At 42.0% G+C, this 72,089-nt stretch overlaps 1 protein-coding gene across 1 annotated transcript; it reads left to right on the forward strand.

Moving 5' to 3' along the window:
- Positions 1 to 5,454: 5,454 nt before the first annotated feature.
- On the forward strand, positions 5,455 to 55,967 carry VPS25 (E2F/DP family winged-helix DNA-binding domain-containing protein). Its single transcript, XM_087681672.1, has 6 exons — positions 5,455 to 5,685; positions 5,979 to 6,118; positions 24,471 to 24,524; positions 24,798 to 24,886; positions 55,220 to 55,289; positions 55,412 to 55,967. Exons 1-6 carry the CDS (start codon positions 5,630 to 5,632, stop codon positions 55,531 to 55,533), a joined length of 531 nt encoding a protein of 176 aa, XP_087537798.1. The 5' UTR covers positions 5,455 to 5,629; the 3' UTR covers positions 55,534 to 55,967.
- The last annotated feature ends 16,122 nt before the right edge of the window (positions 55,968 to 72,089 follow it).

A 72,089-nucleotide genomic window follows, 5' to 3' on the forward strand; every position in this document is an offset into this window, starting at 1 on the left:
CCTCTAGCGAGCAACCACCTGAGATTCCCCAAATATCACTTCACCAAATTGGCAAAAAATGCTTACTCAAATAATCTCTATTGGAGCTTGCAAGAGATGGATCCCCACATACCCTTGGAGGATTTTATGACACAGCTTGCTAGAGCACTTTACACCTTAGTTGCTGTGTATTTTTCATGTGGCTCTAGGGTTGATGGAGACTCAATGTGCATGCATACAATTTTTGGAGCCTCTGATAAAGTTGTGGCTCTTCGATACTTTGGTCACACCATCACTTTTGTATAGGGCCCCCATATGGGGATCAAGCCTCTACCACACAAGGGGAGCCACACATGATCAGTCACTACCTAGGGGGCAAAGATATATGAGGGGTGGGAGCAGATGGAGAGATCATTAGTATTGATGATTTCATGGATGATTCAAAGTAAGCCCTTAGTACCACATAAAATTATCGAAGCAAAGTTGGAAGTACCACCCATAGTGATAGAGGCCCTCTTTTAGACTGTGACTTTCTTACATAGGCTCCAAACCTAGCCAAGATAGAGACATCTCGCACTAGAGTCGTCTAGATAGCTAACATTGCTAGGGGATACTAAATGATGGTATGCTTGCACAAAGGCATGGTTACAATTACATGGATTACACAGGGATCACCTCCCACCATTACAATACATCTTGGATTTCCTTCACTTGGAGCTCAATCTAGAGGAGCTAAACCACATCATCAGGATATACATTATTTAGTTACACAACCAGGACATGGGTGATACCTACTAAGGATTTGTGGATGAAGATAGCTCATTTTCCATACCTAACACCTAATGGCATTGTTGCCCATCGAGATACATCAATGCATACCTCTCTCATGGTGTATGATGCACCATTGGATAGCTTCATACATCATCGCACTAGCTCTAGAGCATGTAGGTAGATACATCACAGATTCCGTCCCAACTAGAGGGCAAGATTTGCTAGTTTTGTCAACTCAAGCTAGAGACCTCTAAGGAGCACTACTTATGCAAATGCCTAGTGTACTACAAGATCTAAAGCTGCTTCCATTGCTTGTTCAGAGAGGATTTGGGCCACTATCTAAGGTTATGAATTTCCTAGATTAGATACATCTCAAGCTCTTCTTAGTAGAGCTATGCTGCCACAAAGATAACCTATTACAGACACAGTAGCAAAGACATGAAGCCTCACACCAATGTGCACTCACGAAGTTCTATAGAGCATCAACTAGTCCCTCTACTATAGAACCCTCATCAGTCCATGATCAACAACCCCACCATGGGGAACCACCCTAGACACTGCCATGAAGAGATGTAGAGTATGTCAACCATTGTTAACCCTAAAAAGAACAAGGTGGAAAATCTAAAAAATCTAAAGCAGAAGACAAAGCCAAGGCAAAAGTGAAACAGAATACGAAGGCGCGCCGAGAAAAATCTGGAAACACAAGAAGTGCAAAAAAGTCCTAAATCAAGGAGAGAGGTGCACAAGAAAAAGCACAAGTCAATACTTTTGTAAGAGAGCGCAAGGTGCACCATGATTTATTTTGTAAATGAGCTCTAGGATCTCACCCATGCAAATTGTAAATGGTTAGAGGCATGGGTTGAGGCCATGCCAATAGGGAAGAGGAGGAGAAGGGTTGGAGGAATGGGCCAAGACCAAAAAGGGGATGACCGCCCAAAGGGAATTAGGGTTAGGGTTTTGTATAAAAGGTAAAAAGTGAATGAAGAAGCTCATTCTTGTGTGTGGCCAAAAGTAGTTATTGTCTTCTTCTTCTTCTTCTTCTTGCTTGCTTGAGCTTGTACTTGAGAGAGGGAGTGTGAGAGTGTGAGGGAGTGAGTGTATCTCGTGTGTCCGATGGACGGGTTTTAAGGGTATCTAAGTTTGAGAATCGGATTGTCTGAGTTCGATTCTCGGAATTAGACTTTGGTAACAGTGTCCGATTCCTATGGGGTGGACAACTTTCCAAGGATGACGAAAATCAACTCAATTCTAATGATTTTGGTTATGAGGGGTCACATAAACTTCTAGAATGTAAGAATAGACCCTAATGAAGGATTATATATACTTGGAATAGCAACTAAACTCCAAAATACAAATCGGCACACAAATCAAACCCTTTTTCCTTATTATGACCGCAAAAATCCTAATATTTGTTTTTTTTTTTCTATGTTTTTTCCTACCTTAATGCATCCAAATCACAAAGTAAATACTACACTACTCCAACCTACTTTTACAAATCTAAAAAACCAAAAACTTACTTGCTAAGGAGATCGAATACCTCTTCAAGCTGCATCGCTTCCTACCTATCTACCTTAAGCACCGGTTCGGGGAAAAGCCTACTTCAATGCTCAATTCGGAGCGTGCAAGCACTCAAGACCTGAATCTATTGGTCCAGGCAAACAGAACCAAAATGTAGTGGGAGCTCATGCTCAACCGTCAAGACCTACAGATTGCTTATTGTTTCAAGTCAAATGCAATGGCTATCTCTCACCTAGTCGACATGCTCTCAACTTATGGGTGTAGTGAGCTTACCTCCATGCCCGATCGAGTCACCTCCTCTCCCGAGTACTCCGATAGCTCCACGATCCAAGTGCAAGCTTCAAGTGAGCTCGATCCTCAAGCTCCATGCTCCAAGCTCCATTGCCGCGAGTAAGAGAAGAGAAGAGAGGAAGATAGGAGAAGATGGATAGCTTCTCCACCACAGTCCCTCACCCTCACACACTCACTCCCTCACACTCTCACACTCCCTCTCTCAAGCACAAGCTCAAGCAAGCAAGAAGAAGAATAATAATAATAATAAGAGGAGAGCTACTTTTGGCTACACACAAGAATAAGCTTCTTCATTTATTTTTTGCCTTTTATACAAAACCCTAACCCTAATTCCCTTTGGACGGTTATCCCCTTTTTAGTCATTCCTTCAATTCTTCTCCTCCTCTTCCCTATTGGCATGGCCTCGACCCGTGCCTCTAACCATTTACAATTTGCACGAGTGAGAGCCCGCAACGCTCTTTTATGAAATAAATCATGGTGCGCCTTGCGCTCTTTTACAAAAGTATTGACTTGCGCTTTTTTTTGTGCGTCTCTCTCCTTGATTTAGGACTTTTTTGCACTTATTGTGTTTTTATATTTTTCTTGGCGCGCCTTCATCTTTTGTTTCACTTTTGCCTTGGCCTTGTCTTCTGCTTTAGATTTTCCACCTTGTTCTTGCGAGGATTAACGCCCACACGTCCTAATTGGTCCATGCCCTCGCGAGAGGCATCATTTGCAGATACAAGGGATACTACACTATCATCGGGGGACCCTACCTCACTACTTTAGCCTTTCCATGCTAGATAGATCCATGAGAGATATCTTAGGATGTTTGCACCTCCTAAGCAATTCCACTTTGTATTTGGCTTAGACATCATTTTGTACTCATTGACTATGTATCCTTCACTATTTATTTTCCATTTAGTCATAGCATTAGATCACAACTATTTTGGGACATGGGAAATTCCTAGTGTTTTCAAATGTAACATTTTGGTCTCATAGGCCAATTTGACCTTTTGTAGACATTAATATAACTTTCTTTCTTTTTTTCTTTCTAACACACACACACACACACACACACACAATGGAGGCAAGAAGGTGGAGAAGAAGATAGAGAAGAAATGGCTCACAAGGATGCACATACAAAATGAGAGATTGTATTAGTTTTGAACTTTAAATAATAGGCTTCACGGGCTAGCAATTTCGATCATTTTATTGTTTCTTATTTGATCATCTTGCATAGTCACTATGCCCTTGGGCTTTCACATGTTTTCCATGGTAGATTGGTGCCTTGTAATGGTCTTACATGACTTAGTTGACTTGCTGAAGGGCTTCAATATTTTTTTGTAGGACTTTTTTGTGCATATATGAATTAAAATTCTCATTTATAATAAAAATATATAGGTGCATGGGAGTGAGCCAGACTGTTAGATTTCATAAGAATATTCCATATGCTATGGGATTCAAAAAGTTGACTAAGATGTCTTGCCTAATAGATTCCATGACTAAGATTATATAAAAAATTTAATCTATCACTTTTTGACCAGCCAACTATTCTTTCTTCTTCATGTTTTTCTTCCTTCTCTTTCTTCTCATGATTGCTTAGTTATTTCATGGTTGATATTCATTGGCTCCTTTTGACCTAGCTTTGATTGCCTTTGATTATCTCTTTCTTTGCCTTGTTGTTGTCGTCATTTTTGGTTAACATCTTCATTCCTTTTACTCCATGATTTGATAAAATGGTCCGAAGCCCTCTTAGAACATGCAATGGTATTGTCCTTTGATCTCATAGTATATAATGTAATGGCATATAGTGCTTCACTAATTCTACCTCCAATCTACATAGTTGGCAATTTGGTCCTTAGGTACCACACCCTCATATGTCCCTATCATTGTATCTAATTGGTGTGATGAATTGTATATTTGAATGATAGGGCACTTGTGATTGTGCGAGAGGTGTGTATTCATGTATACCAGGTACATGAATCCATACTAAGAAAGATGTCTTTAATATTGTTCCATCTTCATATCCACCTATTGCATTGAGCTCACCCAAGTCCTCTCCACATCTAATATCATATTGTCCATCTTGATCACTTAGCTCAACTTTGGATGGTTGAGTCTAGGTTGTGTAGTTGAGTTTGCAAACAAGTGGTGGAAGTGTGCTGATCCTCATTCGATGCAAGCTCAGTCAAACTGCTCACGTGGGCATGCCATCAATGGGTATATCCCTCCATCTAACTATCTAGAGGATGTGAGTGCCAAGTGGGGATGCTTTTATTATGGGTGCTACCATATCTGTAAAGATTTGTCATCAGTCATGTCGTTAGTCATGCCTTGCAAGCAACTCTCTCCTTGTGTGGTAAAGCCCCCCAAATTTGGTAAAGGTTAAGCCCCCAAAACTTTCGCTCAATAGAGAAGTGTTGGTGTGACCGTGATCTAGTTTGGTACGCAGTTTTTGGAATTATAAATGCACACATCGTCTCTCAATTGTACCTAGGATAGGTGAGCCAATAAAGTAACATCTTATTTATGGTGCATTGCACTTCTCCTCTCTTCTTCAATTGATCAACTTTTTTGGATCATTTGTGTCATTGATGTCTTGCACCTTTGGAGAAAAAAGAAATTTTGTCACATGGTGCTTCCTCACACAAAAGTGACGACAAAATCTAAAACGACTAAAAAAGATTGACCTTTGTAGGATGAGAATGGGACACTTTGTGTCTCATATGCTAGTAGTCCAACCTCTTGTGTCAGGGCACTTAACCACTAAGATCCTAAAGAGTGTCACTCGACTACTACATGTTTTTAAAAAAATTGGCTTCTCTAGCTACCCTAGTGTTGCAATGAGCTAACAATTAGAAGAAATAATATAATGAAGAGGCTACGACTTTTCCTCTAGACGTTTAGCCATAGGCTTCATGAGCATTTATCGATGCTAATGAGCTACATACATTTTCACGCTTGAATAGAATAACTCGCACAAAACAGAATTCCTATATCGTCTGATGTCACAGCAATCGTGCACACGCTAGCCTGAAATGTCATTGGCAAATCAGTTTCCTGATGCAGTAGCTTACTAAAGACGACAATGGCAATGGAGGATTTCCAGTGGCCGTACTTCTTCAATTATCCACCTTACTTCACGTAAGCTCTTTCTCTCTCTCTCTCTCTCTCACACACACACACACACACACACACACACACACACACACACAGATGTTTCTTCTTTCCATAACGAGAAGCTTTGCAGCTTACCAATAAGACACAGAAAGCAAGCGATGGATGCGAAAGCAGGAAAACTCCCCTTTACCGGCTTTGGCAAACCTAAGCAACTAGTTGGCCATGATAAACACACGATGCTACACACGTGCACGCCAAACTAAGGCACCGGTAATTCTCTGAATTGGCTGAATCCTTCTGCCGTCCTGTATGGGTAGGCTTCAGCCAGTCAAGGATACTCGCGAAAAGCAGATCCAGCTGTGGAAGGAGCTAATCTTGAAGTACTGCAAGCATCACAGAATCTACGTTATCAATCTCGAAGAGGACATTCCTTTGTTTGCCAATGGTAGTATAGACCGTAAGTATCATGGGATTGAATGTCATCAAAGGCAGATAGGTTGTCACGATCCATTCATCGCATTTTATGGTAAAATTTACCAAGAAAAATAATGGTCGTCATAACATCCTTATGCTTGTGTAAATAAAGTGTAGATTTTAAACTCTTCAACATGAAGTACCTCTCTAAGCAAAAGCAACAAGGCTTCTGACTCTAGGTCAATTCAGGTTGTGGAGAGGGAAGAGGGAGGCGTGGGCATGGATGTGTGTATTATGATACCTCATTTGTTGAAACAGAGACTGGCCCTGCTGAGGGCGTATGTGTGCAGACAAAATGAAAAGGATACCTTGGCTTGTCCAAATTGGGTCTTAGATGGGCAATATTGATGAGACCTGATGCGGACCCTGGATTATTTCTTAAATCCTAAGGAAGCATTGGGTGCAAAAATTCAGCATGTTCCCTACTTTTGGATGGTCAGTTGGTGCATGCAATGACAAGGCACCCTATGGTGGAGTACAATGATGTTCTTGGTCAACTGTCAGTTGAACTGCTGAATTCCATTAAAATCTTGGTAGCTATTACCGATGGCTGTATGTACCTTTGGAGAGGTATGGTGGAGCTGATTTAAGTATTTAGAAATCACAATTGAGTTTGCATGTTATGGAATGGTGGTAAGCCTCAGCCCAAGTAGTTGAAGCTACTGGTGGATAATATGACCACAAGGCTGTTGAACTAGTCATGGAGAATGTGCATGGTGAATCTTTTGCTGGGAAATCATGTCTTCATGGAGGCAACCACAAGCATTTCGTCAAAGAGGACTAACCACATATTTATACAGTGGAGCGTGTGATGTTTTGAAATCTCGTTTGGTGGCAAACACACCTCTATGGGCAGTTTTTACTGCATAGTGTTAAGTTTGCAGTTTCTCATTTGTGTCTGTATGGTTCCTTTCTCACTTGTTGTGGGTGTGTATGGCCCAAATGAAGTTAGAGCTTGCTGGAAGCTATACTATGTTTTAATTGGCTACACCACGTTTTGCTCTTGGAGATTTTAATGTTTTTAAGATGCATGCACAAGCTAATACCCCATTCTTAAGGGTGACACATGGAGCAGAGGTTGGATCAAGTGGAGTGGTTGGCAATCTCAGATGCGATGGATGTGGAGCTCAATGTAGCAGGCATTCATCTCAACACAAGACCACCTAGTAGCGAGAGGGCTAGCACTACTTGTGTCCCCACTAGTATTCATGGAGGATCAGAATAGATAGAGTAGGAGAGCTTGCCTACCCCTTCTCATGTTTCAGCCACTTCCAATCTTTCTCCATAAGGCTCTTCAGGCCACCCCAAGCATTCATGTGCACCTTTTTTACCTATCCCTACCCATTGAATGGGTCTTCAAATCTCACATCAGCAAGGAACAAGCAGTATTAGCAAAGAAATTGGCCATTCCATAGTTCAATGGCAAGCAAGAAGCTTGTTTGCATTTGGCTGAAGGAGGTGGATAGTACCCTTGCCTTTGTGTGACAAATGGAGGGGTTTAAGGTTCTTCATGTGTAGAAGAGTCTCTAGGATGGGGTGGCTCTATGGTGGGAGTCATATCTCAAATGTCATGGAGTGAGCACTTGGGTCAAGATGCTTTCAGTCATTCTTCAACACTTTACTCCAATGGGTCGCAAATTGCACCAATGGAAGGAAGGGGAATCCTTCAAGCAGGAGCAATAGGAGGACATGGACATTTTCTTCACCTGCTTCACTAATTTCCTACTCATATCTATTTCCCCTCTCTAATGCTGATTTTGTTTCCAAGTTTGTGGACAATGTGCATATCACCATTTTGATTGATGTGTAGGCACAACATCCGGTTTCCTTGAAGCAGGCCATGATGAGCACCTATGACAAGCGAGAGAAGTGCAAGAAGTGTTAGAATGGTGTGGAGCAATGGAAGCAAAAGGATAGAGTTGGTGTAAACACAAAGAATTGAACAGAAAAACAACAAATGAACTAAAAGAGAATGAACTCAGGAAATAGAATCCATATGCCAAGGTACAAGAGTATGTACAAAGGCTGGGCTGTAGGCAACTAGCAGAGTGCTCCTAAGTTTCCTGTCTCTAGCAAAATGCAGTGTGCCCGTATCAGGAATTATGAAATGGAGGAGGGGCTGCCTTAAATAGGCAGAACTAATACAAAATAAAGGTTAGGTTGGCCAGCATTGATTATGGCCAAAAATACATGTCAATCAATGTCATACGTGTGCCTTCTCAAAAAAGAAATGCACTCAACTCGTGAACTCGTACACCTAGGATATGTACATTGCTGAGTCCCACTCTCATATCATGGTGCACGATGAAATGCACAATGATGAAAGACACACATGACACCATCGTGCATACAATAATGACAATCAAATAGGACCATGGATGCCCAAGTAGTGGGTGATCAAGCTACCACCAAGGTGCCTTGGAAACATAGTAACAGGGAATGACCATCTTGGGCCCCTAGGATGCCAAAGTGCCGTCTTAGATGGAGAAAAGGCTGAAATGGCCAAGATTCCGTTTGCTCAAGCTGTGGTAGCTTGATGTATGCTATGGTTGCTACACGTCCTGACATAGCATTTGCAATAGGAGTGGTTAGTAGGTACATGGCACATCCTGGTAGAAAGCTTTGGGAAGAGGTGAAAGGTATCATGAGATATCTTAAGGGCACAAAGGATTTATACATCTGCTTTGGAAAGCAGAAGGCATCTGTTGTTGGCTTTACGGATGTAGATGATGCTGGTCATGCTGATCGTAGAAAGGCTACTTTAGGGTATGTATTCACCTTCACAAGGGGAGCAATTTCCTGGATTTTGAGGCTACAAAAGTGTGTTGCATTGTACATACAGATGATAATCTTGCAGATTTTCTTATGAAGAGTCTTCCAGTAGAGCGGTTTGTTCATTGCCGACAGATGATGGGAGGTGGATAGTATATGTATTCTAGCTTTGTATATACTTAGACTTAGTTGATTCTTTTCTTTAACCTTAATGCACGTTGTCTTTAGGTGGGAGGTTGTTGGGAATAAAGAGCCACTGTGCCTTTTATATATGCACGGGTGTGAACTCACCCTTAGTATTTGTACTTATATATATATATATCTATCTCTAAAACCTAAAAGAGGTATTCTCAATTATACCCACATATCGTGCAACTCTCTCACTCTCTACTCTCTGCTGCTCACGTTTTTTCCCTTTGCCATTGCCATTGTTGACCATCTCATCTCCACTACGCATTGGCCACTTCATCTTGACTGAGGAGTTGTTTCCTATGCGAACACTCTAGGTTGTGGGGGCTTAGGAAATGAAAATGTCTGCTATAAGAGTCATGGGTAGCTCCATTCCCATAAGCCAAACATGTGTTGAGGTGTTTGATTGTGATGAGTGGGCCTCTACAGGCACCTCATTAGGGGGGCAATTGGTAGAAGTGAATGAGACTCGCATCTGATTTCTAAGGAGATGATGTGGGCCTTTGCAGACTAGTTAGACAAACCCTTTGGAGTTGAGCACTTCGCCGGTTGTGATGACTGACCGGTGGCAATGTGGATCTAGCCTCGCCACTGCCCTTGCTGAGGGTTGCCACCACTCAGCTCCCCCTGTTGGGGGTTACTTGATTGGGGTGCGAGAGTCAGATTCTTGGCTTTTGGCTATGTGCCCCTTGCCTTAGATCGAGACACTCCTCATCATAATGGCCAGCCTTTTGACAATGTTGACAATACCTATTCTTCTTAGGTACATTTTGCCATCCAGGTTTAAGAGTAGATTGAGAGGTTCCTTAGGAGTCACTAGCCTTGTTTTGATTTTGATTTTGATTTGAGTTTTGTCTGCCCTTGTCTATGATCGGACGACCTCGTATGAAACAAGTGCGGGATCAAGTTGGGGTTCCAACCCTTGCACTAAATCCCATAGGTTCTAAGGGTCTAAGACATGCCTCTTCAAATTTGACCAAGTGGTGTAGTTTGATCCGTTGAAATGAGTCTTCTCATTAAATGTATGCTTTGCCTATGAGGAGCTTGAACCATGAGGTGCCTATGGACAGACATAGGTCCATATGATACCGTAGGTGTAGGTGTAGGTGGAGGCACTGGGACACAATAACCCTGTCCTAATGTCAGCTGGGGCACAACATAATGACCGGATGGGCTGCTAGGTAATGCCATAGAGCAATACGGTACCTAACGATCCACATTCGAGTATGTTAGGGATGCACTTCTAGAGGGATAGCTCGAAAGTGTGTGTGGGAGATCAAGGCTTCATCATAGGTACACCACCTTGAAACGGATATGTAGATGTCCTAAAGGCTGTGTCTAAATGTGTAGGACCCTCCGATGTGGTATGTGGTGCACTTAATGGAAGCGGAAAGGAAGATGTAGCGGAAGATGAGGGAGGGCTGGAAGCGGGTGGAAGCCCAAATGGATTTGTGATGGATGTTGTTGTAGGAAACATGATTGGTTTCTTTTGTCCATTAAATGCATTAGCTGAAGATGCACCTACTCCAAATTGACCATGAGAATTAAAATCATTTGAAGGAAAAGGAAGGGACGGAATACTTATAAGTTCTTCTTTCAGCTTTCTATCTAGTTTTGAGTTCAGAGAGAAATACCTATCTTCCTCATTATTTAGAAACCAAAGGTTGCTTTGAAGAGTCCCTTCTTGACGAGCATCCCCCGATCCAAGAGAAAATACAGAATCAATTGGCATAGAATCTAAATAAATAGAATTCGTACTTGGCATCGGAGAGAAGTTGCACCACGGAAGTGATGTGTAATCTGAGCCAAGTTTCTCTCGTGGATGGCCAACCCGTAGTGGAGATTCCAAAGGTTCTGCAAGATCATTAGTTCTGTGCATCGAATTTAAAGGAGAAAACTCAGGCTTACCTTCAAATTCTTGTTGAGCCCTATGCACAAGGATGAGATTATACTTAGCAGCATAAATCTGATATGGTTTGTGGATTCCATGGTAGTTAGATAGCTCTTTGCCCATGTTAGATCGGACCGAAGCAAGCTGGGAGGCCCACTTCTAATCATTTTTGTCCATGTTTGGTTGTGGAGATTGGGGCGGTGTTGTGAATGTGTTCGAAGTCATGTGACTCTTCTGTTCTTGCTTTCGCGGATGAGCTTTCTGATCAAAGACCAAGGTTTCTTAGAGAGTACCTAGCTCTGATATCATGTGTAGAAATGCTTTAAACTTAGAAAACACGAAACTAATCATATGGCAAAGCATAGATTGATAAACGGAGAACACAGTTAGGGTTAGGGTTAGGGTAACTCAGAGATAGTGAATATAATGAATACTAAAGTGAATGAATATTGCATATACAATGCTCATGTAGCAAATACACTATGCAGTGAATATTGAACCTCGAACTCTCGTATCTTTGGGATCAAGGCAGAGGTTATGAGCTGGAGAGTGTATCGTACTCTGAACGGATCCCAAATTGTAGTAAGGCAGGCTTCATGTGTTGAACACCAGTAAACACAGCTAGGGAAGGCTGGATATGATGCAAACGGCAGTGAAGGAGAGAGACTTAAAACATAGATATTAGAGGTGAGAGAAAACTGGGCGATAGTTGGAGATGGCAAATGCAACAGTTTGGAGGTTGGTGACAGTGTAGATGACCTTGCCGAGGAGAGAGAAGATCAAACGCAAGCAACGTGGATGATGGCGATAGCTCAAGAGACGCTCGATGACTATAAAGACAACCCGGATGATGATGTTAGCAGTTAGGGATGCACATCTAGTAGCAAACGCAAATTTGTCAGTGATGGAGCAGTAGGTAATAGCTTGGATGTGGGTGATGGAGATTGGAATCATGCACAAGATGATAGTAGACGGGTGGCTGACTGTGAAATCCTTTGTGAATGGGGTTTGGGTGGCAGAGATACGGCTCTTGAAACTTGCAAAAACGAGATTGAGTGAGAGTGGTGGGTTGCATGCCTATTTATAGAAAGTTTGGGCCATCCAAATTAGGGTTTTGTATGTGGGACACCGTAACTCTCTAAGATTGTATTTCTTTTAAAAATAAGATGGTTTTTTCATTAATTAAATATGTTTTGGGGTTGTTTAAGTCAAGGCTAAAGCATTTTTAGCTCAACAAGCCATGAGAAATAAGCCCTTGATGTTTATTTTTTTTAAATCCCAAGGTGTCCTACCCCAAAGCAGCCAGGGCATTGGGCAAAGGGTACACATCGACTTCCTAGGGTCGTGCCAAGACTGTAGAGGTGATTGTTATCTTACCAAGGGAGCCCAAGTGATCACCCTAGAGAGGCCGGAGGGGGGGGGGGTATTGGACCAAGGTGCACATCGACTGCCTTGGGGCCTACCAAGTGTTGCAAAGGCGAATGGAATCAACAATGGACTTTGTGTTTTTTTTTGGGTTGTTTTTTTAAAAGGGCTTTTGGTGTAATTTGTTCAAAAGATTTAGCATTAAGTGAGAGTTTCAAACAAGTGTTTGTCCCATTGAGTCATTGTGCCTCGAAGTACGAGAAAATAAAGATGGATAGTCCCACTACTAGGATAAGTGCCTAGGGATTCCTAAGGGGATGTGTGTGTGTGCCAATCATATGGAGAATATGTGGTATGGGCAACAAGCAAGACAAGCAAAGCCAGCATGCAAGCATAGGGAAAAATTACCTTTGGAGACTGCCATATGCAATGCCATGAGTATGGTGGATTCAGAGTCGACTACTCCAAGGGTAACCAAAAAGGTATAAATATGTATAGATGCATGTTTACATTAACAAAATGTTGATGTGTGGAGTAATGTGAAGGAAGATGCAAGTATGGACAATGCCCTCGTAGGAAAATTTTTCAATTGCTTAAGCACCCTTTTACAATCATGTCATCCTGATAGTGCGGATGAAGTTACAAATGACCATAATATACAATACAAAATAAATAAATGTTTCAAAGTGAAAATTTGTAAGCATTATCACTGTCACTATCAAGAGAAGGAAACCACCTCCTCTCAAACTGGAAGGAGAAGCAAGAGGAAAGTACTCTCTCTCATCTAACTGAAGAAGTAGAAGAGGGTGTACCCAAGCTGATCCACGGTAGAAAATACTGTAGAACCGACCAGTTGACCGCCTTGGTCAAAATATCTGCAAAATTGTCATTGGATGGCACAACCTCTAGGTGAATGGTGCTTGGCTTAAACTTGCTCTTTGGTGAAATGGTAATGAACTGCTATGTGTTGCGTAAGAGGGGTGATGATAGGATTGTCCGCATGGGCAATGGCACTTTGGTTGTTGCAGTAGATAATTGTAGGCGAATTGCAAGGAATCTGAAGTGTGGCCAGCAAGTTCCTCCGATAGATGCCCTTCATAGTACCATCGGAGAGAGTGTGATACTCTGCCTTGCTCTTGGAAGTTGCCACTGTCTCTTGCTTACGGGTGACCCAAGAGATAGGTGCCATGCCCAAGGTGTTAGAATCTTGTGCCCAGTCAGAATCAATGTAGCCTTGCAAGTATAAATCACAACCATAAGTTAGTCCATTATTGTAGGTACACCTAAATATCTTAATACACGAAGACAAGCAATCCAATGAGACATTTTAGGTGCATTAAAATACTGGCTAAGCAAGCTAATTGAGTATGCAAGATCTAGCCTAGTATGAATGAACCAAAGTAATTTTCCTATAAGAGAATGATAGGTATGAGCATTAAAAGGTTGATGTGAGATATCTTTGTGCAGATGAACAATGGGATCAAGAGGTGTAGCCACGGGCCGTGTTTGATCAGTGCAATATGTTCCACCAGCTATAGGGTGTACTTTTGCTATGATAGAAAGATACTTCTCTCAGATCTAACAATCTCCATTGCCAATAAATAAGACAACAATCTTGAGTCTGTCATCTTGATTGCAGAGCATAAGTTGTGCAATCACGAGGACGTGAAAATTTGATGCTTTGCTTATGTTTAATTGACATTTGATTAAAGGATTAATCAAATGTGCAATTAAAAGATGCACATGCGTTGCACATGTGAGGTGCAAGCTACTTTTTCACAGTTGAAGGTCAAAGGACCCTGTGAAAAAGATGGGTGTCAAAGGCAAAAGTTGTAACAAGTTACACTTGTTAGATTCTAGGTGAATTTTGGTGTCAGTTTGCCCCTAGGACCATTAATTGGCCATTAAGTGTTAGTGGTGATACTAGGGACTAGGCATTAATTAATGGATTAATGCTTGTCCAAGGGTCAATTAATGCATGGGACCACTTTGGGTTGCAAGTGGCCCAGCCAATTGATTTTTGGATGGGCAAGGTCAATTTTCTGGGCATGGATTAAGGGTTGAATTAATTTTCAGAATTAATTAATTCTGAAAATTAATTAAATGGCTGAAAATTGCTGAAAATGGATTAAGAAAGCTGTCACTTGGCAAAACTTTCCCATGCAAGTGGAGGAAAGGCTAAATAGGGCTGAAGGGAGAGGGAAATCTCGTTTTTTCATTTTGGAGTTGTTGGAAAGAGGTGTTGGATTGTGGCTTTCAGCTTTTGGGGCCATTTCCCAGTCATTGGAGACCATTTTGGTGATGGAGATTGCATATTCTTGACCTTGGGAAGTTGGCAATTGCTGCTGATGCACCTTCTCCTAAAGATCACAATCTCTGATGCTCCTATTGTTGTTGATGCATCCGTTTGGGGCTGGTACAGCGGGGCAGCAGCTGATTTTGATCAGTTCTTCGCGACAAATCTCAGAATTTTCTCTCTTTACAGCATTCTCTCATCTCCTTTAGCCTATGCTCAGCCATTCTCAGCAATTCTCAGCTATTTGGAGGAGATTTCAGCCATTTTTGGTGGGCTGATCTGTAATTCCTGCAGTAAATCCTAATTTACAGCAGAAATTAGGGTTTAGCAACCACCTCGGGATCCGTGCCAAAGATTGAAGGCTCAAGGGACTGAAATCAGCAGAGCTGATAATTGAAGATTATCAAGGGATTTCAGGAGCCAACCCATCTCGAATTGATTTGGGGCAGCATTTGGCCAGCCAAGGGTCAAATTGGAGAAGGAGTCCTGGGTGAATCAAGGGGCAAATGACCCAAAAGACTTGCTGGTCATTTTTGACAGCAAGAGCAATTGGTTAGTAGGAGGAGATTGAAGAATCTCAAGTTGTACTCCTTCCATTTGAATGAAGCTAAAGAAATACCGCAAGGGGCGCCAGTTTTGGGGCCAACAGGGAGTCTACTGTCCAAGAATGTTATGGTAAAGTGTGTATTTCAGTTTATGTGCATTTATTTATTGCTGTAATTAACTCTTAAATCAGGTTATCACCACCCATTCCAAGAAGAAAGACTGGTTTCATGTGCTTTAATTTTTGCGATAGCTGCTGAATCAGATTCAGTGAGCAATATATCATCAACATACAACAGAATATAGCTGACCCATGTGCTAGTGATGTGCACATATAGATTTGGATCATAGGGGATAGAATGGTATCCACGAGTCCATAAGAACTCGTCGATCTTGTTGTACCGAGACCTTGGCGCTTGCTTTAGTCCATAAAAAGCTTTCTGCAAAAGTGAAATACCTTATCAATCCGGTTAGTGAAAGAAAGAGGCTGCTCCACATAGACTTGTGCAACCAATAGACGAAATAATGTCAACCGAGCTGTAGGTGCGAAGGTTTTCTCATAGTCAATGCTGTGCTTTTGCCTAAAATCTTGCACTACAAGGTGAGCCTTGTATTTGACTAAAGTACTATGAGCCTTTAACTTGGTTCTAAAAATCCATTTTGTTTCGATGATCGGCTTGTGAGGATGACGATCCACCAATGTCCAAGTCCCATTTTGATCAATACTATCCAGTTCCTTTTCCATAGACTCACGCCACAGAGGATCGTGGAGAGCCTCCTGCCAATTGTCCGGCTCAGAATGTGGAATGCAATCAAGTGTAAAAAATGATACATATGAAGCCTAAGGGGCAAGCCAAGTAGACCTTCTAGCGCCCTCCAAAGAGAAATCTGGTAGAAAGATCCTCGAATCCAGTATAGTCTGCTGGTACCAGCGAGGTAACGGGTCTTGCGGAGGAGGCCTAGAAGTTGAAGTATCTGCAAGAAGGTCAAGAGCAGGTAGTAGACCTGGCTCAATAGGCATGATCTCAAATGATGTAAGTGGAGATAAGGATGAAGAGTCTAGTGTAGAGGACTACACTATGTCCCTCTCATCAAAGATGTCATCCGTTCGAACGATCACCTTGTTTGTTCGAGGATCAAACAAATGATAGGCTTTCGCTTTGAAAGGATGGCCCACAAAGATCAAGAGATCAGCTCAAGGGGTGAGCTTTCCTATTTTGTCATCAGGAGGGTGCATATAAGCGTGACTATTGAAAACTTTGAAGTGACAAATAATAGGCCAAGAGCCAAAAAATGCCTTGTATGGAGTCTTTTTAGGGACCGCCATTGTTGAACATTGGTTAATGATATACGTTGAAGTGTTAACAACCTCAATCCAAAGGCGCTTAGGGAGCTCTGCTGCGAATAGCATAGAGTGTGCCATATTCATGATTGTTCGGTTCCTACGCTCTACGACTCCATTATGTGTGGGAAAGTTGGTAGAGGTGAGTTGGCGTGCAATGCCCTGCTCTTGTAGAGACGTAGAAAACTCATGGGAGGTAAATTGTCACTAGAATCACTCCTCATAGTACCCACACAACGAGTAGTTTGGTTATTGACGAGCAACACCTAGGCATTGAAGTGAAGGCATCTATCTTGTGCTTTAGGAAGTATACCCACATGTATCTAGAGAAATCATCCACTATAAAAAAGAAGTATAGTGCACCATTCAAGGTAGTAGTGGATGTAGGACCACAAGGACCTATATGAATAAGCCCAAGGGGTTCAACAACACGAGTGACAGATTACCAAGAAAGAGTGTACGATGTTGTTTACCTAGCTGAGATGCTTTACAAACCTCTCGAGAGAGTTTTAGGCATGGAAGGTCCTTAACCATTCGTTGACGGGACAGCTCATAAAGAGAGTAGTAGCCAAGATGTCCTAAGCGAAAGTGCCAAAGACACTCAGAGTCCATGGGCTCTTGTGTGGTGACTAAGGCTTGGAAGCGATGGAACTCCGAATCATTGGTAGTCGGCTCGGTAAGAAAGTGTGTCATGTACTAAAGGCCATTACGTTGTGCCTTGTCGCGAACAATCACTAAACCAGTTTGAGAGTCTGGGACCTCAACTGTGGTCATGGTGAAGAAAATTGCTTGCTCCAACTGGCAAAGCTGCTGAATGGACAGCAAGTTCATCCCAAGTTGGCAGACATGATAGTCATCATCTAGGGAAGCGTGATTTGGACCCAGGTTAGTGGGAAAACTAACGCGACCTTGGGCTTGAATCTTGACCAATGAGTTGTTTCCTACACAAACACTCTTGACTGCAAGGGCTCGGGAAATGAAAATGTCCGTTATGGGAGTCTTGTGATGGGTAGCTCCATTGTTCACAAGCCAAATAGGTGTTGAGGTATAGATTGAAACACTAGGCCTCTTCACCAATGCAAAAGCATAATGCATTCTAGAATGGCCGTTGTCTCGTAGTATTATCACAATTTTTTTTTTGCCCCCAATTGTGAGGGAAGGTACGAGTTTGTTTCTTAATATTGTCACCTTGCGTGTGTTCAAGACAATTCAATTATTGCCCTATCATTGTACTAGCACATAGACATTCAAGAGAGCAATCGATGAATTTTGTTAAATTAGATGTGCAAATTTTGGCTCCCTTAGTAAGGAGAGTTGTGCAATGACCTTAAGTTTACAAAGTGTGGTGAGGGTGATGGCATGATAGATCACCTTACCTACATTTAGGATTTGAGAGAGCAATTGTTGAATGTTGATGAGGTGATAGCCGATGAAGAGATGGTTAATATCACACTTAACTCTCTTCTAGAGTCTTATCTTGGTTTTTGTACTTCACTGAATTTGTTCTTGAGGGGGGCACGACAGCCCCTCACATTCATGGAATTAACAGGTCTATTGCTGTAGGAGGAACAGACTCAAAAGAACATGGCTATGAGAGTAGGTGATGTAGCTATGCTTTCTAGGTATAAAAGTAAAGGCAAAGGCAAGCAACAAGTGAAAAATTGGCCCAAGGTTGATGTGGGACAGCCATGTGGCAAGGCTGCCCAAGATTGAGACAAAGGGAAGAAGAAGGGTAAATGCTACTTCTATAAGAAGCCCAACCGTGACATAGACGAATGTAGAAAAAGGTTAGCAAAGGAGAAAAAGGACTCCGGTTGGCTATCCATGAAACATCAACCACTAGTGTCTTCGGATAATGATGCTATAGGCAACCTATTTGAGAAGGATTATGCATTTCTCACTTGCATTTATGACACATCTATGGCTGATTCATCTTTTAATGCTGTTGAAACACAACTTACATGGTATTTTGATAGTGGGGCATCCATGCACACCACTTTTCAAAAGTATTTGTCACATCCATGCGATTAGACCCTAAGAGAGTTTCTTGTGTGAACAGCTCTAGCTATGATGTTTGTGGCATTGGTGTAGTTGTGATCACTACTATAGATGGATCAGATTTTCAGCATATGGATGTAATATTTGTGCTTGGGATTACTAAAATTATTCTTTCAGTTTCACCTTTTAATAAGAAAGACTTTCAGGTCATCTTTGAAGGTGACAAATGCATTGTCAGAGATAGAGAGCTTGATTATACTCTTTGTTTGTTAGGTGCTTTGTACAAAGATCTCTTTTTGTTCGATACTTATGAGAAGATATCTCATAATGCTCTATCATCTTTGAAGATGACAAATGCACTGCCATTATGTTCTTCATTTGTTAGGTACTTTGTACAAAGGTCTCTTTTTGTTTGATACCTATGAGAAGAGATCTCATCATGCTTTGACACTCAATACACTTACTCTTGCTATGTAGAATGCAGAGCTAGGGCATGCTCGATATGGGCACATGAATTTTGGCAGTCTCACGACTCTTTTGAGGTGTTAGATGGTCTATGCTTTGCCTACTTTGGATAGTCCACCTTCCTATGCTTGTGAGTGTTGCATTCTTGGCAAAATTCATAGATTTGCCTTTAAGAAGGATGGTATAGAGCGCGCTGTCTGGAAATTACAGCTTATACATAGTGATATATGGGGTCCCATGCGGACTCATGCTCTTGGGGGTCATCTTTATTTTGTCGCATTTATTGATGATTACTCTTGGTACACTTGGGTGTATGGTTTGAAGGCCAAATTGGATGTATTTATGTACTTAAAATACTCACTTGATTTATGGCCGGTTGGCATTGTTTATGTTGCCTAGTCCTTGCATACAGCCCAAGGTGTCAATGAGGGCATTGAATCGAATTGATGATGGAAGGTAGGACCAGAAGATGGAGGAGAATCCGTGAATGTTGGAGTGTGTTAAAACCTAAAAAGCAGAATGATAGTAGCCAATAATTAGACTGCTATATATAGTAGAAAAGCCTAAAAAACTGGAAGAACTGATCAAGGGACGCGTCAAAATGCTGGCCAACCTACATAAAAATGATAAAATAATGGAAATGGCCAATTAAAATGCTGATCGCAGCATACTAATTAAGTTTGCCTCCAGCGTAGTGTAAACAAGCTCTCCAGTCATTGGAAAAAAACACAAAGGGATGGAAACTAAGTGTGAACACACCTAAACCAACTAACAAAGAAATGCAATGTAATGCATGCTCTAGCAAGAGCTACCTCCTCCATCAAGACGCATGACAAACTAAAAGTCAGAGCTCTTAATGTCCCATTTGACTCAGACTGAGGTCGTAGGCAGGAGATGGTTTTGTGAGATATGATTGCTAACAAGATACACAATTATAGCACTAGAGACTTGGCCACATCAGCTATCGTGCATTAATGGAGCTCCAGTTAGAGGATATGGTCCAAAATATTCCTTAAGTCCATCTACCATCAAACCATATTTGTGAAGGCTGCCTACTTGGTAAGATGGATAGATTTTCATTTCCCAAGGTTTTGTTGGTGCTCTATCCAAATGGCATCTACTTCATGGCAACGTTTGTTGTGCAAAATCTCTTGGTGAATTTCTCTATTTTGTCACATTCATCGATGATTACTCAAGATTTACTTGGGTTTATGGTTGAAAACCAAGTTCGATGTATTTTCTTGTTTCGAGAATTTTATTGCCATGGTGGAGAACCAAAGTGGCTCTTGCCTTTGGTCCCTAATCATCGATGGGGGGGTGATTATATTTCTAAACCATTTTTAGATGATTTTGCCTCTCATCACTAGTATACAATTCCTGACTCCCCTCAACAAAATGGGGCAGCGCAATAGAAGAATTGATCACTTATGGAGATGGCTTGTGCATGTTGAAGAGTATGTATGTACCCACTTCTTTTGGATTTAATACTATTCTTTGTGCTGCTTATGTTTTGAACAGGTATCCCACCAGAGCTTTATGCACTATTATTCCTTATGAGGCATAGACTAGCTCCAAGCCCTTTGTCTCTAAAAGGCACAAGTTGGATGACAAAGTTGTTCGGTGTGTTTCCTTGGGTATAGTGCTGAAAGCAAAGGCTACCGGCTGTATCAACCTTCTACTAGCAAGATTATTGCTAGCAAAGATATTATCTTTGCTGAAAATTCTTCACATCCTTTGTTGGACTGTCAGAAACAGCCTACTATTGATGCTTCCAATATCTTTGACAGCCTATTACCGCTTTTCAATAATGGTTCCATGGTTGATACTTCTTCTCAGCCTTTGTGTCCACCACATACAGGTCCATTACAGCAGCCAAATCAGCCTGATTTCCAGCAGCAACAGCAGACTGATATATTGTTTCAAAGCAGCCCACTATTAATTGTATCGGGGGCTATGACATGCAATGAAGAGCCCCTATGCTATAAATATGCATTTTCAGATAATTGATGGGTGGATGCCAAGAAGGTAGAACTTGACTCCATCCATTATGTGACTTGCCTCCTAGCAAGTGTGTAATAGTTATCAAATGGGTTTTTAAAATTAAAAGAAAGTCTAATGGTTCTATTGACATGTACAAAGCTTGCCTAGTTGCCAAGGGCTAGGAGGAAGGTATCGACTTAAGGAGACCTTTATCCCTATCTCTCGCATCACTACCATTAGGAGTGCCATTTTCCTTGCTGCCCATTTTTGTTGGGAGGAGCATTGGTTGTGGATATCAAGGTGCCATTCCTCCATAAGTATTACATGGAAGAGGTATATGTTTCACAAACTTGAGGTGGCAGGATTTGATGTCAAAGGCTCTGAACACAGTTTTCCATTTAAAGGATGCTCTGTATGGTTTATAGTAGGTTCTATGGGCTTGGTATGCCAGCATACATTCTCATCTGTTGTATCTTGGCTTCCAAGATAGCTCTATTGAGGCTACTCTTTTTATATGACATGAGGGATCTAATATTCTTATTCTTACACTTTATGTTGATGACATAGTTGTTACTGGGACAATGTTGGCCAAATTGCAGCATTTAAGGCTGATTTATAGCAGACCTTTACCATGATGGATCTTAATCTTCTTCACTATTGTTTGGGTATCCAATTTGCCACCATTAAGGGGGGTATCATCATAACCTAGCCCAAGTATATGGGACAACTTCTTTAGTGCTTTGAGTTCAAAGACTGTAGGCCTGTGTCTCCTCCCTTGGAGCCTAGTTTGAGTTTCTCTTCTGATGATGATAGTGGATGCTTTGATACTACTTATCTCAGTAGGTTGTTGGATGCTTGGTCTATTATGTCACACTAGGCTAGTTCTTCAGTTTGCTGTCTCTCAGTTGAGTAGGTTCATGCATAGCCCTTTAGTCCTTCATTTGCAAGAACTAAAGTGCGTCTTTTGATATCTTAAAGGCACCCATGATCTAGGCCTTTTCTAAGTTTACTTTCATTTCATGGATATTTTGATTGTGATTGGGATGGATGTTTAGATATTTGTCTTTATCATGGTGGCAATTGCTTTTTCTTGTGTACATCTCTTGTTTCTTGGTTCATCAAGAAACAAACCACAATTGCTATTTCTAGGTGTGAGGTTGATTATAGCCATAGTGGAGTGTGTTGGGCTCCACAAGCTCCATACAGTTTTCCATGTGCACTAGAGAGCTCCGACAACTCTCTACATTGACAGCCAGAGTACTTTGGCCATTGCATGGAATCAAGTGTTCCATGCCCACATAAAGCACATTGAATTTCATTACCATTATGTTCGTGAGCGGACGTACCACTAAAGACAACTTGACAAATCTCTTCACAAAGGCTCTTTCTCGACCAAAGTTTCAAGCTAATTTGTGCAACCATGATACTATATATTTTTCATTAGTTTAGGATTTTGTTATCTTTCCTAGATTAGCTCACCCATACTATGGAGGGTAGTTTATAGGCCATCTCATTGGCTCCACATTGATGCCATTTATTCCATGGTTTGGGCTCAATAGTTTGTTTAAATTGTTACTTTTGATAGTTGTTACCCTTGGTTGTCTAGGACTCAAGTGCCACTAGGGTTAGGGTTTCATATGGTTTTGAGAAACTTATGGGCATGTTATTCAGGTGCCATATTTTCAGTATTCAAAAAATGGGAATTGGGAGATTTCCAAACTCACTAATATTGTGTTTATTGATTAGAGTTGTTGATATATTATTATATTCAGGAGGCAAATTGTTAGGTAGAACACCGATGCAAGCATCTTCTTCCATTTTAATGTTGATTCCTGCAAGTTGGGTTAGAACTCCTTCCATGTAATTTAGATGTATGGCAAGTGATGTGCTGGACTTCATTTCAAGCTTGAAAAACTCAATCAAGAGACCATACTTTGATGACTTAGACTGTGCACCAAACAAGGTGTCATGTCTCTTCCATGTATCCCGTGAAGTATCTTTAGGGTCAGGTTCTCTATAAGAGGACATTTTGTACAATCCTAGCATGTGAAGTGCGGCATTATTCATTGTGGTCTTTTGAGCATTGACTTTCATTCATTCATTTAGTAGTACATTTGCTTTCATTTGTGATGGAGTGTTTATTGTTATCCCCCCCCCGCTTTTCCCCCGAAACCTATGGTTCACAGTTACCTTACACCTGGGTGAACACACCATAAGTTGTGACCACTCATTAGTGACCAACTTTATTGCACTACTATCGTCATCTTTTCATTCCAAAGGAAAATACAATTACCAATTAATTAAATATGCAAAACTTAGTGAAAAGGATACAATTCTTTTTTTGTTGTTTTGTGACATAGGATCACAATGACTAATAATAGTGTTGGGTATCACAAGGTGTTTGATTATATGCATAGTGACAATACTACCAATTGATCGGCCTTTAGGATTTTCTTTACTCAAATAAAATGAGCCATCTTGCTGAATCTATTAACCCATAATTCAGAAATGAGCATTTTCTCGTTCAGATCTAGGCAATGTCATGTGGTATCTATAGTTATTTCTAACCATGGTTTTGAAGTCATAGGTAACGGTTGCACTAACTTGGTGCTGTATGCCAGTCATACTTTGCTTTTTGACAAGTAAGGCATTATTTGATAAAGGTTGCAACTTCACTTCTCAAAGTAGGCCAATAAATGTGTGCCCAAGAAAATTCCATAAGTATCTTTTATACCATGATGACCAACATATAGTACACTATGTACTTATTCAATAACCTTTGTCCTTAGATCTTTCACTATGTGGAAACAATATGTGATAAACGTGTCCTTTTTTAGAAGGTTATGAAGAATACTGACTGCAATTATATTACACAACCTTGAAGTTTTGATCAGATCCATTTTCAATAGCTAGTGGTCATAATTCACAAAGATGGAACTGATGTGTGACCCTAAACCATGAATCTATCGGCATTTTTCTCCACCTAGGTAAATCATAAGCCACATGGTTCTTTTCTCCATAGACAAGACATTTACCCATTCTCATATGCCTCTCTTACAGCTTGCTCTGATAAAAAACAATGTACTACAAACTTTGATTATCTGATTATACAGTAAACTGTGAGACAGCAAGTAAAGACCTAGTGTGTTTTGCATGTAGAAGCACCCATGGTGAGTTCTCCACAACCCCTGTGTACACAATTGCAAGTTGGGATGTTTCTCAATGCAAGTGGTTGGTTATGCCAATTTAAATCCTAGTTAATGAATTAATCATTTTTCAATTAAGACCATAAGACCATTCACTCATGCTTGATTGAAATTTATGGTTAAAGCTTAAGTGTTGTGCTAAGTAAAATCTAGAAAGAGATGCTACAATTTACTATCAATTTCTATTGAAGGTTTATTTAGTAGAGTTACGAGGCATTAATTGAGTTGCTTTATTTTGTTATTTGGGTGGGTTGTTCTTTTTTGGGGGGTTTGTGGGGGTATCTGCAGGAAAACTTTCATATGAAGCAAGGGAACTGTTCCTTGGGGCCTTAGTAGCAGAAGGTGGAATTAATGAATTCTTAACTATTCTTCAACCACACACTCACACACCACCAACACCTCTGCCATCCACATCACCACCCCACCCCCACACACCATCACCAGCCCACACCCCAAACCCACGGACCCACCCACTCACCACCCCCACCACCCAGCACACCCACCTATCCACACCACCACCCCACCCCACCCCACCCCACAGCACCACCACACCACCCTCCCACCACCACCAGCTCAATTGAGTATCTTCTTCATCATGCATTGGTTGTTATTCAGGTCGAGCAGAATGGCTTGACAAAGGGCATAGAAAATGCTTGATCCATTGGCGCAAACCTCAAGATTGGGCTGATATGATTTTACAGTTTGTAAGTGGCTTTTGCTGTCAACATTGCATTCATACTCCATTCTTTCTATGCAAACAAAGAAATGATTTGTATTGTATTTGGACATCAAATTGAAAGCCATAAGGAAAAGTTTTACCAAGATTTAGAGGTCAATTGGAATTCTCTTTCAGCAAAATTCATTGTATCTAATTTTCTTCCTTAAAAGAAAATTACAAGAAAGTACAAGTGCTGAAAAGTCTAGCTGCATCTAGATGCCACACAAATCAAACATGTACAAGGGTGGTCTAAGGGGAATGGTAGGGAGAAGACATGGTTTGGAAGAGGGGAAATTACACCACTGAGGGTGGCTGCAGTCTTGTAATGTGAAAACAATGTATGGTGACTTGAGGTGTAAAGGAATAGCCACCCAAGCTCTCGTTGATGTCTCATGTCACCTTGAAGTTGCTCCTATTGGCCTTAAAAGGAATGGATGATGGACAACCAACTCTTCGCTAGAGTGGCATATATAGACAGGCTCTCTCCACTAGATGTCAACTGGCGGTGGGCTTTCCAAATGTGCCTTCCTATGTATTAGAGTGCAGCGAGTGCAGAAGTATGTGACCGGACTGAAAAGAGAATGAACACAGAGAGGAGAGAGAGAAAGAGATAGTAGAGTGCCGAAAATCTGCAGTGAATGAATGTTGAATAAAGGGAGCAGATCTACACAACGGGCTGTCGAATGTATCTGCTGGAGCTCTCTCTTGCACACACCAAAGGTGAATGATGTGTGACCCCCTGTAGGCCAGCCTATAAATAGGCTGAATAAAACAATAAAGAAATGCAGGTCAGCTAGTAAAAAACTGGCCGATTGCAATAAATAATGGAATGATAATAATCTGCTACAGTGAAAATGCTGCCCTTCCATGTGGCAGACTGCCCAACCTGCCCACACTGCCCAGCATGACCAAAATGTTGTGATCAGCTGGTGACTGTATAAATCTGTCCAATCTGATTCAGGAATGCATAAATCTGCCCTAGAATGACTGTGTTGGTCCAAGGGATAAGGCTCAAGGATTTGGAGTGTTGTTGAAGAACAGCTTGAGAAAGAGCCTTCATAAACAAGTCTACCAAGTTATCCTCCATCTTACAATACACCTCATCAATAGTCATCCAAGATCTTCTCCCAAATGAAATGGTGTTGTATCTCAATGTGCTTCAACCTAGTATGGGATACGGGATTTCATGCCAAAGCAATGCAACTCTCAGTGTTGCAATGAAGTGTAGTAGGGCTTGTCTAAGGACAACCAAGCTCTCCTAATTGTTGACAAACCACTTCTTCAGTTTACACACTTCATTTAGGGTTTCGTACAGACAACCCAAAAAGGGCTGGTGTTCACATTTTGGTCACTTTTTCTACGGGTGCCCACTCAGTGGTGCACCACCCTAGACAGCCTATGCCTATAAATAGGCCATCACTTCATTCATTCACCACAGACCCCACTTCAATCATTCTTCACCCCTCTTCCTTTGTCACTCCAACACTCTTCCCTCTCCACACTACTACTGTCCATCCCCCTATTGGAGCACATCGTAGTTTGTGATCACCCTTCCTCTTCATCTTAGGCACCTTTTTCCATCACTTAGGTCCTATGTTTGGGGCTCTTTTAGCCTGGTGTCAACATTTGCTACATTGGCATCGTTTTCTTTCTCATCAAGTGTTACTTTGGATTTATGTTTGCCTATCTGGAGACCTTTCCCTACCTTGCCATCACCTCCTCTGGTCCGGTGTCAGCATCCTTGTACCTGGCGACCATCCTTGGTAGTACTCGTCAGCATTTGGGTTGTTCCTGCTTTGCGTTTGCAGCTTATCTTCCCAGGCCTTTGTGTTTTGCAGCTTATCTTCCCAAGCCTTTGCGTTTTGCAGCCTAGTGACTTCTCCATCATTTGGCATCATCCTATTCCTCCTAGTGTCAGCATGTGGACAATCATCATCTGCGTGTGGCAGCTTCCACATCTCTAACATTTGCATTTTACATCCTGGCCATCTCGTCGGCATTTGAGGATTGTGCTTCACTCCCTCGATAGCTGATGATCATTTTCCTCATCTCTTATGGCATTAGAGAACTATGGTTCACTCCCTCGTCAGCTGTTCTTCACCTTTCAATGATTACTTGGATAGCCCACTGCCTCGAGGAATGCATTTTTCTCTCTTCACTATGCAAATTTTCTACAAGTGCTAATGTTTGATTCAAACAGGACAATGTAGTCATCTTTTGAGCTTTGACTCCGTCGACTCCATTATATCAACTTTCCTTCTTAGCATGATTTAGTGCATCATCACTGTGTTATTGTGTTTCTGAGTTTCTCCTCTCCTAGTGTTTCTCCTCGCAAACCCTACTGTCTCTCTAGTCTCTTAGTTATTTTTTTGACATGGTATCAGAGCCTTCTTCTCTTAGTCATTTTTTTGACATGGTATTAGAGCCAGAGACGCTCAATGAGCCATGAAGATGCTCTACATCAGAGAAGGCAAAGAGAGGTTGTGGATTTGGCATCATCTATTGATTTATCCTCTTCTGTTGCATCACCAGGAGACAGAGATGCCCTTCTCTTCCTCTCTCTTTGTAACAAGCCTTCCTTCTGTGGATGGGTGGTAAATCCTTGATTACAACTTAATTACAGCAGCAAACAATTAATGCAAATCTGAAAATACAAATTTACCTACTGATCTTGGACAATGCACACTCGATTGGTCCCAAAATTGGCGTCCCTTTGGGTATTTCTTTAGCTTTATTGAATAAAAAGTTGATTTACGATGGGATTCTCCCAATCCCCCTCGCAATCCAAACTCCTCTTGCTGTCCAAAGTGAGCAGCAAATCTTCAATCTATTTTGCCCCTTGATTCAGACACTTAATTGGCCTTCACCCACTTCATAGATGATGGAAATGCCCCAAATTCAATGGCTGGCTAGTCGTCCACTTGAATTTAGCTGAAATTCATCTTCAGCCCTGAAAAATCCAAGTCTTGGAGTTTCCAATTTTTGACATGCTTCTCGAGGCTGCTGCTAAATCCTAATTTGTGATAAATTAGGGTTTACAGCAAAGAAATTTGCAATTTCTCAGCCTCCAAGGGTCTAAATGCTGAGATCTTCGGAGCAAGGCTGTGAAATGACTGGGAGATGAGAGAGAAAGTTGTAGAGAAAAAATTCAGAGTTTTGTTGCGAAGAATGACTGAAAATCAGTCAAATGCAGTTATTGCCCTGCCACAATAGCTTGTAGATGCAAAGAACTGAAGAAAATCAGTCATTTACTGCTGTTGCCCTGTCTCAACAGCCTGTAGATGCTATCACTTGCTGTCGATTGGTCTTCTCCTGCCCCTGGCTGCCTCAGAAGGTTCTCCAATGGCTGCAAATCAGACTAGCAATATCTCCTCCTTCTCTCTTGCAGGTTGAATATACTAAAAATGCTTCTTTCCAGCCTCTAAAGACGTTTTTAAATCTTGCATGGACATTTTTGACAAGTGGCAATCTTCCCAAATGGTTTTTCCAGCATTATCCATAATTAAATATTAATTTTCAGTCTTTAAATATTGAAAATTAATCTAATAATTATTTTGATGCTTTGAAAAATAATCAAACTAGCCAATAATTAAATTGGCTAGGCATTTTTCATTCTCGAGTGTCTCTGCGCCATCTTTGACAATTAGATTGGCATTAGGTACCATTAAATGCCACTTCTCTAGTGTCACCAACTGACACTGATGGCCAAATGAATGACCTAGGCCAACAACTGGTACCAGATACCACCAGGTACCTGTGCGGCATAACTTATAGCAACCTTTGCCTTTGATGTCTCGTGATTTCCTCGGGTCTTTGGCTCGTAAATTTACTCTAATCCCAGTTACACCTCACATGTGCAACATTTACTTAACCATGTGATTAAAAATTAATCCACATGTTAAGTGAGACTTCAAAAATACCTTATGACACTCTCCCTCCCTCCTTTTTATAGGTTAATACTCTAGTGCTATGACTTCTCTACAGGTAGATGGACAGACCACTAGTGGGTGCTTTTCTTCTGATATCACTGGACCTTCCATCAATACTCGTCAACGTGGACCTTTGCTCTCGACACCATTGAAGTATATGCATCTATCCCTAGACACTCATTGTGTGAGCTCTCTCTTCTGGGCCACAGAGTTTATTTTGCACAGGCTTTCATATTTTTATACTCAAGGTAATAAGATGCATCCGATGCGTACTAAGCCCTTTTGATGGAAAGGAGGATTGTCAGGCTCCACGGCCTCCTTCTGATTGCTGCAATGCGCTATGAAGGTTGCTTCTACTTTTTCCAAGGTTTCAAGAATGCCACCTCGACAACCTGCGATTTTGCAGTCCGCTCCCCTAAGAAACAGTGATTGTTGAAAATTGTTCCCTCTACAGTCTGCTCCTTTGAGAGATAGTGGCTATTCGATCCCTTTCATTACTTTGGCTCGGCAGTCTATTCTATCGAGAGACATCGATTGAAACCAGCCTTCCTCCTCGAATAGAGTGGTAAATAAGCTGATTAAGCACTAGTTACAGTAAGCATAAAATTCACGTAAACTGAAAATGCACACTTTGCCACTTTAATCTTGGATATTGGACACTCAGTTGGCCCCAAAATTAGTGTCTCTTGCGGTATTTCTTTATCTTATATTGCAAATGGAAGGAGTACAACTGAGATCCTCTAATCTCCTCTGCTAATCCTCTTGGGGGTAAAGGCACCTCTGCCTAGCCGCCCGTGTATTACTACACTGACAGCCATCGCCACTGCACACTGCAGGTGGCGAGCGCCCGCCACCGTCACTTTATTCTTTATTCTTTTAGTGACAGTTTGAATAAACGAAGGCCTGGTCACACATTGTGCCTGTTGGAGTTCCCATTTCTTGTCTCTCTCTTTCTTGCTCTTGCTCTCCCGCCATAGCTCTCAAGTGCAAGCTTCGATCCTTCTCACCTTTCAACTGGTATCAGAGCACGGCTTTCGACTCTTGAGCTTGGCTCATGGCATTCTCAACTTCCCATCGACTCCCCACTCGCATTGGGTCTCCTTCCCGATAGCCATAGCTCATTCTCTTGAGCTCTCGTCACTCCTCGGCTTCCTGAGCTTATTCCCGGCCTATTGAGGCACCATCAGGGCATTGACATTGAGGTATTGCTTCATTATTTTAGAGTTTTACTTCAGTCCACAAGTCTAGGTAAACAGGGTTTTCACAGGTTGTGGGCAGCCATAGCTTACATCTCTTGGAGCTTCCTTCACCTGGATCTTGCTTCTAGTCTATCAAGGCTTGTTGAGGCTTGGTGTAGGCCTTCTTTGGCCCCCATTTGTGCCCCCTTTGGGCCCCATTGTTGACACGTGGGACAGCAGACCCCCCCAGCCAACTCACGTTTTTTTTGCGCCTGTTTCAAAATCTAGCCCAAAAATCACTCTTTTTGTTATATTTCGGGCATTGGGAATCCAATTCAGGCAAGGTAAGAGTCTAAATTGGGGTTTTGGCACGCTCTAGACGCGATGGTGATATCAGATTTGCCAAATTCTGATGACAGAATATTCTACAACAGATTTCAGGTCTGAGACATCATATATTTGTGTGCCTATGGCTTATGTGATGCTTTTACTGATGTCTATTGATACCGGATCACTTGTGAATGTTATGCCTCTTATGTGAGACGCATTTGGAGGTGATTTAGCTCAGCCATTGACTGTTTTGAACAATCCCAAATCTGTCCAAAACAAGGCAGCCACTTGTTACTTCAATTTTATGCTTACAGGTCTTAGCATTTGATGCCCGATTATGCCCGGTTGGTGCCTATACATACGCGAATGTATGCCTATGGTTTACCTATGGATTTGAACTTGGATTGAGCACTGATTTGCTCAGTTTACAGAGGTTATATGCTGCTGGAAACTTCAGGGCTGAAGCTATTTATGCTACAGTTGGGTTATGCCTATTGGTCACAGGGTACTCCCAACTACTCGGTATGATGTCATGATGTATTTGGACTATGCCACATGTCTTGCTTTTGCTCCGGAATGCTTTTGAGCTGAGATTAGAGCTCGATTTGGGTTTGACTATCATTTCTTTACAGCTGGCATTTCATCTATGACATGGTTTATGCCTAGGCTACCCAGTACGGGTTACGATGTGTTGGTGAATGCTTTATGCTTTGGCTGTGGATGGCAATTGTTTGAGCTCGTCTCGACATTCATTTGAGTATTTCCTTGAGCAGTTGGACACTGACTTGGATTTTTCCGTTACGACTTGGCTTTTTCTATTACGACCTTGGATGCTATTGAGGCATTGCCTTGGTTACCTGTCTTTGGTACTTTGACTTGGTTTGCTTGAGCTGTTGAGCTCGTTTATCCGCCTTTTGAGCCTGTGGGAGCATCTTGTATGCTTGACCGACATTGAGCAGGAGGTTTATGCTATTTTGAGCATTTTACAAGTACTTGAGACTTTGGGATCTCTTATACTTAAATGTTGCATGGTTCATGCACTGATATCTTGGAGTTGCTTTTGACTTGAGCTTGGGCTTTGCACTCTTGTGAGCATACACCTACTAGTGTCAGGTCTTGCCAGTGTTATGTATACTTTGTCCTATTGTCCAGGGGGTATGCCTACTCAACTGACGGATGCTTTGGTGACATGTTTGGGTATTTGCTCAGGGTCTTGATGACTGTTTCGTGCTGATTTATGCCCGTTTATGGCTGGTCATGTCTTGGCTGTCATTTATTGACTTGGTGCAGTGATTTGGTCAGCAATTGACTCTCACAGTACCTTGTTGTCATTTATTACAGCAAGTATATAACTCCGGACTGACATGGATTTTTCATGCTGAAATATTCTGAAATGCTGTATTTTCACTAGTACTTGATGGGCAGCAGCTTTGGTTACACTTTTCTCACCATTTTCTCTCGATTTTGGTGATTTTTTGGTCATTTTCTGTAGTAAATAGCAAGCAGTTTTGAATTGTCTACAGTCTTCTAGCCTGCATTATGGCGAGTTCATCCACTGATCATGCTATTTTCAATATCACTAAGCTTGATGGTACGAACTACTCTTATTGGAAGAGCCAGATTTGGCAGGTGTTGGTGCAGAAATCGCAGATCAAACCTTTGAGGTTGAGCGGACATCCGCCTGCAACTATGCTAGATGAGGAATGGCTTGAGCTTGATGAGTTATGCAAGTCCACTATTATATTTTCTCTCATAGAGTAGGTTCATTACAATGTATTTGAGAAAGAATAGAGTGCATGGCAATTGTGGGATAACATCAAGAATCTCTATGACAAGAAAAGTCCAGCGAGTCAGATGTATTGGCTGAAGCAGCTTATGGATTTGTGCATGAAGGAGAATGTGACTATGTCTACTCACTTGAGCCAGTTTCATGCTATACTCAAGAACTTGACTTCGCAGGACATCACTTTTGCAAAGGATGTCACTCCTCTTTTCTTGCTTGGTACTCTTAATGAGTCATGGGATGTATTCCGCACTGCATTATGTGCCTCTACTGCTACCTTGAAATTATCTGATGTTGAGAGTGCTCTTCTGCAGGAAGAGATTAACCGTAAGAATTTGGATGCCTCTCGTGCATCGCATGCTATGACAGTTAGAGGCAGGAATGATGGATATGGAAAGCATGACAGTGGCAGTGGCTGTGGACAGGATTCTCAGAAATCTCGGTCCAAGTCTTGTGGGAAGTCACGTAGCAAATCCCGTGGTAAGAATGCAGATGTTACTTATCACCATTGTGGGAAAAATGGCCATATTAGGCCACAATGCCATGAACTGCGCAATGAAAGGTGCAAAGATAAGGGGAAAGACAAAGGGCAAGATAAGTCTTCTGATCGCAGCATAGTGCCTGCAAAGTCCAGTGTTAAAATTGAAGAGATCAATGTTATGCAGTCTGAGGATGTTGATGATAATTATATCCTTGTAGCTTCTTCTAGTGCTTCGCAGATGACAGAGATACACTCTATGTATGCAGAGTGTTGGCTCTTGGACTCAGGTGCGTCCTTTCATGTGACACCTTGCCGAGAGTGGTTTCATTCATACCGTACTGTTCGGATTCTGTGTGCTTGGGTAATGACAACTCTCTTAATATTGTGGGCATTGGTGATGTTAGGTTGCAGTTTCTTTCTGGCAGTAGTTTTGTTATGTAGGATGTACGTCATGTACCTGCTTTGACACGCAGTCTCATGTTAGCTGGACAGCTTGATGACGCAAGTTATCATGTATCTTTTGGAGACTCTGTATGGAAGATCACTTGTGGCAGACTTGTGATTGCGAGAGGTGCCAAGGCTGGCAGCCTCTATCCCTTGATTGTATCCGCTTCTTCCCTTGATCATGTTTTGTCTGTGGGTTCTATCCCACATGTATCTCTTTGGCATGCCCATTTGGGCTATACGTCTTTGAAGGGAATGAAAATGCTTTTTGGTTTGCAGTACTTACTGCCCCTTGATTATGCATATTTTGATTTATGTGAGCATTGTCTTTATGGCAAGCAGACTAGGTCTATACATAAGAAGTTTGGTAGACCACGCATGAGTGAGCCCTTGGCATTGGCCCATTCGGATGTCTATGGGCCTATGCCTTGTCAGCCTATGGGTGGTGCAAAGTATTTTGTTACGTTCATAGATGATTTTTCACGAAAAGTTTGGGCTTATCCCATTAAGCTAAAATCTGATGTCTTGGCTGTGTTTCAGAGATGGCTTGGATTGGTTGAGAACCAGTCTGGGTATAGACTAAAATGCCTAAGAATAGATAATGGGGGCGAGTATGTCTCACGTGCTTTTGAGCAGTTATGTGATGAGAGGGGTATTAAGCATCGGTTGACTGCTCCCTACACCCCCCCAGAATGGTTTGGCTGAGCAGAGAATCGAACCATCCAAGAGCATGTACGCAGTATGCTTAGCCATGCAGGCCTACCATAGAGCTTTTGGGCTGAGGCAGTTAGTACAGCTGTGCATATCATAAACAGATCACCTTCTAGTGGTTTGGATTTCCAGGTTACAGAGGAGGTATGGACTGAAAAACCTCCCTCTTATGCGTATCTCCGTATCTTTGGATGTGAGGTATTTTGCCATGTGCCCAGGGACAAGAGAAGTAAGCTGGATCCTAAGAGTGTCAAATGCATTTTCCTTGGTTATGGGGATGCAGGCGAGATGGATTACCGTCTCTAGGATCCGCAGGCGCGGAAAGTCATCCGCAGTCATGATGTAGTATTCCATGAAGACAAGATGCATCGGCAGCCTGAGAGAGTTGTTGAGATCCACAGGGTCATATTTCAGGAGGAGCCGAGAGCTCCTGCACAGCCAGTTGGACAGCCTATAGTTGTATCAGATGCTCATGGTCAGGGTGTTGGACAGGCAGCTGAGTAGGCAGCAAAGCCTGCCATGAGACGGTCTACTAGAGACAGACGTCCACCTGATAGATTTCAGCCCTCGATGCATTATGTCTTGGTTACAGATGCAGGAGAGTCTTTCACTTATGATGAGACTATGCGCAGGGGTGACAGTCACTCCTGGGAGAGGGCTATGCAGTCTGAGATAGACTCATTGCATAAGAATGACACTTGGGATTTGGTTTCCTTGCCTACGAACAAGAAGGCTTTGCCATGCAAGTGGGTGTACAAGCTAAAAAGTACCCCTGGACACCCCAAGCCGGCATACAAGGCTAGATTGGTAGCAAAGGGTTTTAAGCAGGAGCATGGTGTGGACTTTGATGAGTCTTTTCTCCTGTGGTTAAGATGACCACCCTGCGCTTAGTCTTGGCTTTGGTTGCCCAGCTTGACTTGGATTTATACCAGATGTATGTCAAGATGGCTTTCTTACATGTGGACTTGCATGATGAGATTTATATGGAGCAGCCTAAGGGCTTTGCAAAACTTGGCAGGGAGCACCTAGTGTGCAAATTGAAGAAAAGTCTTTATGGCTTGAAGCAGACACCTAGGGAGTGGTATCATAAGTTTGATGCCTTTATACAGTCACAGGGCTACAATAGGAGTGCTATGGATCCGTGTCTTTACACGAAGAAAGCCCGTGATGGTTCTTTATTGATTTTGGTACTCTATGTGAATGATATGCTGATAGCACGGAAAGCTCATGATGAGCTAGATACTCTTAAGGCTCAGCTCAAGAAGAGCTTTGAGATGAAAGATGTGGAACAGGCCTCTCACATACTTGGTATGCGCATTTGACGCAACGGGCATCAGGGACTCCTCTACTTGTCATAGAGGGAGTACATTTATAAAGTCCTTGAGCGCTTCCGCATGCAGGACGTAAAGCCTATTGGCTGTCCATTGCCTTTTTATGTGAAGGTATCACAGGCTGATTGTCCGCAGACAAATGAGCAGAGGGCCGAGATGGCTAAGATTCCCTATGCATCCACAGTGGGCTGTCTTATGTATGCCATGATCGCTACTCGTCCAGATATTGCCTTTGTAGTTGGTGTTGTGGCAAGCTATATGGCTATACCTGGCAAGAAGCATTGGGATGCCGTAAAGGGTATCATGAGGTACCTGAAGGGCACTGCAGATATGCGCATATGCTATGGCAGCCAGGATATAGGAGTCATGGGGTACACTGACTCTGATTATGCAGAACAGGTAGATAGTAGGAAGTTCACTTCTGGCTATGTATTCACCTATGCTGGAGGTGCTGTTTCTTGGATGTCCAGGGTGCAGAAATGCACGGCCCTTTCTATTACAGAGGCCGAGTATGTTGCAACTACTGAGGCTTGCAAGGAGGCCATTTCGTTGGGTCGTTTGGTTGCTGACCTTGGTATTGATGCTACCCCTACACTGCATTCGGATTCTATGAGTGCTATTCAATTAGCCAAGAATCTAGTCTTCCATGCGAAGACGAAACACATTGAGGTCAAGTATCACTTCATACGTGGGGTCGTTGAGGACAAGTCTGTTGATCTTGTCAAGATCTCGACTGACGAGAATTCTGCAGATCTGCTTACGAAAAGCCTCTCTACAGAGCGCTTTGCCTTCCTCAGGAGGTTGATGGGCGTGGGATGAGATGACGTCTTTTCTCATCCTGTTGTACATGTGTACATGTTGTACTGTCTTTTTTTTTTCTTTTTTTTTTCACTCCTCACTAGGGCAGATTCGCCTTTAAGTGGGAGGTGGTTGGGGGTAAAGGCGCCTCCGCCTAGCCGCCCGTGTATTACTACACTAACAGTCACCGCCACTGCACACTGCAGATGGCAGGCGCCCGTCACCGTCACTTTATTCTTTATTCTTTTAGTGACAGTTTGAATAAAGGAAGGCTCGGTCACACATTGTGACTGTTGGAGTTCCCATTTCTTGTCTCTCTCTTTCTTGCTCTTGCTCTCCCGCCATAGCTCTCGAGTGCAAGCTTCGATCCTTCTCACCTTTCAAATCCAAGTGTCTCTTGCATTTTGACCAACAAGCCTCCAAACCAATTTGCCCCTTGGTTTGCTTGGGGATTGGCTTTCACCCTACTCCTTAAAAGACAAATTTAGCCCAAATCTAATATTGGTTGGCTGGCCTCTTGAATCTCCCTAAAATTTCTCAATTTCAGCTACTTGAATTCAAGTCCAAAGCCCTCAAATTTTGGGCATGCATGGCTCAAATTGTTGGAAAATGCTGAGATAACTTCTCTCCTTGAAATTCCTCAATTTCAGTTGTTGAAATTAAAGTTCCAGCTCTTGATTTTAAGCACGCATCCCAAGGTGGCTGTCAAAACTCTAATTTTTGCTTCTAAGTTAGGGTTTACAACAGAGATTGATTGAAATTTTTTCCTCTAATGGCTTAAACTGTTGGAAAATGTCCAGATAACTTCAGAGATGGCTGGCGGATGTGAGAGAATACTGTAGACAACGAAATTTCAGAGTTTTGTTATAAGAAACATTGAAAAACTGTTGCTACCTTGCTTAAATAGACACGGAAGCTGTCATCTATAGTTTAGGACTACCAAAAAGATTGTTGCCCCCTTTTGTATGCTGTCATTTGCACCAAAAGAACCTCGAGCTGTTGTCACCTGCTCCTAGAGAGCTCCAAACTGCTGTCACATGCTGTAGGACTGATTCTTGGTGGCTGCAAATCACATCAGCAACCTGTCCTTGCTCTTTAACAACCTCCTTTTCTCTTATCATGGCTAGACTAGACTTCTACCAACTCTTAAAACTGTTTTTCCCACTTGCATGGGCAAGTTTTGCTAAGTGATAGCCTTTTAATCCCATTTTTCAGCATTATCCAGTTTATTAATAGTTAATTTAATAATTACATGTTGAGCAACTTCCTGGTTTTTCCTCATTAGATGGCAAAGTTTACAAGTTGAAGAAGGCCCTTTATGGCCTCAAACAAGCTTCGTGTGCTTGAAATAAGAAGATAGACTTGTTCCTCCAAGGAAGTTAGGGTATCCAATATCGTTGTTCCATTTGCTAATCCCCAACTGTACATCCACATATCAGTTAGAGGACATACTTTGTTCGTACTTTACATGGACGATCTCATTGTAATAGGTGATCATGCCCAAAAGGTTAAGCAGACAAAGGAGGCACCATATAAGATATTCAAGATGATGGATATGGGACTTCTCAACTTCTTGCTAGGTCATGAGATTTGGTTAACTATGAGGGGGACTTTTATCTCTCAATAGTGGTATGTGCAAAAGCTTTTGACCACCTTTGAGATGGAGGGATATCAACCTAGTTCTACTTCCATGGATCTGAACTGGAAGACTATGGCCCATGCAAATTCACCGCTAGAGCGGCAAATGCTACCTGTTACACGTAGTTGATTGGGACATTGATATGGCTCCTCAACACTTGGATTGATTTGTGCTTCACTGTTGGTTTGCTTGCAAGTTTCATGAGTGAACCCAAGCTAATTTATTGGCAAGTTGCTATGAGGATTTTGCAATTCTTGAGGGGAGCCCCCGACCTAGGTATTTATTATCCAACAGATATAGAAGATTCAACCTTTATTCTATAGGGCTAGACGGATTTAGATTGGTTTAGATTGGGCTAGAGATGTTGACCACATGAGGCCAACGACTGCTTATTGCTTTACTTTGGGTGCAAGAGCAGTAGTAAGTAGTCCACAATTGCCCTATCATCTATAGAGCTAGAGTATAGAATGGTGTCTTCTACCACTTGTGAGACAACATGGCTTCAAAGGTCGTTAGTGTCAAAAAAATGACTAAGAGACTAGAGAGATGGTAGGGTTTACAGGGAGAAACATAGTGTGTGTACGGCAAACATTGAGAGAGGAGAAACTCAGAAACACGAGCACGGTGATGATGCATTGAATCATGCCAATAAGGAAAGCTGATATAGTGGAGCCGAAGCTCAAAAGATGATTGCACTGTCCTATCTAAATCAGGCAACAACACCTGTAGGAAATCTATGTGTGAGCTGCCAAACGCAAATGATGATAGCCCAAATGCCAACACCAGGAGGAATAGGATAACGCTAGATAATGGAGAAGTCACCAAGTTGCAAAACGCAAATGCCTTGGGAGATAAGCTGCAAATGGAAAGTAAGAACAACCCAAATGTTGATGACTATTGCCAAGGATGGTCACCAAGTACAAGGATAGTGACGCAAGACCAAAGGAGGTGACGCTAGGCTAGGGAAAGGCCTTCAGGAGCAAATGCAAATTCGGAGTAGCACCTGATGAAGAAGAAGTTGACGCCAATGCAGCAAATATTCACACCAAGCTGAAGAGCTCCAAATGCAAGACCTGAATGATGAAACAAGGTGCCTGAAGGTGAGAAGAAAGGGTGACCACGAACTACAATGTCCTCCAATGGGGGTATGGGCAGCAATGGTGTGGAGAGAGAAGAGTGTCAAAGTGACGAAGGAAGAGGGGTGAAGAATGATTGAAGTGGGGTGGATGGAGAATGAATGAAGAAACGGCCTATTTAAAGGCATAGGCTGTCTAGGGTGGCACAACACTGGGTGGGCACTCACTAAAAAAGTGACCAAAATGTGAACACAAACCCTTTTTGGGACAATCAGTGCAAAACCCTAAATGAAGTGTGTAAACTAAAGCAATGGTTTCTCAACGCCCCCTCTTAGGCCCAAAAAGGAATGAAGAAAGAGGAGCAAAAAGAGATATGAAGAAGATATAGAGGATTCGAGAGATCCAAGAGTTCCACCTAAAAGGGAGCTTGTAGTAAGGAACAGTAGATGGGATCAATTGTAGAACCTAACTCCACCTTGGGAGAGAAGCCACTAGCTTCATGAATCATAACTCCATGCTGGAAGGAATTTGAAGGCCTCATCACCAAGTTGCGGACTGAACCTCCAAGGCCCTGATCTATGTGATACATGAAGATCATGGGTATCAATAAGAGAAATGATTACTCAAAGAAAGCCATCCCCAAAGAGTAAATGGTAGGTGAAAAACTTCAAGATAAGTAGGTGCCCCCTTTGAGGGTGGAGATACATGGACGCCCTTTGAAGCCGAAGAAGAAGTAGAAAAAGGGCAAAGAGAGTACATCCCCTTCTACAAGAGAGAGATGGAATCTAAAAACTCATGGATCACGGACTTTGGATTATTTGATGATGAAGGACGTGCCAACGGTTATGCCAAAGAAGGTATCTAGGGTGTCGAAGATATCAAAGAACTCCCAAAGAGGTGGCCTCTCGAACCTGAGTAGTTGAGGGAGGAAAAAGGTTAAGGCTCATGCTGAGCCAAAGGTCGATGTCACACGCGCATGAAATTTTAAGATGCTTTAATCTTGCTGATACCATTTGAGTAAGTTATTGATCAAATATGCAAGGTTGTTTAGCACATGTGATGCACATGGTAGTTATTTCATGGTAACAGGCCAAGGACCCCAAGATGCAATGGGTGTCAAAGGCAAAAGTTGTAATAAGTTATGTCTGACAGGTACAAGGTGGTAACTGTGTTAGATTTGAGTCTAGAATAATTTATTGGCCACTAATGTCAATGGTGAGATTAGAGACTAGGCATTAATTAATTAATTAATGCCAATCTAAGGGTTGATAACTACTGAAGGATACTTGGAAGACAATTTGACCTAGCCACTTTAATTATTAGATTGTGAAATTAATTTTTCGAGCACTGGTACTTGGGATGTATCAAATGTTGTCAAAAGGCAGCTTCCTTTACTACATGTATTGCTGAATGCCCATTCTGCAGTGAAACAGTGGTATATACAGCACATGGGTTGTTGCATATGGGCATTACTGTGATATATTATTGAAGTGGGAGTTGTTCTTTATGCATACTTATCACATTTTTTGCATGTATATGCTGTAATCAGTCTATTTAAACTGAAATTGCAGCAAATTATCAGCTTCTTGAGCACCTTTGGACGTGCATTTTGTGTACTTGCTGTTATATTCAGCAACCTTGCTTTTGGCTAACAGAATCTTTTCGAGATTCAGAAATTTGATGGCAATGGCTTCAATCTCTGGAAAGATCCTATGCAGGGTATCGTGTTTCTGAAGGATTCTGATTATTTGGAAGAAGAAAAGCCTATTACTTTGTTAGATGAGGAATGGGCTAAGATGAATAAGAAGGCTATTGCTTACATCAAAATGGCAGTTGCAAATGATATCTTGGTTGATATCAAGGACTCTCCATTGCACATGAAGTTTGGGTGAAACTCAAAGCTTCATATGAGAATACGACTCCTATCAATTAGGTCCATCTCATACGGAAGTTAGTTAACTTTGAGCTTGATGAGTCCAAGCTTGCCTCAGAGCATTTGAATGCATTTATTGGGATTTTGAGTCAGTTACAGGATGTAGGCTTACAACTTTTTGATCCCAAGTTGAAGGCTATCTTCTTGCTCATGACTTTACGAGATTCACGGGAAGAATTGGTTGTCTCATTGAGCAACAACCCCAATTTGACTTTTGATGGTGTACCTGGTTCTATTCTCAATGAAGAGATTAGACGCAAGGCAAGTAGAAGCAACGCTAGATCAGCCTATAATGTAAGAGGAATGATTGAAAAGAAGTCAAATGCTGCAAATAAACACAAAAATCGCAGCAAAAGCAAGGAAAAATAGCAAGATATCACTTGCTATCAGTGTGGACGTAAAGGTCATAAAAAACCCGATTGCAGGTATTTTAAAAAGGAACAAGAACGCAAAAAGTAAATAATTGCAAAAGGAAAAAAGAATCCGAAAGATAGCAACTCTATCCCTAAAGAAATAGAGAAGGTAAATGTGGTATCTAAGGTTGTCATTGAAAAGATAGAAAAAAATGAAGATAGTGTAGATTTGCCGGTTGCATCTTTAGATCCACATACTATGACAATAGAAGACATGTATTAGGATGTGATAGATGCCTTGTTGTGTGCTCATGATGGCTTGTCACAATCATGAATTGTTGATAGTGGTGCTTTGTTTTATTTAACTCTGTCTTTGGATTGTTTTTTCTTCTTGTGTAGCAGGTCACCTTGGGAAAGTTAACCTAGGGAATAATTGTTAGTAGTTATGTTTGTCATGCCTTGTTATCTCTTGCCTGTGAGCCTCAATCTGAGTCAAACGAGGACTTTAGGAGCTCTAACTTGTCTATCACTTGTTTTGATGGAGGAGATAGCTCATTCTAGAGCACTCAGTTTATTGCATTTCAATGCATTTTCTCCTCCAATTGGGATTTTATGTACATTTCTCAGGGTAGTTTTTGCATTCTTCACTCTACCTTACCTATTGGACATTGTCCACCCTTTCCGGGATTTTTTTGCATTTTTATCAGGATTGAATGGTGGTCGAACATATTTTTGACTCTAAATTTCATGTCGGCAAGTTTTTGGGATTTTCGGCTATTTATAGCCATTTTCCACTTGGCAGTCAATTAGATTATCATCTTCTCTCTCTTGGCAAGTGCACACTCTGACTCCGTTACTTCCTTCGTCTTCAGTGTTGACGTCCTCATCAGCTTGATCTGGTGCCCTCACTGATGTTATGGGCTATGTGCAAGGATTGATCAGTCCTTTTGTATTCAACATTTGTTCCTTGTTAGTGTAGGTTTCTATTCTTCTTCTCTTCTTGTAAATTGTGTGTCTCTCTTTGTGTTCGAGTTTCTTCTTCTGTTGCGCACTCTCATATGGTATCAAAGCATGGTATTTGGGAGCGACACAAAGTTCGTGAGGCCATCCACATCTGCGTTTGCTTAAAGTGCAAGCTCCTAGTAACTGACGACTGTATCTGGTGCTTAGCCGTCATCATCTGGAGCCTACTTGGTGGAGGCAACTATCTATTGGCTAGGCGACTACCTTCTGCAATCAAACACAACCTTTCAGGAGCAAGCAACAACATTCACATCATTGTTTTGGTGAATTGCATCCTTTGTGAGCACTCGACAGTATTTTCTGCCTTAGCCAAACCTTCTACATCGAGATCTTTGTATTCTGTAGTCGATTCCTTCTGTCATAGGGCTGTCCATAGCTAGACAACTTTTTGTGGGTATTTTGCAGACATATACAAAGATGTCTTATCACCAATTCTTTGCTGACTCAGAGGATGAGGTCTCTGTTCCTTCCTTTGCGAGACAAATAGATTTTCGTGGTAGTTCATGCGATAACCAAAGGTCACCTTGTTCATTTATACGAGATTCCTGACCTCCTTGTTCTCTCCATGTTTCATAGAAGGCTCGTTCTGCTGCTGGCCTTTATATACCTTCCATGGCACCCTCTATAGAGGTGTCCGTACTCCCTTCTTTTGCCCAAAGAAGACCGGCTTGATGGTTCCAACTACTCGCTTTGGTTGTGTGAGATGGAGTGTATCCTTGATACCTTCGATCTTTGGGAGTTTGCTACCCACCCTATTATCCGTCCAGTGGAGGATCCCACTGTTGGATCATTGATGGATTGTGCGGCCTTATGGGATCGGCTCAACTCAAGAGCTCGATCTTTCTGCTTTATGAGCTTACAAGATTCTGTCCTAGTGTATGTGCGTAGGTTGTGAAAAGCAGCGGACGTGTGGACAAAGCTTGCTTCTTTGTACCATCAGAAGACATTTTCCCATCAAATTTCTCTCAACAAGAAATTACGGATGCTTGCTGATGATGATTCTTCTTCCATGAAGCATCATATCAACAGGTTGGAGGATATGAGGGATGAGCTTGTGTCCCTTGGCAGGATGATCTTTTCAGAGGATATGGCCATGATTCTCTTGACTCAGCTGCCATCTCCCCAGTTTGATGTCTTCCACACTAGCCCTCTTACATCAAGGACCTGTGAGAAGCTTCTTTGGGAAGAGCTTGCTCCGCTTGTTTTGGAGCATGACGAGTATGCCAAAGAGGTAGCTAGTGGATCCACCTCCACCAAAGCTTTTGTGGCATGTTCGAGAGGGGGGACATAGAAGAAAGAGAAGTCAAAGGCTAAAAGATAGGAGAGTTCTTCAGATTCCAACTCTGACTCGGAGAAGCCTAAATGTCCATACTATGGGAAGGGGGCACATCCAAAGGAGAAATGTTTAAAGAAGTACCCTCACCTTCATTCAAGAGCAAAGGATGATGCTAAAACATTTGAGCTTTCTACCTCTACTACAACAGTTATCCATGAGTCAGTGTTCCTTCATATTGTCGACTTGGAGGAGCCTTCTTCCATGGTTGCCTCATCTTTTGAGAGGCCTTGGGTGATTGATAGTGGAGCTTCTAGTCATATGACTCCACGAGGTGATTTGTTGTAGAATCTATGTCCTTTTGAGGGTTCATTACTGTTGGTGACATTGTTTTGGTGCCTATTTGTGATGTTGGCACTTTGCCTTTATTTCTTGATCGTGCGTCGAGCTCCCTTTCACAAGCTCTTTATGTTCTGGACTTGGGCTTTCCACTCCTCTCGGTTTACGGCCTTACAAGGCTTGGTATCTGAATTTTCTTCACCGAGCAAGCCGTTTGTATTGAGGATTCTTCTACAGGGGCTGTTATCGTGAGAGGTTGGCAAGAGAGTAGGCTTTACAAGCTCCATTTTCCTTCTCTTATGTAGGGTCCTCCGAGGCAGTTGTCTATTGCTACACCTGTTCCCGCTTATGCATCCTCTTTTCCACACATTTCTTGTCATCCTTGGCCCTCTCCCCAGATGGTTCCCTCTTCCCCCCCATCCCTTTCAGAGGGGGACAATTCACGGTGATATGGCTGTGGACTATCTGGCCCCTATTGTTTTAGAGGGGGCTTCCCAAGATTGTGAGGAGCTTCTTCATCGACAATCTTCATCGACGGATTTCATAGACATTGGCATTCCTCTTGGCACCCCAAGATCTGTTTCTCCCTTGGCCTTCTGCCACATCCAGGATCTGAGAGGGGGCGTTAGCAGTCATGTTTGTCATGCCTTGTCATCTCCTACTTGTGAGCCTCAATCTGAGTCAGACGAGGACTATAGGAGCTCTGACCTGTCTATCACTTGTTTTGTGGAGGAGGTAACTCATTCTAGAGCACTCAATTTATTGCATTTCAACTCATTTTCTCCTCCATTCGGGATTTTATGTGCATTTCTTGGGGTAGTTTTTGCATTCTTCAGCCTGCCTCACCTATTGGATATTGTCCACCCTTTCCGGGAATTTTCTGGCATTTTTATTAGCATTGAATGCTGGTCGGACATAATTTTGGCCCCGAATTTCAAGTCAGCAAGTTTTTGGGATTTTTGGCTATTTATAGCCATTTTCCACTTGGCAGTCAGTTAGATTATCATCTTCCCTCCTTCATTGGCAAGTGCACACTCCGACTCTGTCATCTTCCTCCATCTTCGGTGCTGCCATCATCATCAGTCTGATCTGGTGTCCTCACTGACGCTATGGGCTGCATGCAGGGACTTATCAATCCTCCTTCTATATTCAGTATTTGCTCCTTGTTCAGTGCATGCTTTTTTTCTTCTTCTCTTGCAGATTGTCTCTTTCTTTCTCTGTGTTCAAGTTTCTTCTTCCATTGCGCACTCTTACAATAACTATGCATGTGACATAGAGGGAGTTGACACCATACACCTAGTTCTTGAAAATGGCTAGAAATTGATTCTTCATTATGTTAGGTATGTATCTGGCATCAAGAAGAATTCACTTTTAGTTGGGCAACTAGACAACAAGGGTTACTTCACTACTTTTGATGGTGAAATGCAGAAGGTGCAGAAAGGATCCATGCTTGTCACTAGAGGTAGTAAAACAGGAACTTTGTATTATTTGCACTGCGAGGCACTTCTTGGAAAGTTTGTTGTGGTTGCAGAAGTGTGGTCGGTCGCACATGGAGCTATGGCACAAGCATCTTGGACACATAAGCCAAAAGGGTTTGTAGGCACTCTCTTCACTTGGAAGAGTTGATGTGAAAGATTCAAAGATTGGCTTTTGTGATGACTGTATTTTGGGAAAACTTGTAAAGAGTTTATACTCTCATGGAGCCTCTAGAAAGACATGTATTGATGTATGTACCACGCCAATAAAAACTCATAGTGGTTTTTGTTATTTCGTGTCTTCTATTGATGATCACTCTAGAAAGCTATGGGTTTACTTGCTTAAGTAGAAAAGTGAGGCTTTAGACATTTTTAGAAGGTTTTATGCGTTCATTAGCACTCAAAAGGGTTTAAAACTAAAGTTCATAAGAACAAATAATAGGGGAGAGTATGTATCAAAAGAATTCAATCAGTTTTGTGTGATGTAAACGGGATTAAACGGGAGCTCACTACCCCTTATAATCTGTTATCTAATGGTGTAGTTGAGTGGATGAATTACACTTTATGTAAGAAGGTTTGGTAAATGCTATCCATAGCTAATCTCTTGTAATCGTTTTGGGGGGAGACACTCTACATATTTGCAATGGATCTCACATCGTGCGCTTGATAGTAACATCCCTGAAGAGGTTTGGTTTGGAAAACTTGCTTCATATAACCACTTACGGGTCTTTGGCTGTGAATGTTATGTACATGCACTTGTTGATAGAAAAATTAAACTTCACATGAAATCCATCAAAGGCATCTTCATGGGTTATGGAGATGAAGGTGAAATGGGTTATAGAGTTTGGATTCCAAGCATGAAAAAGGTAATATGCAGCCGAGATGTGGTATTTAATGAATCAAAGCTCCTGAAAAATGCCACATCTAGTGACTCAGACAAGAAGAAAGTGAAATTTCAGCATGATCAACCACTTGAACAACCATCAATCATTGAAATTTCAGCCCCATTTGATACTAGTTTTAATGATGATCAGTGTGTCATTATTGAGCCAGATGAAAATGGGTAGCAAAGGGATGCTGAAAATCAGCTTGGCATAATCAGCATGCTGAAAATGAATTACAATAGCTTGAAAATATAGTTTAGCAGCCAAATAATGAGGTTATTGACATTCCTTTGGATGTAGAGTCATTGCCCGAGAATACAGATCACTGGGTGAGGTCTACACATGTCAGAAGACATATACAGAGGTTTAATCCCTCTTCGGACTACATTTTACTCACAGATAAGGGTGAGCCTCTCAAATACAAAGAGGCACAATCTTGTGAGTGAAAGAAAATTTGGGAGCTAGCTATGCAAGAAGAAATGAAATCTTTGTATCAGAATACTTGGGATTTGATCCCACTGCCCAAAGATAGAAAAGCCATTTCTAACAAATGGGTCTATAAAATCAAGTGTGTAGATGGGAAACCCAAATTTAAAGCCATGCTTATGGCCAAGGGTTATATATAGAAAGAGGGGATTGACTTTCAAGAAGTGTTTTCACTTGTTGTCAAGATGACCACTCTCCGTGTATCGTTTGCCATTGTAGTATCTATGGATTTGGAGCTTGATCAAATGGATATTAGAGCTGCAGTCCTGCATGGTGATTTAGAAGAAGAGTTGTACATGAAGCAGCTAGAAGGCTTTGTTATGCCTAGAAAGGAGCATTTGGTGTGCAGGCTTAAGAGAAGCTTGTATGGTCTATAAGAAATTTGATGCCTTCATGCTCTCACACAGGTTCAAGAGAAGCAATGCAGATCATTGCTTATATACAAAGAAGGCTGATGATGGAAGCCTTGTTATTATTGTGATTTAGGCGGATGATATGCTTATTATTGGTAAGTATAAGAGCTAGATTAATGCATTGAAAAGACAGCTGAAGTCAGCCTTCTCCATGAAGGATTTAGATTAATGCATTGAAAAGACAGCTGAAGTCAGCCTTCTCCATGAAGGATTTGGGTGCAACTAAACACACCGTGCATCTTTGCTTGCCTCAGCCTTGCATTGATGCGCAACCCTCCCGCTCGCCCTTGAAGGCTGAAAATGCAACCTTGGTGTTGGAGTGAAACCTGCTCTTTAGATCTACCCATGATCGATCAGCCCTTTAATGCTGCTCTAGTACCATGTCAAAGTGTAGTGAATGTGGATGTGTATGACAGGACTGAAAGAAAGAAGTGAATATGGAGAGAGAAGAGAGAGAGAAAGAGAGAGTAGAATGCTAGAGATTGCAGAGAATGAATGCTAAACGAGGAGAAGCTCTGGGAATGGGTAGGTGCTTGGTATATGCTACTTTGCACATTGGAGTATGTTACTTTGCTCTATCCACCTCTTTGATATGCTACAATCAAAGATGAGTCTGTAAAGAAAATACCCTAACATAGAAACACAAATAACACCGTATGACAAAGCACAGACTCATAGAAGAACACAGTTAGGTTTAGGGTAACTCAGAGACAATGAACACAGAGAATGAATGAAATGATATGACTATTGAATATACAATGCTCATGCAGCAAACACACTATGTAGTGAATGAATATTGTACCTTGAACTCCTGTATCTCAAGGATTAGGATAGGGGTAATTGTCAGAAGTGGAGCAGCGGTGGAAGCATAAACATGTGCTGAAATAAACTGCTGAAACACAAGACAAAAAGAGAAAAGAAAGAACACGATACAGATGAGAACTCAGATGTATGCACGGGAAATGGAATCCATATATCTGAACACGAGACAGTCGCATACAACAGTGAGTCACTGGCTGTGTGGGCACTGGCACTGGCACTGGCACTGGCTCCTCTCTCCACAGAGTCTGCAGATGGTGAAGATGAAGTGAGTGACTGAGGAGGAGCCACTGAGTATAAATAGGCTGTAAAAGTGGGGAGCAATAATGCTGGTCGGACAGCATTTAATGCTGGCCGACTGGTGCATAAAATGCCCCAATGGCATAAAATGCCACACCAGAAAAATACCTAAAATACCTAATAAAAATGCCCAGCCCAGATCAAGCTCAGACTCACACATGAGTTGACAAATACTCTGCTAACAGTAATGAGCTAGAGAGTGTGTCGTACTCCGAACATATCCCGAATCACAGCAAGGGAGTCTCTAGATGTTGAACACCAGGAAAGGCAGCCAAGGAAGGCTGAATGTGATGCAGATGGCAGTGTAGGAGAGAGAAATACTAAAAATGTTGGCTGTAGGAGAGAGAAAACAGCAAATGCGGGCTACTATAGGAGAGAGAGACTAAAAACGCAGGAAAAACCACCAGCAGCAGTCAGCATGCTGAAATCAGCTCTGAACAATGTGTGGTAGGCTGGAAATAGACGCCTGATTGTTGTAGACAACAATGGCCAACTTGGACCACAATGTTCTCCACATCCGAGATGTGGGCAGCAAGCTGAAATACTTAAAATATGTTAAAACAAGATTAAGGCTAAATGGAGGGCAGCATACCTATTTATAGAAAGTTAGGGCCCTCCCAAGTGTGTTTGTGCTTATGGGATACAAACACTCTAAAAACGCATTTCTTTTTAAATAAACAAGGTTTCTTCCTTAATTGAGCATGTTTTGGGACTCTTTAAGTGAAGCTAATGCACTTTTAGCTCAACACCCCCTCTCAGGCCCAACAACAGTCCCACAAGAAGTAGGCTAGCCAAGCCCTTTTTCTTTTAAACCTTTTAATCTTTTACCCCAAGGTGTCCCACCCTAAAGCAACTCGAGCATCGAACAAAGGGTGCGTGTTAGCTACTGAGTGGCCTACTAGGACTACAGAGGCAATGGTCATCTTACCAAGGAAGCCCAAGTGATCACCGTAGAGAGGCTAGGGCATTCGACAAAGGGTGCACGTCGACTACCCAATGGCCTACCAAGTCCTCCTTGGAAGGCTTTGTAGTTTTGATAGATTTAACATAAAGTGAGGGTTTCAAAGCAGTTTTTGTCCTATCAAGTATCCGTGTCCCAAATGGGAGAGCTTCACATAAAGTGTTAACATAAAGTGAGGGTTTCAAATATGTCCCAAATGGAAGAGCTTCACAAAACAAGCATAATATCCCTACCATTACTGGGTGTTGATAAAAAAGGAAAATGGCTAAGGTGTGGGTGACACAAATATAGCAAAGATGTGAATCAAGCAAGATAAGCAAAGCAAGCAAGCTAGGGAGAACTACCTTGGAGACTGCCATGTGTAATGCCACGAATATGGTGGATCCAGAATCAACCACTCCAAAAGACAAAAAATGGATAAATGTGCACAGATGCATGTTTACATGAACAGAATACCAATGCATGGGGTAATGCAAAGGGAGATGCAAGATGTCATGCTTACACAAAATGCAATGTAATTGTGACACTTGGACGGTGCCCTCGTAGGAAATTGTTTACTTGTCCAAGTGCCCTTTTACAATCATGTCATCTTGACAGTGCAGATGAAGTTACAAATGTCCATAAGTACAACACAAAAGAATAAATGAATGAATGAATGTCTAAAAACTATAAGCATCATCACTGTCATTATCAAAAGGAGTTGCTCCCTCTCAAACTGGAAGGGAAAGCAAGAGGGAAGCACCCTCTCCCCATCAATCTAAAGAAGTAGAGGAGGGTGTACCCAAGGCGATCCTAGGTAAAAGGTATTGAAGATCTAGCCAGTTGACCGCTTTGGTCAAAATGTTTAGAAAATTGTTTGATGAAGGCACAAACTCTAGGCACATAGTGTCTAGCTCAACCTGCTCTTTGGAAAAGTGGAAGTGGACTTCCACATACCACGTCCATGTGTGATGATCGGATTACCCGCAAGGGCAATAGCACTCTTATTGTCGCAATAGACAACAGTGGGAGAGTCACAAGGGAAGTGAAGTGCCACTAGTAAGCTCCTCAGGTAGATGGCCTCAGTGGTGCCATCAAAGAGAGCCCTATACTCAGCCTCGGCCATGGAAGTCACCACCGTCTCTTGCTTACAATTGGACCAAAAAATGGGAGCCGTGCCCAAGGTGAAGAGGCAACCGCCATGGGAATGCTGGGTGTCAGGATCTCCTGTCCAATCAGAATCAATGTACCCTTGCAAACATAAAACCAAAACCATAAGTGAGGCCATAAGAATAAGTACACCGTAAATAATGCAACACGTGAAGATATGCAGCTCAACATGACATCCTAGGTGCTGTGAAATACTGATTGAGTAAGCTAAGTTTGGTCTAGTATGAATTAACCAAAGAAGTTTTCCTATTTTATCATCAGGCATGTATATATATGTATGACACCCAAAGACTCTGGAGTGGGATATGACAGGCCAAGAGTCAAAGAATGCCTCGTACGAGGTCTTCTGAGGAAGAGCCATAGTCGGGCATCGGTTGAGAATATACACTGTAGTGCCAACAGCCTCAACCCAAAGGCACTCAGGAAGCTATGTTGCGAACAACATAGAGCATGCCATTTCCACAACTGTCTGGTTTCGACGCTCTACGACTCCATTTTGAGAGGGGGAGTTGGCAAAGATGAGTTGGCGAGAGATGTCATACTATTGTAGAATCTCTAAAAACTCGTGGGAGATAAGCTCACCATCACTATCACTCCTCATGCAACTAACACGACAACCCATTTGGTTATGAACTAGCAGTACCTAAGCAAACAAATATGTTAAAGTATCGGACTTATGCTTTTGGAAGTACACCCACATGTATCTTGAATGATCATCCACTATAAAAAAGAAGTACAGCGTGCCATTTAAGGCGACAGTGGATGTGGACCCACAAAGATCTATGTGAATCAATCTAAGAAGTGCCTCAGCTCTATGTGTAGATTGCTAAGAGAATGGGGTACAATGCTACTTCCCAAGCTGATATGCTCTACAGATATCTCAAGCTAGCTTCAGGCAAGGAAGGCCCTCAACTATCTCACGGTGAGACAACTCATAAAGAGAGTCATAGCCAAGATGCCCTAGGCAGAAATACTAAAGATGCTCATTGTTCATAGGCTCTCAAGATGTGGCTAATGCTTGGAAGCTATGGAACACGGAGTCAGCTGCTGTTGGCTCGGTAAGAAAATGGGTCATGTGGTATAGGCCATTAGGCTGTGCCTCACCGCGAATAATCACTAAACCAGTCTGAGATTAAAGGACCTCGACTATGGTCATTGTAAAGAAAACTGCTTGCCCCAACCGGCAAAGTTGCTGAACAGATAACAAGTTTACACCAAGCTAAGGGACATAGTGTACATTGTCTAGCAAAGCCAAATCCGAACCCTTGTCAATGGCAAAACTAACACAACCTTGAGCCTAGATCTTGATTGAGGAGTTGTTTCCTATATGGATCCGCTCGACTCTACAGGGCCTTGGGTATAGAGGATGTCCTCTATAGGAGTCATGTGATGTGTAGCTCCATTGTCCACAATCCAAATAGGTGTTGATGTGCTCGGTTGTGACGAGTGGGCCTCTGCGATAACCTCGTCGAGAGGCAACTCAGAGATGTGAACAAGACTCACACCAGATGTCTCTACAGAGACAATGTGAACCTTAGTAGGCCAGTCAGACAAGTCCTCTGGAGTTGAGAACGTTGTCGACTGAGATGGCTGACCGGTGGCAGTGTGGATCTGACCCTTTCCACTGCCCCTTGCCATCACCGTGCCTTCCCTAATGGGGGTTTCTTGACTGAGGGGTGAGGGTCTGTGACTTGGATTTTGGTGCTGTGCCTCTTGCCTTTGATCAATAGTTATCATCGAAATGGCCAGCCTTTTGACAATGTTGACAATATCTATTCTTCTTAGGTACATTATGCCACCCAGGTTTGAGTTGAGATTGGGAATTTCCTTGTGATTCCCTTGCTTGAGTTTCATTTTGATTTGAAGTTTAATTTGGTTTACCCTTCCTTTGCTGTCCCTTCAAAGAATGAGCAACAAGAGCCTCCTCTGAGGGATTATTCCTATGAAACTAATTGAATAGCCGTACATGACATAATAGTTGACATTCAAATTCATAGAATGTGAGTAGATTGGGCGAAGAAACTACTTGTTGCACAAAATTGAAGTATTTACACGGCAGCTTGTTAAGAAACAATGTGACTTGATCGTCAAAGGACTTAGGAGTCCCTATAGTGGAGAATTCGGCAAGGAGATGCCAATACTTAGTCAACTTGACTTTCAAGTCATCCCAGTCAGAGATTTTGAAGTTTTGAAGCTCATGGTCAAGATTTATTCAACGGGTCCTATCCCGAGTCGCATAGCAGTCAGCCAAGTGTGCCCATCGCTTTGACACTAAGTCAAAATACTGAAGCTGAGAATGAAACTTAGGCAATGAGCCTTGCATTAGCTCGAGAATAGTGGAGGCATTCCTAGCCTTCCATGAGTGGATGACCTCATATGGAACAAGTGCAGGATCGCGTTGGGGTTCCAACCCCTGCACAAGATCCCATAAGTTTTGTGAGTCAATGACATGTCTCATCAAGTTCGACCAAGTTGTAAATGTTTGACCCGTTAAAACGAGTCTTTTCATTGAATGCATGCTTGGCGGAAGATAAGATAGAACCATGATCTGTCAGGAATGTGGGGTAAGATGGATGTGGAGGATAAGATGGTGGTGGTGGAGGTGTCTAATAAGGAGGATGGGAAAGAGGTGTGTAGGTAGAAATAGATTGAGTGTCCAATTTGAGTACCTATTAATGCGGAGGCATTGGTACATGAATGTTTCCATAAGGTGCTGGTGGAGATGGAGGCATTGGGACACGTAAGCCCTTTCCAAATATCGGCTGGGACACAACATAATAACCAGAGGATCCACTAGGTAATGCCATGGAGGCACACTATAGTGCCAACTGATCCACACTCGAAAGAGACTAGGGGGAATACCTAGGTTGCAATGATCTTGAAAGTGTATGAGGAAAAGGTGGAATACCACCCGACTGAGAAAGACATAAGGTCCTAACAGTTGTGCCTAAGTTTGAAGAACCCCCAAGTGTGGTCAATGAAAATACGTGATCTTACATGAGAGGCAACATGGGTTGCACTTAATGGAGGTTGAAAGGATGTGGCAGCGGAATAAGAGGGTGGGATGGGAGGAAGATTAGATGGATTTATGATAGATGTAGATGTGATGAAATAATATGAGTTCCTTTTGTCCGTTAAATGCATTAAATTAAAGTAATGATGATGAAGATGCACCTACTTCATTTTGACCTTTAAAAACAAAATTATTTGAAGGAAAAGAAAAGGAAGGAGTACTCACAATTTCTTATTTTAACTGCTTACCTAGTCTTAAGTTCATAAAGGAGTATCTGTCTTCCTCATTACTCATAAACCAGAAATTGTTTTGCATATGTCCTTCATCATGAAATTCATCCATACCAATAGAAGGGAAATCATCATTAATAGAATCTGAAATGGTAAGACATACTTAGCACAAGAGAGAATAAGTATGAAGGCAATGGAGTGTACTCTATGCCAGTTTCCACTTGCAGATGGCTAGTCCTAAGTGAAGATTCTGCCCTTCTTGCATGATCAGTAGATCAATGCATTGAATCTAAAGGGTGAAATTCAGACTTACCTTCTATCTGTTGCTGGGCTCTATGCATCAAAATGAGATTATACTCAGCTGCAGTGATCTCGTAAGATTGTGGAACTCCATGGTAGTCCAATGTCTGTCCGGCCATGCCGTAAGCTTGTGAAGCAAGCTAGAAGCCCACTTCGACTCGTTTCTCGATGGATTTAGCTCGGATGTGAGGAGAGGTGCGGAAGTAGTGCTCGAAGTTATCTGTCCTTGTGTTGTTCCTGCTTCTCATGTAGAGCTTTCAAATCAAGACCTAGGTTTCTCTCACAAAACTCGGCTCTGATACCATGTGAAGAAAATACCCTAACACAGAAACACAAATAACACCGTATGACAAAGCACAGACTGATAGAAGAATACAATTAGGGTTAGGGTAACTCAGAGATAATGAAAATAGAGAATGAATGAAATGATGACTATTGAATATACAATGCTCATGTAGCAAACACACTATGTAGTAAATGAATACTGTACCTTGAACTCTTGTATCTCAAGGATCGGGGTAGGGGTAATAAGCTAGAGAGAGTATCGTACTCCGAATGGATCCCGAATTGTAGTAAGGCAGCCTCCGGATGTCGAACACCAGCAAACATAGCCAAGGAAGGCTAAATCTGATGCGGATGGCAATGTAGGAGAGAGAGGCTAAAAAACGCAGATGAGGAGAGAGAAATACTAAAAACGCAGGAAAAACCAACAGCAGCAGTCAGCATGCTGAAATCAGCTCTGAACAATGTGTGGTAGGCTGGAAACAAGCACCAGACTATTGTAGATAGCAATGGCCAGCTTGGAGTGCGATGTCCTCTACGTTCGGGGTGTGGGCAGCAAGTTGAAATACCTGAAATCTGCAAAGACAAGATTAAGGCTGAATGGAGGGCAACATACCTATTTATAGAAAGTTTGGACCCTCCCAAGTGAGTTTGTGCTTACGGGATATAAACACTCTCTAGGAACGCATTTCTTTTCAAGTAAACTAGGTTTCTTCCTTAATTAAGTATGTTTTGGGGCTGTTTAAGTGAAGTGAATGCATTTTTAGCTCAATAGAGTCTCCATGCCAACCAAGTTATAGCTGGATAATGCAAAACATGCAGCAAAAATGCAATTGGGAAAATAGATGAGTTTGCAATAAAACAACGTTTAGGGTCTAGTTTGGGCCGGAGGAGGCGTCTTGATCTACATCGGAATACTGTACTTTTTTCCATTCACTGCTTTAATATGTTACCGTTAAAGATGAGTCTCCATCTGTACCAAGTTATAGCTGGATATTGCAAAACATGCAGCGAAACACAAGAATGATGGAGAAATACAAATATAGGAAATGGACTAGTCTGTAACAAAGCAACTATCGGTGACTAGTTCAGGCTAAAATGGTGCTAAAATGCTGGCCATCGGGACTTGAGCTGAGCTGACTGAAAATTGCAGACTATGTATTGTGAGGCTGAGACAGAAATATAGCATATATAGCGAACTACGCTACTAAGCCTGGAAATAACCTATGCAGCTTGTAATGGAGCTAGCTGTCTCATTCCACTTGGAGGAACATCATAATGTCCAAACAGTCATTCTTATTTCAAATATGGTGACCCCTTTCAATATTTGTATTGTTGTTACATGTGACCATTGACAAGAATATTGTACGGGGCTATGCATCGCAGGTCTATGAACATGGAATGGATGTAATGACCATTGAGGAAATTCGTTATGGTGATGATACATGTCAAACAGGTATTTTAAGCTAGTTTGTATCAAAATATGTGTCCATCACACTTGTTGGGATAGGCAATCAGTATTGTTCATTTTCTGTTTATCAGGCAATAGTTCATGTTTTCATCACTTGTATATTGCAGAATTAGCTGGGATTGACAGGACTGTGTTGATTCGGGCATTGAAGATACTAGAGCAACGTGGCAAGGCTGCAATTTTCAAAGGCACATCTGAAGATGATGAAGGTGTCAAATTCTCAGCATAGTATTAGGGGCATGGGAGGCAACAAGTTTACTACTGTACATGCCCCATGGTTGTACAGACGTTTATTGTTGGCTTGTGCATTTGCGTATATTTACTGGTTTATGACCCCTCCAAAAATGTCTTCCCCAACAAGGATCATATCAAATCTGGTCAGTTGCAGATGCAACTTTTCAATGGCAGCTGGCAAACCAGAAAAAGCCAACTTTTCTTTTTGGGCTAATTTTTAAAGTTCTTGAATGTGCAAAGATTAATAGGCGAGGTAATAATAACAAATTGAGATTGCCTTGCAAAAAATTTGGAATGAGGAATTCAAAAGTTTTTTTAATTAACTTTGATTCAAGAAACAATTATCATCCAAAATAAAGGCCTGGAATGTAGATACAAAATGGAGTGGTCTGACCAATAACAATAGATTATTCCATGTCAATTCTATAAGCTTGGAAGTGATAGAACTGATCATTTCACAGGTTAATGGGCCTGTGGATTCTTGTTCCCATGTAATGGTGTTTGCATTTCAGTTCACATTTTTACATCTACCAGACGTCTAGGTTTCTTGAAGGAGTTCTGCTTGTGTTATATAGATGGGGGATACTATTCCTATGATTTCGATGGTTTTCATTGAGATAACTCCATTTTGACATTGATTGCCTTTGTAGTCGTTTTCAATGGTAGGCCATTCTTTCTCCAAGAAAAAGGAAGAGGATAATTCAAGTTTTTCTTGGTTGGTGACAAATTTTATGCCTTAGTAAAAGGTAAAAGGATGCCAAAATCAATAGCATATAGTGAAAATGGGGTAAAGTGTTAAAAAAGTGAGGTGGATCAAAATTGGAGATTGAAAGTCCCTCCTTTTGCCATTCCAAGATCAAAAGCAAATAGTAAAAGGGGGGTAAATTAAAGAAAGTGAGGGGTGGATCAAAATTGGACATTCAAGTTCCCTCCTCTTGCCATACTCACTTTACCTCTACTCCTTAGCAATCTCCTTGCTTTTGCATGCTTGTGCCTCTCTTGCTTTGTAGCCTTTGTTTGAAGTTGACCCATGGGAGTTCCAAAGGCCCTCATTATAATTGCATAGGACTATAGAGCAGTGTGCTTCTAACAAAAAAGATGATAGGAACAATCACATTTGCTCACAAAGTTGCATGTGCTCTATGCCCTATAATTGCAAAACAAGTGAATGGATTACAAACGAAGATGATAGGGTCAATCATGTTTTGCTTCTTGCAAACAAAGACAATAGGAACAATTGTATTTGCTCACAAAGTTGCATGTGCTTTATACCCTTACAAAGACAATAGGGACAATCATATTTTGCTCCTTGCAAAGACAATAGGGGCAAGCATGTTTGCTCAAAAAGTTGCATGTGCTCTATGCCCTATAATTGTAAAACAATTCATGGGTTATGGCAATTCATAAGAGTGTCTTCTCTTGGGTGACATTGTGGCCATCACTTAAGGAAGCCCTTGACAAAAGCAAGAAAATACTTGAATAGGAAAGACTATTGGAGAGCAAAGATGTTTCGATCAATTAGCTTGATGGTAAAATGTTTGTGAAAGTCCATGTCATGAGTATAAAAACTTTGTTTAGTGAAGCGTCAACATTTTCCTCAACCAGTAAGTTTATATTTATGGATATGTTTTTACTATGATTTCTTATACTTGCCCTATTTTCTTTTTGTTGGGTATTTATATTTCTTAACGTAGATCACTTTCCATTGTATTTTTGTGAATGGGAACAAACACATCAAGGCTTCTTTCTTTATGGCATGTTGATAAAGGAGAGGAAATGAATTAAGATAAGCAACTAAATTGGCAATTAAAGTCCACTTTGCTATTATTGTTCTACAAAGAGAGAGGAGCATGGTTCCTCCATGACATTTCCCATTTTTTATCTTTTTTAGCAAAGAGTGGAGTGTCCAATGCACCCAAAACATTCCACTCAAATTAATATGAAGTGGTATTGAACATAGCATTAAGGTGATATTTGTTCCTCTAAAGGTGCATGTTAAATGACTTCATTGGAGTCTTTCATAATGTAGAGGATGCCAATAAGTTTCAAATTATATCTATTATTCAAAAGTATACAATGAGTTTTCTCATTATTTGGTGAGGATTGCAAATTCAGGGATAGTCATTAAAAGAGAAGAAAACCCTAGATTAGGAGAAGATATTGAGAAGGTTTGATTTACATACATCATTAAGATTGTAGTTTCACAAATCTTTTAGCTTCAAAAGGTTCAAGAAATGCAGAGGATGTTGGAGGGCTCTCATGTATAGCAGCGAAGATATGCAATTGACATGTATAGTAACCCATTAAGATGGGGTTGAATAGTGCCCGTTTAGATTAAAACATTAAATAACAAAAAAAGTGATTGGAGAGCTCTCAAGTGTAGTATTGAAGATATGTAATTGATAAGCACAATAATCTACTTTAATGGAGTTCACTATAGAGAGACGTATTTGAGAACAAAATTGGACATAAAAAAGGTTCTAATTACATACATCAGCAAAACTTTAGAAGCAAACTATTCTGTAAGATTCAAAAGGTTGAAGGTGATTGAGATCTTTGAGTATAGTCATGAAAATGTGCAATTCATAGTTCGTAGAGATAGGATTGAGTTCAAGAGGCTGTTTAGGTTGAAGCAACTTGGACACTCATTTGAGGCACATTCTAGGGCCATGTGGATTGTTTCTTAATGACTATGCTTATTAACCCTAAATAGAAGGTGCATAAGAGGATAGAATGTTGCATTTTGATCAAAACACCTCATCTCTAAGGATGGGCCCTAAAGGCAAATCATATCATGTTACTTTGTGATCTTAGTCATTGAGATGGTAGTTAGCATAGTGGGGCCTATGTGAGAGTTTGCTTACACCCCACACAAATCAAGTTTCATATGTAACTTATTTAACTACATAGACCAAGTCTACTACAAGTATCATGAGTTTAGGTTCTTTATATTTTGGGATAACTATCTATATTGGGGGGTTTTCTCATTTTTTGAGTGTTTTGCTATAGTAGCTCTAAGTTTGTTAGCCAAAGTCAACTGTAGTTGAAAATCCTCTACCCTACTATTGCAGTCTTTCTCACAGGGAAAGCTTGTAAATTACTTTCTTGCACGAAGTCTTTCCTTTTTGGTGTATAGCATGGTGGATTTTTAAATAGTGGATTTTTTAGTGAGTTTTCATCTTGCTCCTCTTTTCCTCTTGCTTCACCATTTGCATGCTCTCCTTATACATCACTACCATGGATCATTCTTGTGCTCAAACGATTGCAAAACCATGCATGCATCTTAAGCTTCATTCATCATGCTAGGGTGTGAGGACTAGACAATGTCTATCATTTTCTTTAGCATTGGTTAACCAAGTCCCCCAATTCCATGAAACTTGTCAAATCTTCCGTTGTACTGCTCTAAATCTTTTGCTTGAGCTTTCTAAATCAATGTTTGGTAAGGAGAATCATCATTTAAGCAAGTGGGAATGAACATTTTGAATCTATCGGACTTTAGTTTCATTGTCTAAAAATTCCATTGCAAATATTAGGATGTCTAAGTAGCATGCCCACTCATTTGAGTCTTCTTCTTCAAGCTAGATAGCTTCCATCTCATCCCAAGCTTAATAGAGGCACCATAAAAGTAGGAGATTACAAGGCTTGAGAGTTATTTGAACAAAGTTTTAACCTACCATGTTTGTATACAACAGTCATTTTCTCTAGCAAGTCGAAGGCTCATTGGATAGAGAGAGTGAAACTAAAGGTATTGGATAAGCATACATCAATCTTTCATCTATTTCCTTGCATTTTAGAAACCTTCCCTTTTTTGGGGCAACTTGGACTAAATCATAGTGCTTTTGTTTTCTCTATTTTTGAGTGTTTTGCCATTATATAGAGATGTTATAGCTTGTTAGTAGTCAACAACTAGGCATGTTCAACATGTAAGAGCACTTGGATAGCTTGATGTCATGTATGATTGATGCATACACCCAAAATCACTTGGATTGAACTTCTGGAATAAGAAGAGATTTAATTTAGTAATGGGAAGTATTTGGGATTTTGGGTATCCATTATAGCACCCAAAGAAATTAAAAGAAAAAAACAAGTGTAAGGGAAGGATGATCCATCTATTCCTATTGATGTAACAAGCCTAATATCACCTCATATGGTTGGTCCTACACTTATGGAGATTGCTTGAAAGGTGTGAAGGATCGAAGCTTGCACGCGAGAGCTATGGTGAGAGAGCAAGAGCAAGAAAGAGAGAGACAAGAAATGGGAACTCCAACAGTCACAATGTGTGATCAGGCCTTTCTTTATTCAAACTGTCACTAAAAGAATAAAGAATAAAGTGACGGTGACAGGCGCCCGCCAACTCTAGTGTGCAGTGGCGGTGACTGTCAGTGTAGTAATACACGGGCGGCTAGGCGGAGGCGCCTTTACCCCCAACAACCTCCCACTTAAAGGCGAATCTGCCCTAGTGAGGGGTGAAAAGAAAAAGAAAAAAAGACAGTACAACATGTACACATGTACAACAGGATGAGAAAAGACGTCATCTCATCCCTGTTGAGATATCGAGCTCCACTCATGATACACTAGGGTGACCGTTGAGTACTTATGTCACCGACTTGTCAGTTGTAGACGCGGTTGGTACACCGCCGATGAATAATAGCTACATGATAGCTATCCTTATCTACTCTAGTTCTTGGCTCAGTTAGTATGCCACCTTAGTTAGTTGAGTTTGGTTTTGAGACCCATATAGTGTTCTTCTATTTCTTTGTAAGTGAGTTATTTTTGGCTTACACAACTAAGAAGAGGAAAACTGTTTTCAGCCTCCACCCTTGTGTGTATTCCCCCATTGTGCAAGCAAGAAAGCTACAAGTGAGACTCCTTCCTTCTCTCTCACAATCTTGACATGGTATCAGAGCCTTGTTCGTGGTAAGGAGCTCAAGAAAGCAAGCCAAGCTCGCGGTGTTCTGGTAAGAGGAGCAGTGTTGCTTTCATTTTCTATTTTGGGAGCAGATCTCTGCAGGTAGCACAGCCGGAAAGTGCAGGAGTGCATTGTCTTAGGTTGAGACGCCCTTCGCGGTGAAGCAAGAGGGCAGTATATGCTGCGGGTAAGGGCTTTAGCCCTTGGCGACCTTATTTTTTTGATTTGAGGCCATTTCGGGGCCTATTTTGGAGGCGGAAGTTTTTTGCATGCACTCAGGAAAAGGCCTAGTTTTATGCTGTGCAGCCACTGTTCTACAGATCGGTGAAAAGTTTCTGTAGAAATTGCATCGTATGCTTGTGCACAGAGACATTGGGAGTTACATAATCATCCTTGGTTCCTGTTTATGCAAAATCGTCACTAGGAAGTGACTGTGTGGTCAAATACCACTTTCGCCAGTTTTGCAGATTTGCCCTTGTGAGGGTGAAGCTGAGTTTCTGCAGTGACACAATTTTTCGCAGTATTCTGTAATGGCGTCTGATTCTCTCTCACAGATTGTCACTGAAAAGCTTGACAAGAACAACTTCCAAGCATGGAAGTTTAGAATGACGAATTTCCTTATGGGAAAAGGATATTGGGAATTTGTTGCAGGAAATGAAGAAGAACCAGTTCTTCCTGATGTTCCCAATCAACAGCAAATGCAGGCATTCAAGGCATGGCATGAGAGAGCCAGGAAAGTTATGTACTGGCTGTCTATCAGCATTTCAGACTCTATGATTGTGCATATTCAGGATGCAAGTACGCCAAAGAAGGCATGGGATACTCTGTCAAAGATGTATAGCACAAATACGCAAGCCAGGAAAATGCAGCTCAAGCAAGAGTTGCACAATGTGCAAAGAGAAAATATGAGCATCAATGACTACCACATGAAGGTGAAGAAGATTGCAGATGCACTTGCTTCCATTGGGTCGCCAGTGGAAGATGATGATTTAGTTTCTGTGACCTTGAATGGTCTAGGAAAGGATTATCCGCAGTTTCGGACATCCATTTCCGTCCGTGAAAGATTTCCTGATTTTGAGGAGTTGATTGCTCTTCTAATTTCTGAGGAGCAGAGAAATGGTGGTGCATCTTCTTCAGGAGGAACTTCAAAAGAAACTGTCTTCTACTCAAATGCTGAAAGAGGTAGAGGCAGAGGTAGAGGAGGCCGATTTGGAGGCCGTGGTAGAAATCAGAATATGCAGCAAACTCAAGAAAACCAGTCCTATGGAGGAGGACGTGGTAACTCTAGAGGCAGGGGGAGCCAAAGAGGTCGTGGTGGATGGCAAAGAGGTCAAAATGCAAACAGTAATGTTGAATGCTACTACTGTGGTAAAATGGGTCATATGGCTAAAGACTGCTATAAAAAGCAGAATGACATCATGAATGGAAAACTGCAACAAGGAAATTATGCATCTTCTAGTAGACAGGGTGATGACAGAAATGAGCATTTGTTCATGGTACAGCACATGAACAATTCTGTGACAAGTGCAAAAGAAAGCAATGATGTATGGTATGTTGACTCAGGAGCATCAAACCACATGACAGGTCATGCAGAATGGATGGAGGATGCAAGGAAAATGGAAAAACCAGGATTTGTGGAGACTGGTGATGATACTGCACATCCTATTGTGCAGATTGGAAAAATTCCCTTGTCTATGTAGGATGGGAAAAAGAAATACCTGTCCGATGTATTTCATGTCCCGAATATCACCAAGAATCTGGTTTCTGTTGGTCAAATGGTTGAGCAGGGCTTGCAGGTCAGATTTAATCCTCATGGATGCTTTGTTGAGGATATGAAAAATAAAGGTCGCTTGATAGCAAAAGGAAAGAAGAAGGGCAGAATGTTTACATTGGATGCAGACATGCCTGAATTGAGTGCAGCAATGTTTGCACATGGGACCGGTGTAGTTGCAGATATTGATATCTGGCATAAACGCATTGGTCATGTTAATGTACAGCAACTTAAATCAATGCAGGCCCAAAACATTATTGCAGGATTGCCTAAATTCAAGGTTGCAGAAATGCATAAGGTATGTGAAGCCTGTCAGTTTGGAAAACAGGCAAGGAAACCATTTCCTAGACATATTCAAGAGAGTAAGAAGCCATTGGAATTAATCCACTCTGATGTGTGGACTACTAAAGCTGCATCTCTTGGAGGCTGTCATTATTTTGTCAGTTTTATTGATGACTATAGCAGAAAAGTTTGGGTGTATTTTATGAAAAAGAAAAGTGAAGTTTTTGGGCATTTCAAAACTCTTAAAGCTATGGTTGAAAAAGAAACAGGCCTGCAAATAAAATGCCTAAGGTCAGATGGAGGGGGAGAGTACCTCTCAAATGAGTTTGCAAGGTTCCTGCAGGAGCATGGCATAAAGCAGCAATATTCATGCAGTCATACCCCACAACAAAATGGAATTGCAGAAAGGAAAAACAGACATATTGGAGAGGTATCTCGTGCCATGCTCAATGAAAAAGACCTGCCAGATTTTTATTGGGCTGAAGCAGTTGCTACAGCAGTCTATATAATGAACAGGACTCCCACTGCACCAATACATGGGGTGACTCCAGAGGAGAGGTATACTGGTAGGAAACCAGATATTTCTCATTTGAAAATTTTTGGTTGCATTGCCTATGTACATATGCCAGATGAGTTGAGATCCAAGTTGGATCCAAAAGCTGAGAAGTGCATCTTTATTGGTTACTCTCTGCAGCAAAAAGGGTATAGATGCTATAACCCTTTTACTCGTAAGTTTATAGTGAGCAGAGATGTTGTTTTTTATGAGATGAGTAGGTGGTATAAACCAGTAAATGTGATTGATGATGTAGATGCACAAAATGGTAATGTTGCACAGAATTCTCAGCAGCAGTCACAAGATATTAGTGGACTTGGAGCGTCCTCTAGCAGTGGTTCACATTCTTCGCCATGGACAGGCAGATTGAGATCAGGAGAATCTTCTCAAAGTAATGCAGATAGTGGTATGCAGGTATCACGAAAAGGAAAAGAGAAGGTTGATCATCCCATGTTTGATGTGAATGCAGGTCACTCTTATGTGGATGGTGAATCCAGTGGCTCAGAACAGAGCATTGATGATGAGTTGGGTATTCCTTCTATTGTTACACCTGGAGTAAGGAAGACCAGGGATGTTTTGAGAGCACCTGGGAGTGAACCTACTTTGCGCAGGTCAACCAGAGTTAGGTATCCTGTGGATAGGCTGAAATATGATGGATTTACAGCCATTCACTATGCATATATGGTCAAAGTGATACAAGAACCAGAACCCACTTCTTTTGAGCAAGCCATGGGAAAAGAAAAATGGGAGAAAGCCATGGATAAAGAAATGGATGCCTTGGAAGCAAATGCTACATGGGAGTTAGTACCTTTGCCTAAAGGTAAGAATGCAATTGGCTGTAAGTGGGTTTATAAGGTGAAGCACAATGCAGATGGTTCTGTGAACAGATACAAGGCAAGACTAGTAGTCAAGGGGTATGCACAAACATATGGCATTGACTATGAAGAAACATTTAGTCCGATTGCAAGGATGGCAACCGTAAGAGCAGTCATTGCTATGGCTGCATCAAAGGAATGGTCTTTACATCAGATGGATGTAAAGAATGCCTTCTTGCATGGTGATTTGCAAGAAGAGGTATATATGGAGCAGCCACCAGGTTATGTGCATGCTGTTCATCCTGAGTTTGTTTGCAGGTTGAAGAAAGCTTTGTATGGCTTGAAGCAAGCACCTAGAGCATGGTCTGACAAGATAGGACAGTATCTTGTCACTATTGGCTTTCAGATTTCCAAGGCAGATTTCTCACTTTATGTGAGAAAAACAGAGAAAGGTATTATGCTACTTGTCATTTATGTTGATGATTTGATTATGACAGGTGACAGTGATGAAGATATCCTTCATGTGAAAATGCTATTGAAGCAGAAGTTTGAGATGAAGGATTTGGGAGAGCTGCGTTATTTCTTGGGCATTGAGGTGATTAGATCACCAAGTGGGATACAGCTCTTGCAGAGGCAGTATGGATTGGACATGTTGTCCAAATATGGGATGACAGGCTGTAAGCCTATTTCAGTTCCTTTGGAGCAGAATGTGAAGCTGAGCACAGATGCAGGTGAGCTTCTAGAAGACCCTACTATGTACAGACTCATAGTAGGAAGTTTGATTTATATGACTATTACCAGGCCAGATTTGAGCTATGCTGTTGGATTGGTAAGTCAGTTTATGTAGGCTCCAAGGAAACCACATTTGGATGCGGCTAGACGCATACTCAGGTATGTGAAGTCCACATTGCAGTATGGACTATTTTATGAGACTGGGGTTCAGATACAACTGCATGGATACACTGATGCTGATTGGGCTGGTAGTATTTCTGATAGACGATCTACCAGTGGATATGTGTTCTCTTTTGGGAGTGCTGCAGTCACTTGGAGCAGCAAGAAACAGCCTACAGTTGCCTTATCAAGCACAGAGGCCGAGTACAGGGGTGCACCAATGGCTGCATGTGAGGTAGCTTGGTTGCATAAGCTACTTTATGATATGCATCAGCCTACAGATGGGCCGGTTGTCATTTATTGTGACAACATGAGCAGTATACATTTGGCAAATAACCCAGTCTATCATGCTAGAACAAAGCACATTGAGGTGCATTATCACTATGTGCGGGAGAGGGTTTTACTAGGTCTTATTGATCTAGTTTATGTCAGCACAGAGGATCAGGTAGCTGACATATTCACGAAGGCATTGGGCGCAAAGAAGCTGCGCAAGTTCAGAAACCTACTTGGTGTGCAGGAATTGGGATTGAGCTCGAGGGGGAGTGTTGAGATATCGAGCTCCACTCGTGATACGCCAGGGTGACCGTTGAGTACTTATGTCACCGACTTGTCAGTTGCAGACGCGGTTGGTACACCGCCAATGAATAATAGCTACATGATAGCTATCCTTATCTACTCTAGTTCGTGGCTCAGTTAGTATGCCACCTTAGTTAGTTGAGTTTGGTTTTGAGACCCATATAGGGTTCTTCTATTTCTTTGTAAGTGAGTTCTTTTTGGCTTACACAACTAAGAAGAGGAAAACTGTTTTCAGCCTCCACCCTTGTGTGTATTCCCCCATTGTGCAAGCAAGAAAGCTACAAGTGAGACTCCTTCCTTCTCTCCCACAATCTTGACAATCCCACATCCATCAACCTCCTGAGGAAGGCAAAGCGCTTTATAGAGAGGCTTTTCATGAGCAGATCTGCAGGATTCTGGTCAGTCGAGATCTTGACAAGATCAACAGACTTGTCCTCAACGACCCCACGTATGAAGTGATACCTCACCTCAATGTGTTTCGTCTTCGCATGGAAGACCGGATTCTTGGCTAACTAAATAGCACTCATAGAATCCGAATGCAGTATAGGGATAGCATCAATACCAAGGTTAGTAAAACCAAACGACCTAACCAAATGGCTTCCTTGCAAGCCTCAGTGGTTGCAACATACTCGGCCTCTGTAATAGAAAGGGCCATGCATTTCTACACCCTGGACATCCAAGAAACAACATCTCCAGCATATGTGAATACATAGCCGGAAGTGGACTTCCTACTATCTACATGTCCTGCATAATCAGAGTCAGTGTACCCCACGACTCCTGTATCTTGGCTGCCATAGCATATACACATATCTGCAGTGCCCTTCAAGTACCTCATGATACCCTTCACGGCATCCCAATGCTTCTTGCTAGGTGTAGCCATATAGCGTGCCACAACACCAACTACAAAGGCAATATCTGGACAAGTGGCTATCATGGCATACATAAGACTGCCATCTCGGCCCTCTGCTCATCTGTCTGCGGACAATCAGCCTGTGATACCTTCACATAAGAAGGCAGTGGATAGTCAATAGGCTTTACGTCCTGCATGCGGAAGCGCTCAAGGACTTTATGAATGTACTTCCTCTGTGACAAGTAGAGGAGTCCGTGATGCCTGTCGCGTCTAATGCGCATACCAAGTATGTGAGCGGCCTGTTCCAAATCTTTCATCTCAAAGCTCTTCTTGAGTTGAGCCTTAAGAGCATCTAGCTCATCATGAGCTTTCCCTGCTATCAATATATAATCCACATAGAGTACCAAAATCAATAAAGAACCATCACGGGCTTTCTTCGTGTAAAGACATGGATTTGTAGCACTCTTGCTATAGCCCTGTGACTGCATAAAGGCATCAAACTTATGATACCACTCCCTAGGTGCCTGTTTCAAGCCATAAAGACTTTTCTTCAATTTGCACATTAGGTGCTCCATGCCAGGTTCTGCAAAGCCCTTAGGCTGCTCCATATAAATATCATCATGCAAGTCTCCATGTAAGAAAGTCATCTTGACATCCATCTAGTATAAATCCAAGTCAAGTTGAGCAACCAAAGCCAAGACTAAGCACATGGTGGTCATCTTAACCACAGGAGAAAAGACCTCATCAAAGTCCACACTATGCTCTTGCTTAAAACCCTTTGCTACCAATCTAGCCTTGTATGCCAGCTTGGGGTGTCCAGGGATACTTTTCAGCTTGTACACCCACTTGCCTGGCAAAGCCTTCTTGCCCTTGGCAAGGAAACCAAATCCCAAGTGTCATTCTTATGCAAGAAGTCTATCTCAGACTGCATATCCCTCTCCCAGGAGTGATTGTCACCCCTACGCATAGCCTCATCATAAGTGAAAGGTTCTCCTGCATCTGTAACCAAGACATAATGCATCGAGGGCTGAAATCTATCACGTGGACGTTTATCTCTAGTAGACCATCTCACGGAAGGCTCTGTTGCCTGCCCAGTTGCCTGTCCAACACCCTGACCATGAGCATCTGCTGCAGCTGTAGGTTGTCCAACTGACTGTGCGGGAGCTCTCGACTCCTCCTAAAATATGACCCTACGGATCTCAACAACTCTCTAAGGCTACCTATGCATCTTGTATTCATCGAAGACTACATCATGACTGCGGATGACTTTCTGCGCCCTGCAGATCCCAGAGATGGTAACCCATCTCGCCTGCATCCCCATAACCAAGGAAAATGCATTTGACACTCTTAGGATCCACCTTACTTCTCTTGTCCCTGGGCATATGGAAAAATGCCTCACATCCAAAGACACGAAGATGCGTATAAGAGGGAGGTTTTCCAGTCCATACCTCCTCGGCAACCTAAAAATCCAAACCACTAGAAGGTGATTTGTTTACGATATGCACAGCTATACTAACTACCTCAGTCCAAAAGCTCTGTGTGGTAGGCTTGCGTGGCTAAGTATACTACGTACACGCTCCTGGATGGTTCTATTCATCCGCTCAGCCAAACCATTCTTGGGGGGGGGGGTATAGGGGGCGGTCAACTGACGCTTAATACCCCTCTCATCACATAACTGATCAAAAGCACGTGAGACATACTCACCCCCATTATCTGTCCTAAGGCATTTTAGCCTATATCCAAACTGGTTCTCAACCAATGCAAGCCATCTCTGAAACACAGCTAAGACATTGGATTTGAGCTTAATGGGATAAGCCCAAAATTTCCGTGAAAAATCATCTATTAAAGTAACAAAATACTTGGCACCACCCATAGATTGACAAGGCATGGGCCCACAGACATTCGAATGTACCAATGCCAAGGGCTCACTCATACGTGGCCTACCAGACTTCTTATCCATAGACCTAGTTTGCCTGCCATAAAGACAACGCTCACATGAATCAAAACATGCATAATCAAGGGGTGGTAGGTACTGCAAACTAGAAAGCATTTTCATTCCCTTCAAAGGCATATGGTCTAAACGAGTATGCCAAAGAGATACATGTGGGATAGAACCCACAGAAAAAACATGATCAAGGGAAGAAGCTGATACAATCAAGGGATAGAGGCTGCCAGCCTTGGCACCTCTCGCGATCACAAGTCTACTACGAGTGATCTTCCATCCAGAGTCTCCAAAAGATACATGATAATCTGTGTCATCAAGCTGCCATGTCCAACTGACATAAGACTGCATGTCAAAGCAGGTACATGATGTACATCCTGTATAACAAAATTGCTGCCAGAAGGAAACTATAGCCTAACATCACCAATGCCCACAATATCAAGAGAGCTATCATCACCCAAGCGCACAAAACCGAAACAGTACGGTATGAATGAAACCACTCTCCACAAGGTGTCACATGAAAGGATGCACATGAGTCCAAGAGCCAACACTGTGCATACATAGAGTGTATCTCGTCATCTATGAAGCACTAAAAGAAGCTACAAGGATATAATCATCATCAACATCCTCAGGCTGCATAACATTGATCTCTTCAATTTTAACACTGGACTTTGCAAGCACTATGCTGCGATCAGAAGACTTATCCTGCACTTTGTCTTTCCCCTTATCTTTGCGCCTTTCATTGTGCAGTTCATGGCATTGTGGCCTAATATGGCCCTTTTTCCCACAATGGTAACAAGTAACATCTGCATTCCTACCATGGGATTTGCTACGTGACTTCCCACGAGAATTGGACCGAGATTTCTGAGAATCCCATCCACGGCCATTGCCACTGCCATTGCCATGCTTTCCATATCCATCATTCTTGCCTCTAACTGTCATAGCATGCAACACACGAGAGGAATCCAAATTCTTACGGTTAACTTCTTCCTGCAGAAGAGCACACTCTCAACATCAGATAATTTCAAGGTAGCAGTAGAGGCATATAATGCAGTGTGGAATACATCCCATGACTCATTAAGAGTACCAAGAGTGGACTTGCATAACTCATCAAGCTCAAGCCATTCCTCATCTGGCATAGTTGCAGGCGGATGCCCGCTCAACCTCAAAGGTTTGATCTGCGATTTCTGCACCAACACCTGCCAAATCTGGCTCTTCCAATAAGAGTAAGTCGTACCATCAAGCTTAGTGATGTTGAAAATAGCATGTTCAGCGGATGAACTCGCCATAATGCAGGCTGGAAGACTGTAGACAGTTCAAAACTGCTTGTTGTTTACTGCAGAAAATGACCAAAAAATCACTAAAATCGAGAGAAAATGGCGAGAAAAGTGCAACCAAAGTTGTTGCCCACCAAGTGCTAGTGAAAGTACATCATTTCAAAATATTTCAGCATGAAAAATCCATGTCAGTCCATACATATATTCTTGCTATAATAAATTACAAATTTCAGTAAATGAGAGCTAACAATGCCAAAATTGGATCCCAGGTCAATCAGATACTGCCAAGACCAAAGCCAGCATCAGGGGGCATAACATAGGCATATGACAGTCGATAAGCATGAATCCAACACCCAAACATGTCATACAAACATCTACCAGTGAGTAGGCACACCCCCCAATCGATGGGGCAAAGTGTTCCTGCCACTACCAAGACTTGACACAAGTAGGTGTCAGCTCATAAAGAGAGGGACCCAAAGCAAACAGTGAGCTCATAAGCATCAGAGGAACCAAGACATATGAACCATGCATCATCCTGAAGGGTAAAAGATCCCAAATAGTCTCAAAAGCTCAAAGAGAATAGACCACCTGCTCAATGGTTGTCAAGCATCCAAAGACGCTCCCACTGGCACAAAAGCCGTAAATATCAAGCAACAAAGCTCGAACAAAGCATGTACAAGCACCAGTGACAAGTGTCCAAGATCAAGCATCAATGGTACATCCCGGACATGTAGACGATAGAGCATCCGTATGTAGCATCCATACGCATGTAACACATCAAGTACATCCCAAGATACAACTCTAGCAAGCCAATAAATAGCTCAAGTAAGCTCCGAGAATCCAAGGTCAAGCCAAGACCAAGCTCTAGTAGCAATAGGCTCCAAACAATGTAACTAGCATGTAGTAATGGCATAGGCTAAGCATGTCAAGACCGACCAGACATAAGCAATATACATGCCATAAGTACATCCAAGATGGAGTATCCAAATGCTTTGCAAAGCGATCTCAAGCTCAACCAACGATCCCGAATCAAAACCAAGCTCTATGTCGAGCCCCAAGTGTCAATACATCACCATATATGCCTGAAACATAGCCCGAAAAGCATAGGCATAAGCATACATGAGTAAAATGACTTCAGCCCAACTGTGTACAACAATGATTTACTGTTTAAAACTGAGAATTCAAGCACCAAAAATTAGCTCCAAATGGTTCCCAAACAATAGGCATACATTCCCCTAACATTCGGGCATCAAACGGGACCAACCGCGCATCAAATGACAATGCCAAACAATCTGTAGCATCAAATGTCAGTGTAACACTGTCATAAACTGCCTATGGACTGTTATGATAGTCCCAAAACAGTGTTAAATCAGTCCAAATGCTATGCCAACACATCAACCATCAAAACCAAGCATCAAAGCATGTTCATATGCTCGAAATGGAACCTTTCCAAGTGCCAATGGAGGGGGAGAGCTACTGTTGTGACTGTCAATGCTGAAGACACATATGGGAGGGCTGCATGATTGCGCCAACTATAAATGCTGGTCCTGGGGCTGCAAAAAATGGTGGCCAAGCTTCGGAGGGGTCTGGTTAAAGCCAAGGAAGGCCTCAAACAAGCTCCAGCAAGGGGAGAGCATCCCACATATGAAATGAGAGTTGGGAGTGTAATGGTTGCCCTATTTCAAGAGGGCTGAAAGGTGAGGTAAACCCTATAAAGAGTGAAGCAATACCTCTATTTGAATGCCTTGAGGGTGCCCAAAGGGGCCGGGAAGGTGCTCGGGAAGTCGGGGAGTGACGGGAGCTCGAAGGAGTCGGATATGGCTGCCGGGAAGGAGACCCAAGGCGAGTGGGGAGTCTATGGGAAGCTGAGAATGCCACGAACCAAGCTCAAGAGCCGGGAAGCCAAACTTTGATACCAGTTGAAAGGTGTGAAGGATTGAAGTTTGCACGCGAGAGCTATGGCGGGAGAGCAAGAGCAAGAAAGAGAGAGACAAGAAATGGGAACTCCAACAGTCACAATGTGTGACCAGGCCTTCCTTTATTCAAAGTGACAGGCGCCCGTCACTTGCAGTGTGTAGTGGTGGTGACTGTCAATGTAGTAATACACGGGTGGCTAGGCAGAGGCACCTTTACCCCAACATTGCTATCCTGCAAAATATGTTTGATACGTTTGCTAGGGTGGTGGGGGGATTTACCAACAAAGCTCACCACCCTTGAAAAGCAATGAAACAACTTTTATTAGAACCTCTTAAGGTGAGCGTCGAGAGGCAAAACAACCTATGGAAGAAACTACTTCCCAGCATCTTTGGGGTGGTCCAAGATCATTTATGAAGCATACATGTAAGAGCTGTAAAGCAGCCCCTTCATGGTTTGAGTCTGTCTGTTAGGCAGGTGAAGAGGTTGAAAGTGTTGGAAGAGGATGTGAATGCATGGAAACTAGGAAACTAAGCCTATCGTAGTTCGTTTGGATGTATAGATGCTTCACTCTCGGCATGCACGAAGAGGATATCTAAGACCCAAGAAACAAGGGAGACTGCATGAAAAAGCATGATGTGAGGGTATTTAATGCAAGAAGTTCTTATGACACACCTCCGACTATGAACCGAGCCATGTGAGATAGGTTGAATGCAAAGATGGAATTTTACTCCAATGAATTGATTATTATGATGGCGAATCTTGCACCCT

This window comes from Lygodium microphyllum, chromosome 7 (assembly GCF_053477565.2).
Source record: "Lygodium microphyllum isolate KBCC chromosome 7, Lygodium_microphyllum_v1.1.10, whole genome shotgun sequence".
NCBI lineage: Eukaryota > Viridiplantae > Streptophyta > Polypodiopsida > Schizaeales > Lygodiaceae > Lygodium > Lygodium microphyllum.

Coding starts and splice junctions, on each gene's coding strand:
- VPS25 (XM_087681672.1), top strand. CDS start 5,630: ATGGCAATGGAGGATTTCCAGTGGCCGTACTTCTTCAATTATCCACCT. Junction 6,119..24,470: donor TGCCAATGGTAGTATAGACC/GTAAGTATCATG, acceptor GGGTATCTGCAG/GAAAACTTTCATATGAAGCA. Junction 24,525..24,797: donor TGGGGCCTTAGTAGCAGAAG/GTGGAATTAATG, acceptor GTTGTTATTCAG/GTCGAGCAGAATGGCTTGAC.